Source organism: Ambystoma mexicanum, chromosome 13 (genome assembly GCF_040938575.1).
Source record: "Ambystoma mexicanum isolate Mex_15411 chromosome 13, UKY_AmexF1_1, whole genome shotgun sequence".
Classification (NCBI taxonomy): domain Eukaryota; kingdom Metazoa; phylum Chordata; class Amphibia; order Caudata; family Ambystomatidae; genus Ambystoma; species Ambystoma mexicanum.
The window spans coordinates 626,509,698-626,581,786 of NC_090938.1; the positions used below are offsets into that span (position 1 = coordinate 626,509,698).

The 72,089-nt window shown below is 46.2% G+C and overlaps 1 pseudogene; it reads right to left on the reverse strand.

Moving 5' to 3' along the window:
- Positions 1-12,106: 12,106 nt before the first annotated feature.
- Positions 12,107-35,628, reverse strand: LOC138521593 (keratin, type I cytoskeletal 47 kDa-like; annotated as a pseudogene).
- Positions 35,629-72,089: the final 36,461 nt, after the last annotated feature.

Sequence of the window (72,089 nt, forward strand, 5' to 3'; positions counted from 1 at the left end):
GGGCGTATACCGTATCTTCAAAGGCGATGTGTAACACACGGCTGGCTCTTTGGGCTGGACCTCTGTGCACTGTATGTCTGACTCGAAGGGTAAGATGTCTTAGGTAAGTGAACGCCGTGCTCTCCATCTGCCTCGGGGCAGGGTGCTGTAACCAGTTTTTTCACTGGATAAGGGGAGCAGGCCTCTTGACTTCAGAGGACTGCTGTCCGTCGTTTACTGCACGAACGGTAAGTTTCGAGTCATTCTAATGTCTTTAAAGTTTTTAGTAATGATGTTTCTTCTTTTGCAGGGTTCCGGCGATGGCGGATGACGGGCTGAAGTGAGTTGAAGATGGAGCCCGTGTGATGAATAGAAGCGCCTGGAAGCACGTAAGTAAGCGCTTGTTGCCTGCTTCACGATGCGCTCTAACTGTCTTTTTATTTTGCAGGTACAAGTTCGGAGCGGCTGCAGGGTGCCGGAATACCCACTGGGTTAGATGTGGAAAGGAGTAATGGCACGTGAGTATTAAAGTTCCCCAATGTCTTTAAACACACCTTGTTTTGTCTTTCAGATGCGGGGTGCAGCGCCGAAGGCCTCCGGAGCGTGCGAAGAGTTGGTAAGCTTTTGTCTTTCAGATGCCGGAATGCAGTGTGAAGACCTCCGGAGCGCACAAAGAGTAGGTAAGCCTTTGTCTTTCAGATGCCGGAATGCAGCGCGAGGCGTTGGTGACAGCCGATGGACCAGGTAAGTGAAGAGCTGTCACTGAAGACCGTAATGCTAACCTGTTCTTTCTTGTCTTTATAGGTGTTGCTGAAGACTGGATTCAGGATGGTAAGCCTTTTTCCTTAGGCCCAGGATCAGATGCAGAAGACACGATGAGCGTTCTGCTGCAGAGGATGCAGAATAACGCAAAGCAAGATTCATCCATCGGGTGTGGTTTAAATAGCCTCCTGTATTGCTTAGGTGTCTCCTTCTACAGCCACGCCTAGGTAAGAAAAGAGTTCCTGCTTTCCAGAAGAGTTCCAGTGTTCTGAATCTAGGGAGTGGCTCCTGCCCCACCCAACAGGAAAAGTAGTTCCAAACAGAAGAGGATCAGAGGCTCAACTGGCAGGCAAGTAAGCAGCATGGTCTGCTGCAGGTAAGTCCACCCAAGCATTATGAGCCCGGCGCTTCCAGCGCTGGGACTGGGCATATTTATGAGCCTGGTGCCACTGGCGCCAGGACTGGGTCCAAAAGGTCCCAATTGGGACTGGTTGGCACTCGGAACCTGGGTTATGGATCTGCTTCCAAGGGAGTTGGGAAAACCCTGACCTTTTGGAAGCAGAGATCATGACAGTAAGAGCCCATTGCAGGAAAGAGCTCACCTTCTCAAAGTACGCACAAGAAATGGCGCAGCCCTTAGGGAGACATTTATCTACGTAGTATTTGCCCTCCCAGTGCATGCATAACCATCTCTGTGATTCGCTCCTCACAGGTAATAGGCGAAATGCCGACTTAATGTCTGCTTTCGCCATCCAAGCTCCCCACCCTGCTTTCCTCACTAACTGCACTGCTTCCAGAAAATCTGAGTAGTTTACCGACGACGCCTCTTGTGTGATGCCGTCGTTAACCGAGGCACCCGGTGGGTATGAAAGATGATGAATTAGCCGAAACTCGCCTGCCTCTTTTTTTGGTACCAAGCCCAAGGGTGAACATATATATTCTTTAAAAGGAGGAGAACTATAGGGGCCTCCCATCCTCCCCAGCTCAATTTCTTTTCTGATTTTTTTGCCCACCAACTCTTTATTTTCTAAAGCAGATTTAAGGTTTTTTGGAGTGTCCTGGGAACCCTGCCCCTTAAATGGTATTGTGAAACCTTCTTGAAAACCTTGCCTTATGGTTTCTGCACCTTACTGGTCTGGAAACACCCTTAGCCACCTTTCCATATTCTTGATTTTTACTGGTGTTGCCCCTTTCTCTTCTGTGTGCCTAGTTCCGTTTTTCTGGGACCCTGTACTTGCTGGGCGCTGCTCTGGTACATTTGGCGGTAATATGTTCACCTCTGCAATTCTCGCATCTGTGATTGAATTTACATTTCCTCCCCCAGCTGCATGATATTCCCTTCTCAAAATTACAGCATTGTGCTGGCTCTGACCTTGCTGTCCCGTTACTCCCTTTACCACCCCCTTGTGCTGCCGGGGGTATGTTGCTCTCCCACCCTCTCTGTGCCTCGTATTGTCTACTCCGAAAATTCTGTTCCCTTGATCTGTCATATGGATTATCGTATCTCCTGTTGTATCTATACTCGTTTCTATAATCGTTCTGGCCATATTGTTTCCTATAATAGCTCCCAGTACTATATTGATCCCTGGTATCCCATTTCTCTTTCAGTACGTTAAAAATGTATAGATTGTAATTTTCTTCATCCCACCCTATGTCTGGGAAGCAATCCATTTCTTTCCTGAATTCATGGTCGTATTCTTTCCAAGCGTCCCCCCCAAATGCTTTGTACACGCTCAAAACTCTTTGTTGGTATGTCACAAGTGATGGGCCGTCTTCGGGAAATTTCTGCAAGATGATTGATGACATTATCTGGAATGCTGCTGTCCAATTGTCAAAATTCCTTGGTACGGCAGCTCTTTTTAATAGACCCTTTTCATCCTCTTTTATGTCTTCCTTTGATATATCGTGGCCCCTTTTCTGTACATCTAGCAGGGAGAAGATATCTATTAACTCTTTTCTCCATATCTTCTCTTTCACTTTGTCACTGATGTACCAAGCTTGTGCCTTTAAGGACCGGCCTTGTGCATCCTTGCCTATCGTTGGCCTGCCATATTTAGTCATATTTGTGGTAGGCTCTGTTATTTTCAGTACGGGGGGCTCTGTCGTAGCTACTTTTGTATTGGTAGGTGACCCCTGGGGACCAGGATTTTGGGGAAGCCCCTGTGGTCTTGGAACCCCGCTGTCTGTTGGCCCTTGTCCTCCTGCCCCATGATCTACGCCTGCCTTATCCGTTTTCTGTTTTTCTTTACTTATTACCCCCTTTGTTTTCACCCATGCCTGAAGGTGTCCCCTCTCCTCATCTTCACTACTATCTGTATCAGATGTCACACTTTTGTACTCCTTCATTCTCCCTCTGTTGGCTCTGGGCGACTTACCCTGAGCCGAGATACATGCATTTAACACTTTTACCATTTTGTTAATATTGTTATTCAATTTTACGATACCTTTTTTGGTTCCTTTCCTCCGTTTTATTTTAGGCATCTCTGGCTCTTGTGGCTCCCTTGAGATCTCTCTTAGCCTCTTTTGGCCTTGTGGTACTGCAGCTTCTTCGTCGCTGCCAGCGGATTCCTCCAGCAGCAGGGGCGACATTGCCCTAGCCCTTTCTTCCGACTGTACCACGTCCAGTACCCATTGTGCTCCATATTCCTTCTCAGCCTTTTTGGCCCATGCACTGAATTCCTGTGCTCTTCTTGCTCTTTCTTGTGCCATTTTTTCTTTTCCGCCTCTTGCCTTTCCTTTCAGGTTATTGACTCTGTGCCTCTTTAATGCTCCTTGATGCAAAAATTAATTTAAATACCAACCGCTCCAAGAATTTTACTGTATTCCTATTACAAATTGTTGATCACGATGGAACCGAAAATTTTTTCCCTTACTTGTGTTCTGCAGCCGCCCCTGGGCTGACTCGAACTTGCAACTTTTTCGTTAACAGTCACGTACTCTAACGGTTCGTGCTAACCGGGAATGCACAATGATATGCAATGTACTAAAAAGGGGGTCAACTCGCGTTGTCTCTGGGCCTCTGCCGGCCTTGCCTGTAGTACAGCCGCTCTCTTATTACTGCGACTTTAACTGTTGGCCCCGCCCCCTTTTTGTATCGATTCTTTATTTGCGGCTTGTGTTTTCCTGTCGGCGCCGAGCTGGCGTCCTGGAGCTCGCGCCGCGTCCACGCTTCACTGGCTTCCCTCTTCCTGGAATGTAGCTGCTTCTGGGAGTCCTGTTGCTCGCGCCGCGTCCACGCTTCACTGGCGTCCCTCTTCCTGGAATGTAGCTGCTTCCGGGAGTCCTGTTGCTCGCGCCACGTCCACGCTCCGCTGGCGTACCTCTGGTATGGAGCTGTTCCCGAGATGCTTCCGACGCGATACTCCTTCGCCACACGAAGTCCGCCGGTCCCGCTCTTCTCCCGTAGTACCGAGTCTCCTCAGGCTCCTTCGTACTGCTCCATCGACGGCGACCGCTCGCTGCACTCTCCCGCAAAGATGATGCCTCCTGCAAAGGAAAAAAGACGCAGAAACGGTAAGCCCGCAGAGGCAAAACGCTTCCTTATCCCTTTTTCCCAGGTCAGTGGAGCTTACCCGAGTGAGGTGAGCTCCCGACCTGTTTGTGACTCCTTGGGTTTTTACGGGGGTATTTATCCACCGCTGTGGCCTTTGATGCTGATGTGTTGCTGGGGGCCGGGCTTCTTCCTGCCTCCCCCTACTGTTTCCTTCGCACCTTTTGGTGCGTTCCCCTGGCAACGTCGAGGGTGGGGGCGCCTCTTTGTCTGCCCCTCCCTCTTTGTTTCCCGTGTTCGTTTCCCCCACCCTGCGCCTAACCCCCCAGGGCCTCCATCGTGTCATACTCCGTATGCCACGGGGCCTGGGGCAATATGCCCCTGGGCCAGGCGGAAGGATGTGCCAACTCACGACAGATCTCCTCTCATTTGTTACCTCCAATCAATGTGTGCATTCATTGGTTAGTGGACGAAGAATGCTTGTCCGTCCATTTCAACGCAGTGCACTTTCGAACCAGAAGTAGTGCCAACACAATGCATGTACCCAATAGCTTCTGGAGAGGGGGGACGAGTCCCCTGGAGACGAATCAAAGGTTCTACCTCCTGGAACCCACTCCTGCTGCCCATGGGGTGTGCAATAAGAAGAATTCATCCATTTTTTTTTTCTTAGTAGGATATTTGATCGCAAAGGTATACAGGGGGAGAGCCCACGCAGGTCCCTCCAATCCTCCTACCTTTATGATTACCCTAACCCACCCAACCACATACATTTGCGGTAAAATGCAGTGGAAAAAAATGTGACAATTCTCCCTCAATGGAAAAAATTGTGTCTGGAATCTTCTGGAATTCTATGGCTTTAGTATCAGTGATGGCTGCCACCTTATCGTTAACTTCAAATCAGAATTCTGCTATTTTAGGGCAAGACCATGACACATGTATAAAGTCTGCCTCGAGCTGTTTACATTTAAGACATGCATCGGAGGGCCGTGGGGTCAAGCTTTCGAACCTTCAATAGAGTGTAATACGTTTGGTGTAAGAAACGATAGTAGAATGCCCGGTTTTTGTAATTTAGGCAGATATACCTCGACTGCCTGCATATCTTTTCCCATTTCACATCCTCTATTAGGAAACCCAATGCGAGTTTTCACCACAGTTTGGCCGACACACCAGCTCTTGGGGAGTTAGACCCAGCTAGTTTATAAGGTTCCATACATTTCATCGCGGGATGTTTTTTCACTGGGTTTTTTATCGCAATTTATTTTATGAAAAAACCCATCACATTTTTTTAAAAATGTTTTTGGAGGGATCCTCCCCCTGGATCCCCCTTTCATTTAATTTGTATTTATTCCCCAACACCCACACCCCATATATATAATTTACTAACCACCCTAAAAATTCGATAGGTTGTTTTGAAAAAGAATTTGCGGCAAAAAAACACACAAAAAATCCAGCGATGAAAGGATGTTGTACCATTTATAAAGCGAGGAGGTGGCTCTAGATATAATATTAGCTGTCATAGGATGCTGTATGAAAGGGCTGCTAGGGTTGTCTGGTATACATGGGTATCTGGTGTACAGCTCCCCCATGATGCAAGCACAGAGAACCATAGCAGAGAGGGAGGGAGCCATTTGGTCATGGAACTCATCCATACTAATGAGGTGCCCCTCTCTAAATAAATCTTCATACCTCGTGACCCCGCACCGGTGTAAGTTGCATGGGATCCCCCAAACTAAAGTGAATGGAATTCCCAGGTTATCATCTAAGATGGCCGATGGGCAATAAAGGGGCGGAAGTATGTACCTGTTGCTTAGGTTCATAGATGCCGATCTCCTGTTTTCAATGGGTCTGTTGAGGGGTGGTCATAGGAACAGCCTTCGCAGTTGATGGGAGCACAGACATCTTTCCCAATGTAATGCATTGTGGTGTCGGGGGTGGTTGCTACCAGAAGATCATGTGATGGCGCATAACCACCAATGTGTAAACCCCAAAGTTTGGAGAATTCCACCCTCCCTGATTGTATGTAAATGTCAGTGTTTCCCATTTAATTTCAAGTGTTTTTGCACCCCAGATAAGGTCAGTGTGGTAGTCTTGCACCCCCAGGCTACTTGTGGTGACCCAGGCTACTTAAGGTAAGTTTATTGGTCCGCAGGTACACATCAGGTAAGTGACATAAGTAGGCATGCAGAGAGTAAGACACTGGCACACCCACACTTTCCCTCTCCAAGGTGTAACTGCCACACATAGAATCCCCAGAAGTCCCCCCCACACACAACGTTTTACAATGACCTAACTACATTACAAAGCACAGCAGAGCATTCCACAAGCCTAGAACTTGCACCACCAGAGCAAGACTACCACAGTCGCTCAAGGTCGATTGTATTGTTGAAATAAAAAACGAAAAGGTAAGGCGGATGGGAATGTTTGCATACATATCCAGGCATTAAGGGAGTGACACAATGTTGATTAGAGATATCCTAGGTGTGAATTAAATGGGCAGCATAGACTATTCACTGGTCTTAAGCTGTAGTTAATGTCACATCGGGCCATAGTTCAGGGAGCGCAATTGGGCAGCAGTACCGGCTACATTTATACCCAAGTGTCCAACGGTGGGAGGTGACCACCATAATCAATCATAGAATCCCCCCAGTTTCCCTGCATCAGTCAGAGGAAACAGTTCCGATTTGCCTCAATTAACTAGTAACCCTGCGTGCCCCCAAAATTCCAGTATTTCATACTCATCTGGTGTTAGATTGTGCTCTGTGAGTTTACCAGAAACAACTAGATCGTCCGGATGCAGCAAAGGAGCCGCAGTCTGATGGAATAATGGAAGTCCTCTATCTGTGTGATGTCCTTGGAGTAGAGCAGCAAGCGGGTCAATTGCCACAGGGGATGATACTGTCGAAGAGGACAACCTTGGCGTGTGCCTATAGAGAGGGAGAGGTTCTTTGACGTTACTCCGTTGGTATACACCCTCGCAGTAGGGTTGGTGTATAATAGGGATACCAATGACATTCTATCCCCCATTCTGGTAAGAGCCTCCAGCATAAACAGCCATTCTAATGAGTCAAATGCTTTCTCAGCATCTAAGAAAGCAATACATCCACCACTTTAATGCCAATAGTTGGAGCAATTGTGATGGACAGATTTACCACCCATGGAAGCTCCTCCAAATCCTCCATGGACTTCAAGAATGTGGACTTTGTTGGACTCCATGGAGATTTTGAGAGAATTGCCACAAGCAGTAATTCCTCCACAGTAAGTCCGCTGATGTTTGGCCTTAAGTGCCTGCGTGGGACCTGGAAATGCTGACCTCGTACAGCCATGCTTGTGCTCCATCTGTCCTGCCGGCTGCCCCATACAGTCTTCGTGCCTGGGACATTATAAGTGGAAAGAGGGCTACTTCCTTTATCAAAGAGAAAACAAATGGTTTTCTTAGGGTGAAAAAGTCATTGTGCGTCCCTCCTATCCCCACTCTCCTGCAGACTACCACGATGGGAGCCTGGGGACCTCAAGGGGGTAGGGGATAGATGGGGCTACCTAATGTGTGTTGGGATCCACGGATGTACTAAATGGGCTGTCCCCATGTCATTCCCTCGTGGCCAAAACAGGCCAAGAGCACATATCCCCCTGCAAATAACATGCAGAAAAGCCAGGGCCAGGTTGGAGATGTCACGCGCATGCTGATGAGGCAGATTAAGACACGTGGCCTAGTCTGAACGAGTCCGTGGGTCCCTGTGGGGAGCAGGAGTTCTAGCATTGTGCGCCCCCCAAGAGACAAAGGGCCTCATTACACGGACGGCGGTAAGGGTTAACGGTCACCGTTAATGGCAACGGTGACCGTTAACCCTTACCGCCGTACTACGAGGTCCCTTTGCGGGTTGGTGCTCTAACGCCTGCTTTTTGCAGGCGTTAAAAACCAACCCGCTAAGGGACCTCGGAGCTAATTACGGCACCGCAAAATTGCGGTGCCGTAATTAGCGCCTTCCCCATTCCCATAGAGCCCTATGGGGCAGAAATGGGAATGGGGAAGGGCAATGGCGGAAGGGGGATTTACCGCCCCACCGACCTTGGAATGGGGCGGTAAATCCCCTTTCCGCCAAGGCGGTGCCGGTAATTTACCGGCATGGTCCAGGGTGCTAATAGCACCCTGGATCACCGCCTTCCGTGTAATGAGGCCCAAAGCCTTGCACTGGCTGCAGACAGGAGTTCAGAGACAGACACCATGGCTGCACAGGGCGCCCCGATTGCGTACTGCAACTTCCCATCCACATCACACCTTCTGAGAGAAGAGAGCCCATCCCCCCATAAACCAGCTGGGGAGAATGGCGTACAGGGTGGCGCCATCACCCCCCTCGTTCTTGAAGGCCGAAACTGAAATATGTGTTCCAACTCGAACTCGGACATTGTGTGGCCAGGTGCCTAAATTGCATATTTTGTTACAGTCCCTGCATCAGTGCTTTGTTAAAGTGTGTGATCCTGGGCTACTAATGCAATCACCCAGTGCCTTGTCTGAAAAATACGACGGCCTTGAAGTGAAATGACTCTACTAAAAATACCTCCCTTGCAATGTGGCAGATTACATTTTTGAATGTCAAAATGGTGTCCCTTGTGCTCCTGCGCTTGAACCCCGCGAGGAACCCGTCTTGAATTGCATTATTGTAGTACTGGCCCTGCCTCAGCTCTATATCTCTTGACTGGACAGAAGGGTACAGTTTTCCACCAGCATTTCAGGCACTAGGGTTTCTAGCAGGAAGAAGGACTACAGCACAACCAACATTAGTTTCCTACCCTGTTGCTGTCAGTCACTGGGGTTGCTCAGGCCAGGCAGACATCTGCCACGCAGAAGAATGGGGGACACTCCTTGCAACAGCCTCGTATGCTATGTTATTGAGTCTTGCACTGTACAACCTCTGTCATTTGCATGGTCCATTGGTGCTTTAGGATCTGCATGAGCCTAGGGTGGGGGAGGGGACTAATGTAGGGCTGGAGAGAACAGTGAAAGTTTACCATATTGATCTGTGAAGATCTTAATGGGCAGGGTTCTGTCTGTTGTAAGAGATTTTGATTGGTTGTGATTTATCTGGAGCAGTGTTGAGTGTGTGCTTCAAGTTAGTAATGTATAGTATGTGTTTGGTTCTCAGCGGTGTCTAGCATAGTAGTGTTTAGGGAGAGTTTGAACTGTTGGGTTGGTGCATCTGTGGTATGTTAGACTGGATTGTAGGGAAGTTTATTGTAGACATGTGTCTTTGGGTGGGGAACACTCCATTGTGTAAACCTGTGGTAGTTTCATGGCGAGAAGATTTGGGATAAGATGTGTTGTGGGTTAGAGTGGCAGGAACAATGATTTGGAGGCTATCATGTAGCAATAATAATGTGGAATGTGTCCTCAAATGTTATCATGTTTTTGCAATGTGTTTGTGTCATATGATATTTGTCTATTTCCTAACTGCTGTTATCATGGCTAGAAAGCTTTTTAGGTTGTCTGGGAGTTCCATAGACTGGAACATGTATTATATACATTACAGTGCATTGCAGGAGAAGTACATTACACAATACTACACATTTATGAGCCTTTTTGGAAGAGATAACTAGCACGCTCACGTTATATTTAGCAGTTGTATATATTGGATGAGGGGCGCTGTATGATTTTATTTGTTAGTGGATAAGTAATTGCTATCATGGGAACTGAATTTGATGTGTGGCTCAGTCAGCTAACCTGGGGACCATGCACTTAAAGGTCTCACAAGCAGTGTGTATCAACATGACTATTCCTATTGTAACTGATTGCAGTTCATGGCTCTGTATTTACATGTTAAACAGTACTCTACATGCACATTTGGTAAACATTACATGTTTATGTAAACTTATTCATTAAGCTAATGCATTATATATCAAGAAAACCTGTATACTTTAAGAAAACATTAGGACTAACATAACATAGTCACCATTGAGTAAATATAATGTCAGTTTCTCTATTAGGGCAATGTCACAGACCCATTGTACTACACATTCTACAATTTGCTACTATTTTGGCACTAGTTCCCACAAACATTCCTCCATGGAGAATGGGAAGTGGGCTCTGTGTCAGTAAGTTTCCTCTGATCACACAAAGTATCTGATATTAGTTTGAAGTGTTAGCCCACTCTGACGTTTGGGATGTGTTGCACCCTTGTGTGCCTTTCGAGTCACATTTTACCCTACCTAATACCATCACAGTAATTGAAACATGATGGGGGTATTCAATGTCATGAAATGTGGAGGGGGTGTTCATTTGTTCACCAATGCACGATTGATGCCTTTGGCTCAGATGACAAATGCAGTGACATCTCTGGTGAGACTGCAAACATGATGTGCTTATATCTGTGAAGTAGGCACTCATCCACTTGGAACAGGGCAGAATATTCAACTGATAATGAAAAGACACGCACATTATACACACTTGCTTGCTCTTTTGCCCCTGTCTTGGTTTAACTGTACAATGTTAACCTGAAGGTACAACACTATTGAGGCAACTAGTACACTGGGTATAGCACTTCATGGAATATTTTGACTGTTTCTATGAATTGTAAAAATAGCTGTCATTACTATCCAATGTTTCAAGGCACTCAATGTAAGCACTTCAGATGGATGAAGGGCTGGGTCAGTCCTGCTTGGAGTGGAATCTGAGTTTTGCAGGCAGGACACACATGACAGAGACAAGCGCTTAGCTCAATGAACTATTTTTCATTCTTGTATGCTTTAGAAAGGAGGGACATGAGCTACCAGGACCAGACCACTCTGGTAAACAGAAGAGACTGACAAGAATTGCTTGCTTGCTTGCTTGTGTGGAACACTTTATTTCACCAAAAAGAGAAACAGAGGAGCTTGTTTCATTGAATAGGAACGGCTGGTCCTGCATCCATGGCATTTGAACATTATGTGATTTGACCAGGAGATTTTTGACTGCAGGATTTCATTAAACATTATGTACAAATGTTAATGAACATAAAAAAGAGGCTAAAGCAGTTTGAACACATTAGAAGAGAGACAATGCAGCCATGATAAAACATTGTGGAAGGGTTAGGAATATAGCACATTTAATAAAACGTCCCCTTCCTGCATAATCCCTGTAGAATATACATATTCTGCACCAATAAGCCTTCTCATAGCAAATTGGACTGTGTTTGCATTTATTTGCTTGTAGCGCCCACATAAACATTTTAAGGATAGAACTTTTGGATCTGGTAAATTGCCCTAGTTTACCCATGTTCCCATTAACCCTTTTCCCATTTAAACACTTCTTTTCGCTGGCTTTTTTAATCCTCTCTTTTGCATTCATCTACACAACTCACACCTTTCTTTTTCTTTATTAAACTTTATAAATCAAGAGATGAAGCAGGAGATTTAACTCTTCTGCATTTTTGACGGATGCCCCTGTCTTTGAGTGCCTTGTTTCAAGGGTCATGATGTGTGAACAAGGAAAATCAAACAGCCCCACCTCTTCTAACCAGCTTTCTGTTCTCAGGAGGCCGGGAAAAGGAAAAACAGAGATATGTAATGTGTTGTCCCTATCTTACACATGTGTCCAAAAGCTGCTCTGTGACATACATGTATGTTCAGTTTTCACCATTTTTTTCACCTGGGTTCCCTGCAGTTTTGCCTTAATTATACCAGGAGCAAGGGAGGGGACAGTCATCATTTTAAAGGTGTCATCTACTAGGCAGTTATATAATGAACACTTCTAATGTCGTATTCGTTGAGGCCTCGCTGTATAAAGCCTGCATTTAGAAGAACGGTGAACTCTTAAATTCTTCATGGCTGCCAAGTTAAACTGAACGTAGAAGGGCGTGGCTGCGCACGTTGTCTCTTTCTATTTCCTAGGCAAGCCAGCCCCTCTGTAACATCTTCTTCTTAACATTTCTGTTCCATCTGTTCAATGTGCGTTGAAACCACTTTGCCATTGATAACTTCCTCAACGATGGTCTTCACCATTCTGGTTCTGGTGGGATCTGGAGAATCGGAGGGAAAGGGTGAGAACAAATGAGAAATGGGCTACAGAAACACGAGGATCCTGACACTTGCGATGTACTCAGCTGCCTCCTTTTGTGATGACGTGAAAAGCAGCAACCGTCATGCTACAGTGCCACAACTTAACCCCTAGAAATGGAGGCCTGGGCAACCACAACTGGTATTGGAGTCTCCCTGCTCTCATCATAAGATCAGTGTTCTTGTGGCAAGAGACACTGGGCAGATTACACGCTCAGTGGGAGGAGCTCAGAGTGATAATGTGATTAATGTCAGTTATGGAAGTGCACTCGCAGTGCCATATCCCCCTCCTCAATCCATGATGGTCCCTTCTCCATTGACCTAACTAATGGACACATCTAACGGCACAGCAAACCCTGCTAGTGAAAGGAAAGAGGTGCCATCAATGACACTCCTTTTACTTCTTGAGTGGGGTGCCCCTTTATTTCCATAGAACCTGTGTCCCACTTGATATAGAGGACTACGACTCCCAAGATCCCTCACACTTAACACTGCACATTAGCCGTGATGCATGTTATAGTCCAAATCATCTGGAGAGACAAAGGTTTTAGACCCCTGCTTCAGAAGGTCTGGCGTTCTCAAATTGATCCCAGACATACGCACATTGTGTAGTCTCTTAGATTTGTAATGCTTGACTCCTTTGTGCTGAAACACAGAATGCCATGCCTTCTGGGAAACAAATTGCGACCTTCACAACTCTCTTTTAAGCCACCCTGCATAGACTCTGAGTAAAATGTGAACTGCATAACTGGACATGCCCCCACCCTGATGGCATTCCAGAGGCGATGACTACCAATGAAGGCGCGTGCTGCCATATATCTAACAGCAATAACAACTCAGCAGAGTCTCTGCTCTTACAACGTGGACATGGAGGATTGTAAGACATGAGCGTGCCCAGGTCACCGGGCACACGCCTGCGTACCTTTCTTGCTATCCACAGACGACGTCGACGATTTCACTGCACTGGCACTGCCACTGGACACTGTGGAATGTTTACTGGACGATTCCTGGAAGCTGGATTTGCTGGCGAAGCTGTTGCAAAAAAAAAAAACAAACAAACAAAAAAAAAACAGTTCAGTCAGTGACAGAATAAGTTGTGTGCCAATGATGATCTGGCAGAGAGAGCACTGTCCACCTCCTGCCATGATATCACTTGTGCCACTGCATCAGATCACGAGAAATGCAGGACTGAAGAGTAGCCTCTGTCTTACAGGGAGAAGCCGACACTTGGATGTGCTTTGGGGGCCTTTGCAGAAGCAAGGCCTGCCTATGTTAGGTATAGCTCCACCTCAGGAGTTGTTGCTAATAATAGGAATTCCTAGTGAGGCTTCTTTTGTTATTGACAATATTGTAATTGTAATTTTTTATTTGTAAAGCACTTATACACAAGGGAAGTGCTTCAAAGCGCTTCAAGGTGGGAAGGGAACAAGGAAATACAGTTGTCATTCTTAGGCCATGGAGATTCTGAATGATTTAACAAAAGTAGCTAGCAGACTAGGCCAGAGGCATATCTGCTAGTGAAATGCTTGACAAAAAAGGAGAAAAGCGAGGAGGGATGGGGAGGAGCATACAGATACATAACTACAGTACTGGCCTGGTGACATTTCAGACTGCTTGGCAGTTGGTCATCCAATGATCCTATGAATGAGTATTTCAAGCACAGCCAAGCTAGGGAGGTGAGACAAGGGAGGACCGGACAGACAGATTTGCAAGGCCTAGAACATTCAAGGGCAGGGGTGTGCAGGCAGGCAGAAAAGGAAGCGCGAGGGAGCGGAGGGGGGACAAGTGTGCCTAGTCCAGCAGGGGCCTGGGTTAAGTGCAGAGTGGTTGCCCCACTCATGGAGCATAATGCAGTAGTGCCTGGCAGAGTGCAGAGGCCCATAGGCAAGTGCAGGATTGGCGGGGAAGCCTGGGGCCTATGTGGCCATGGAGGTGCACCAGGCGACCAGTCAGCTAACTGAGCAGGTTGGGAACAGAAGGAAGGACGGGAAGAAGTAAAAAAAGGAGATTGGCAAGGGAGAGGGAGAGAGAAGAGGTAGGTCTTGAGGAGTTTCTGGAACTTAAGGAAGTCCGGCTCAAGATGGAGCGTGGTAGGGAGGGAGGCCCCTGCAGAGTATAAGGATCTACCCCAAATCTTTGTTTGGAGAAACAGCTCACCTGCAGAGAGTTCGAGGAGGTCGAGCGGAGGTCTCTGGAAGACAGTATTTGAGAAGAGAGCATTGTAGACAGTCAAGGCCCTGGACCCAGATAGCCTTGTGGACTATGCAGAGAGATGTCAACTTGATCCTTGCAGCCACGGGGAGCCAGTGGAATGATTTTAGTGCCAGAGAGATGCGGTCCCTGGGTTTGAGGCCAAGGATAAATCTTGCAGTTCTGTTCTCGATAATTTTAAGTGGTCGGAGAGTAGAAGTAGAAAGGTTGAGAAAGTGGTTGTTGCAGTAGTCCAGTCTGGAGAGGACCAGGGCTCTAGGGACAGTGAGCCTCTGGGGGAAGGTAAGAAAAGGAACACTGCCTCTGTTGATGTGCAGCTGGTAGTGAGACTTTTTGGACATGTCTGAGATATGAGATATGACATATGAGACAAAAAAAAGAGAGTAGACTCGTAGATGACCTCCAAATTTTTTGCCTCACATGTGGGTGGGAGCTCAGGACCAAGGAAGGCTGGTCGGAGTGGGAGAGGCCACCCTTGGGCGGCCCTTTCTAAGGTGGCCCATTCGAGCATCTCCGAAGTTGGCCTTCCCTATACTTCATTCATTGATAATTTATAGCTCAGTTGTGTCCTTCTTGGTTCTATGAACATAGTATCGTTCCCGGCGATGGTCTTGGCCAAGACAGGGAAAGGGTTTGGTGACGCCATTAGCAAATTGATCACATTCTGAGTTCTCGATTGACTGTGTGTAGTGCAAGGTCTGGGATGCAGCAGGTTCTCTACTTTTGATTATAGAGAATAAAACAATGAGTGGGTGAATGAGGCACCATGAAGTTCCATGTGTCCGTGAATGGTAAAGGCTTCCAGCTCCATTTAAGTCTATGGCTTGCCATGTTGTACCTTTATGCTTAAAAACCCATTGCTGCAATTCATGATGGTCAGTCGATGCTGGCGGGGAGTTGAACTGCATTAAAGCCAAATTGGCCACTCTCTCTAGCCACGTGTAAAGCTGCATTAGATGGGTTAAGTGTTGAGGATACATATTAATGTGATGCCATTCAAGTCTCTTGGGCCTCTGATGTTGGGCCTACTTAATTGATTGACTGATTCTTTGCCAGATTGATACGAAGGTGTATCAATTGTGTTACTAAACAACAAAGCCACCGAAGTGAAACAGGGAAACGGGAAGGCCACACATTTGCCTCAGATGACATTTTGAGGCACAGTTAAGGCTAAGCATGCGTGAGATTCCATTGAAGTGTTTGGGGTCATTTATTTTGACTGTCACTGAGATCCCATTACGCTCAGTACAATCTTTAGGATCATTGATGGTGGCTATTCGATTGGCTCCATCAAAGCCTAGAGTTGTGCCTGGCAATCTACAAGAGGTCTATGGTCATGGACTGTGCCCAATAACCGCTCATGGAAAGTTGTATTTAGAAGTGTGCCCAATAGCCTCTCTGTGAATTTAGAAGTCTGCCCAATAGCCACTCATGAGAAGTTGTATTTAGAAGTGTGCCCAATAGCCTCTCTGTGAACTTCGAAGTGTGCCCAATAGCCTCTCTGTGAATTCAGAAGTGTGCCCAATAGCCGCTCATGGAAAGTTGTATTTAGAAGTCTGCCCAATAGCCTCTCTGTGAATTTAGAAGTGTGTCCAATAGCCTCTCTGTGAATTTAGAAGTGTGCCCAGTAGCCTCTATGTGAATTTAGAAGTGTGCCCAATAGCCTCTGTGTGAATTTAGAAGTGTGCCCAATAGCCGCTCATGGAATGTTGTATTTAGAAGTCTGTCCAATAGCCTCTCTGTGAATTTAGAATTGTGCCCAATAGCCTCTCTGTGAATTTAGAAGTGTGCCCAATAGACGCTCATGGTAAGTTGTATTTAGAAGTGTGCCCAATAGCCTCTCTGTGAAAAGTTGAATTTAGAAGTGTGCCCAATAGCCGCTCATGGAAAGTTGTAGTTAGAAGTGTGCCCAATGGCTGCTCATGGAAAGTTGTATTTAGAAGTGTGCCCAATAGCCTCTCTGTGAATTTAGAAGTGTGCCCAATAGCCGCTCATGGAAAGCTGTATTTAGAAGAGTGCCCAATATCCTCTCTGTGAAAGTTGAATTTAGAAGTTGAATTTAGAGGTGTGCCCAATAGCCTCTCTGTGAAAGTTGAATTTAGAAGTTGAATTTAGAAGTGTGCCCAATAGCATCTCCATGAGAGCTGAATTTAGAAGTGTGCCCAATAGCTTCTATGTAAAAGCTGAATTTAGAAGTGCGCCCAATAGCCTTTCTGTAAAAGTTGAATTTAGAAGTGCGCCCAATAGCATACCTGTGAAAGTTTAATTTAGAAGTGCATTTAGAAGTTGAATTTAGAAGTGCACCCAATAGCCTCTTTGTGAAAGTTGAACTTAGAAGTGCATTTAGAATTTGAATTTAGAAGTGCGCACAATAGACTCTCTGTGAAAGTTGAATTTAGAAGTGTGCCCATTAGACTTCTTGTGAAAGTTGAATTTAGAAATGTGCCCAATAGCTTCTATGTGAAAGTTGAATCTAGAAGTGTGCCCAATAGACTCTATGTGAAAGTTGAATTTAGAAGTGTGCCCATTAGCTCCTATGTGGAAGTTGAAATTAGAACTGTGCCCAATAGCCTCTCTGTGAAAGTTGAATTTAGAAGTGTGCCCAATAGCCTCTATGTGAAAGCTGAATTTAGAAGCGCGCCCAATAGCCTCTCTGTGAAATAGACCAATAGCCGCTCATGAGAAGTTGTATTTAGAAGTATGCCCAATAGTCTCTCTGTGAAGTTGGAAGTGTGCCCAATAGCCGCTCATGGAAAGTTGTATTTAAAAGTATGCTCAATAGCCTCTATGTGAACTTAGAAGTGTGCCCAATAGCCGTTCATGGAAAGTTGTATTTAGAAGTGTGCTCAATAGCCTCTCTGTGAATTTAGAAGTATGCCCAATAGCCTCTCTGTGAATTTAGAAGTGTGCCCAATAGCCGCTCATGGAAAGTTGTATTTAGAAGTCTTCCCAATAGCCTCTCTGTGAATTTAGAAGTGTGCCCAATAGCCTCTCTGTGAATTTAGAAGTGTGCCCAATAGCCGCTCATGGAAGGTTGTATTTAGATGTGTGCCCAATACCCTCTCTGTGAAAAGCTGAATTTAGAAGTGTGCCCAATAGCCTCTCTTTGAATTTAGAAGTGCGCCCAATAGCCGCTCATGGAAAGCTGTATTTAGAAGTGTGCCCAATAGCCTCTCTGTGAAAAGTTGAATTTTGAAGTGTGCCCAATATCCTCTCTGTGAATTTAGAAGTGTGCCTAACAGCCGCTCATGGAAAGTTGTAGTTAGAAGTGTGCCCAATAGCCTCTGTGTGAATTTAGAAGTGTGCCCAATTGCTGCTCATGGAAAGCTGTATTTAGAAGTATGCCCAATAGCCTTTCTGTGAAAGTTGAATCTAGAAGTGTGCCCAATAGACTCTATGTGAACGTTGAATTACGAAGTGTGCCCATTAGCTCCTTTGTGGAAGTTAAAATTAGAACTGCGCCAATAGCCTCTCTGTGAAAGTTGAATTTAGAAGTGTGCCCAATATCCTCTATGTGAAAGCTGAATTTAGAAGCGCGCCCAATAGCCTCTCTGTGAAAGTTGAATTTAGAAGTGTGCAAAAATACCCTCTATGTGAAAGCTGAACTTAGAAGCACGCCCAATAGCCTCTCTGTGAACGTTGAATCTAGAAGTGTGCTCAATAGCTTCTGTGGGAAAGTGAAATGTAGAAGGGTGCCCAATAGCCTCCTTGTGAAAGTTGAATTTAGAACTGTGACCAATATCCTAATAGTCTAATACCATGATGGTTGAACGGACTGATCTCTCTAATAACCTCTCTGTGCAAAGTTGACTTTAGAATCATGCCTAATACCCTCGCTGTCTAAAGTTGAATTGAGAGAAGTGTGCCTATTTGCGTGCCCTAGTTGAACTGACTAGTGTCCAGAATAGTCTCTCTGTGCTTAGTTGAATTTAGAGGTATACACAACAGCATTGAAGTTAGAAGCATGCCTAAGTATCCCTCCTGTGCAAAGTCTAAGTTAGAAGTATACCTAATAGTATATCTGTGTAATGTGAAATCTAGAACTGTGCCTAATAGTCTAATATCCCCTCTATACAAAATTGAATCTAGAGGTAGACCTAATATCATCTATATACAAAATTGAATCTAGAGGTAGTCCTAATATCATCTCTGTGCACAGTTGAACTTAGAAGTGTATCTAATAGCACCTAATAGCCTAATATCATCTATGTGTACAGTTGAATCTAGAAGTGCCCCCAATAGTCTAATATCATCTGTATAATGTAGAATCTAGAACTATGCCCGATAGTCTAATATCCCTTCTAGGCAAAATTGAATCTAGAGGTAGACCAAATACCACCTCTGTGTACAGTCAAATTTAGAAGTATCATCTCTGTGCAAATTGAACTTGGAAGTTTGCCTAATAGCATGCCCCCACTGAATTTAGAACTACAATTAGAAAGCCCTCCTAATCTCCACCTAAAAGTCCAACAAAAATCATACCTGGGGTGTTGCTACATTCAACTTCTCCTTAATAGCTTACCTGTATTCCAGCTTACTATAAGAAAGCCTATCCAACAGCGTAACTGTGCTGTAGCTACAACTAAATAGGCCACCTAATTAGCATAGGTCTAGCTACACTTCAAACAGCCTAATATCTGCAAGCTAGTACAAATAGTACACTAAAACCTAGAATAAGTGAATAATATCACCCAGCTTCGTGGAGCCCTGAAATCAAGACTACTCACAGCCAGTGATATAGCCGAACATATAAAGTCCAATAAACTGTAAGTGCACTTGAGACTACACCTAACAGCTCGTACTAAGCATGAGTGCCCCCACTCCACCAGAGTCTGTCGGAAACAACCACTGTGGACTGCCCCCACTCCCCGATCTGCCTTCCCTCTTGTCCCCCTTCCCAAATCATCCCACCCTCCTTTGCATTCCCTACCATTCCCCTCTCCAAACTCCAAGCCAGAGGGGCACGATGGTGAGCCAACCACCCTAAAACCACTCCTCCCCCAAACCCCACCACTGACCAGCCTACGTTAACCATGCCTGCTCCACTCACTATCATAGCGGGCACACCCGGCCCTGCAAGCATCCACCCCCCGCCTTTCCCACAAACTCCCACCACCTTCTCCCCCGAACGCACCCTTTCCCCTCCCTAAAAACTGCACGCCTAGCCCTAGCAAGAACCGAAGCCGCATCCCTCTCCCCCTCTGACCCTCCTACCCTCTCTCACACTCCAATTACAACAAAGAAACTAAAGAGGAATCGTACCTGGTCCCCCTCAATCTATCAGCACTCTTTGCCTCCCCTGTCTCGACCCACCACCTCTTTCCCCAATCAACTCCTTCCCCCATAGCTTCACCCTTCCTGACACCCATCTCCCTCGACTTCTCATCAACTGCAACTGAAACTCCTAACCGCCCACACCCGACCTCCAAATCCCCCGAGCCAAACCCGATCATCCTGGCACACGCAGCCACCCATCCTGCCCGAAGTCCGCCAATTCTTCTGCTCGCCCACTATTCCCATCGATCATCGCCCACCCTACCCCTCTCCCTCTCCAGCTTCCTCTCTCTCCGCCACCACCCCCTTCCGCTCCAGCTCCAAGACCAACCTCGCCTGCCGATGTGAACTGCATCCTATTTAATGCCCGATTCGTAGCAAAAAACAGTAACTGCATCTTTGACCTCCTCGCCTCTGGCAAACCAGACCTGGTTTTCATCACCAAAACTTGGTTCTCTGACGACTTCGCCCCAATCGCCAGTGAAGCCTTCCCCCCTGACTATTCCCTCATCCCACTGAACAGTCCCTCTAGAGGAGGGGGAGTAGCATTCATCTTCAAGTCTCTCTTCCACGCCTCAATCATCGACAACCAACCTTCCATTCCTTCCTGCGAATCACTCCTCGTTAAACTATCCTTCTCCCCGTCGCTCTCACACAGCTTCCTAATAATCTACAGGGCCCCTGGCTACGATAGACAATTTGCAAACAACCTCTGGGACTTTATTGCCACCGTTAAACTAAACCATCCCAATCTCACCCTTCTTGCAGACTTCAACATATGGCTCGACATCCCCACCAACCCTATGACACACTCTCTGGTTGACGGTTTAGATGCAATTAACCTCCAACCCCACATAAATGTCCCGACTCACTATAAAGGACACACTCTTGATGCCATCTTTAGCTCCAACACCCGTATTCATTTAAACCCCCCCACCCCTAACGTGGTCTGATCACTTCATTCTCTCTTGCGCCATTCGCTCACCCGACCCCCTTCCTGTACCACCGAATCTACGCAAATGTTGGAAAAAACTAAAAATCATCCCGGACCTAGCCGACGCACTCCTCCAGTCTCCACCACCTACCTGCCAACTCAATAAACAACTAACTCCTGACGCCTTTGACTCATGGCTCAATGCATCTCTGATGCGGCTCAAGCCCCCTTGCAAACCATCAACCCGCCATGGCCTCTTGCCCAGATGGTTCACTCCTGAGTTGAAGACCACTAAACAACTATATAAATACCTAGAACGCAAATGGCAGAAAGACAAAACCAAGGAGAGCAGGGCCACCTTGGCCCGACACCTCTATCAGTACAAGGCCGAAATCCGGAAAACAAAAAAAGCCCACTACAACTCCCGAACCCTAAACTGCAAAAACCCAAGCAAAGAACTCCACAAAATCATCTCTGAATTCACCAAACCAGCTTGCAACACGACCGTCCCAACCCCCTCACAATCACTCTGCGACTCACTGTCCCTCCACTTTTACACCACGGCTCTCAAAAGAACAAATACTCCAGTCACCAAACTGGCTCTCTTACATCCACCAGGCAAATACTGCCCCCATATCGGCCAGCCCACCAGCTGCGACCACTACACAACCAATGTTCGAATACTTTAGTCCAATATCACCAGAGCAATTTCTCAAACTTCTATCTGCCCGCAAACCATCTGGCTCTCCGCTGGACCCTTGCCCGGCCACAACCCTCAAAGAAATGTTTGCTTCCACATGCACAGGAGAACACGCAAGATCCATCATAAATGCCTCCATTTGCTCTGGTATCTTTCCCGACGCATTCAAAATGGTTCATGTCAAACTGCTAATTAAAAAACCTTCCCTCGACTCTTTCGAGCCCAAATATTACCAACCCATCTCAAACACCAGATTCCTTGCCAAACTCATTGACCAAACTGCCTACTCCCAACTAAATGCCTTTGTCGAAGCCAACAATCTCCTAGACCCCGCACAATCAGGTTTCAGAGCCTGTCACAGAACTGAAATCACCCTAACCTCAATCTGGGATGACCTTAAAATGACGGCAGACTCCGTGGGATGCGCCACACTAACCCTTCTTGACCTATCTGCCGCCTTTGACACAATCAATCACTCAATCCTCCTAGACCGCCTCTACTCCCTAGGAATTTGTGGAACCGCTCTTAAATGTATAGCTTCATTCCTCAAAGATAGGTACCAAATAACGATACTCTCCACCTATACCCACCAAGCCCGACCAGTGGACACGGAAGTCCCACAAGGAGCATGCCTATCCGCCCTCCTGTTCAATCTCTACCTGATCACCCTCCCACCAATAATTCATTCACACAACATCCTGTGTTACAACTACGCTGATGACACTCAACTAATTCTGAAACAAATAAACTCAAAACCCAACTCCCGACCTGACCTGGCCTCCTGCCTCCTCGACATAGAACTCTGGATGACCCAAAGCCACCTCTTGTTAAACCCCTCCAAAATAGAAATCATGGTATGTGGCAACTCTGAACTTCTTCTGCACCCACTACCCTGGCCATCCGCCATGGGCAATTCACTGACCCCCTGCAACTCAGTGAAAAATCTTGGATGCACCCTTGACTCTGACCTAACACTCTCACGCCAAGTCAACAACGTCTCAAAGTCCTGCCACTACACCTTAAAACCCTTAGGCACATCTTTCCATATCTCTCCTTTCCCAACAGACTCTCCGCGGTCCAATCAATAGTTATATCAAGACTGGACTATGCAAATCCCCTATACCTCGGAGTCCACGCGTACCAACTGAATAAACTCCAAAGTGCACAAAATGCGGCAGCCAAAATGCTACTTGCGCTCGGCCCAGGAGACCACATCTCCCCAGCCCTTAAGATGCTGCACGGGCTTCCAGTAGCCTGAAGGGTGACTTTCAAAACATTATGAATCTCCCATCGAGCACTGCATAAAACCAGACCTCAACATCTTCAAGACAAGCTAAAACCCTATCACCCTTCACGCACCCTAAGATCAAGCTCAGGCGGCCTCCTAGTCATACCTAAGACAAACTCAGTCAGGTTAGGTGGATCATCATTCTCAGCCTTGGCCCCCACCCTGTGGAACTCACTCCCACCCCGCATCTGCCTAACTGAGGATTTAACGTCTTTCCGAAAACTACTGAAAACCTGGCTCTTCCCTTAGAACCAACCGGTACCAAACTAACAACAAACTACCCGATGTGAGAAATTGACAGCTAATAACGCTGAATATAAACTAGAAGGACAAACAGAATGAAATGAGTAAAGTAGATCAAAACAGTGAAGTAGATAATACAAATAAATCATAGGGAAACAGTTAAGAGATTTAAACTGCTGAAATGGACATAATGCATGAGGAGCGAACAAAGTGAATGGCGTGGATGAAATAGTTAGAATGGATGAAGCGTGTGTAACAGATGAATGCGCTGAGTGGAAGAATGCATGAGTGGAAGTACAGATGACCATATAGATCGAATGAGTGTGTAAATTGAATGAGTATGTAGATCGGATGAGTGTATAGAATGGATGAACATGTTAAGCGGATGAGTGTGTAGAGCGGTTAGGTGTGTAGGGCAGACGAGCATGTAGAGCGGATGAGTGTGTAAATACAGAGAAGCGAGTAGAACGCAGGAGTGCGTAGAACAGATGAATGTACAGAACAGATGAGCGTAAACCGGATGAGTGTGTAGAGCGGATGAGTATGTAGAGCGGATGAGTATGTAGAGCAGATGAGTGTGGATAGCAGATGAGTACGGAAGTGCGGAGAGTGTGTAGATCGCTGGAGCAGATGAATGTGCAGACCTGGCTAATGTATAGAGCGGATGAGTGTATAGGGCGGATGAGTGTATAGAGCAAATGAGCGTATAGAGTGGATGAGCGTATAGAGTGGATGACTGCATAGAGCGGATGAGTGCATAAAGCGGATGAGTGCATAGAGCGGATGAGGTTATAGAGTGGATGAGGTTATAGAGCGGATGAGTGTACAGAGCGGATGAGTGTACAGAGCGGATGAGTGTAGAGAGCAGATGAGTGTAGAGAGCAGATTAATATATAGAACAGGATTACTGTGTATTAGCGAATGACTTTATAGGGCTGATGAGTGCATATTGCTATTGAATGCATGGAAAGCACAAGTGCATAGAGCGGATGAGTGCATAGAGCAGATGAGTGCAGGGAGCGGATGAGTGCGGGGCGCAGATGAGTTGAATGTGTGAAAGCACGAGTACATAGAGCGATGAGTACATAGAACGGATGAGTGAGGGGAGTGGATGAGTGCAGGGAGCAGATGAGTATGGGAGTGGATGAGCGCGGGGAGCGGATGAGTGTGGGGAGCGGATGAGTGAGGCGAGCGGATGAGTGAGGCGAGCGGATGAGTGTGGGGAGCAGATGAGTTGAATGCATGGAAAGCACGAGTGCATAGAGCTGATGAGTACATAGAGCAGATGAGTACGGGTAGCAGATGAGTACGGGGAGCAGATGAGTACGGGGAGCAGATGAGTACAGGGAGCAGATGAGTACGGGGAGCAGATGAGTACGGGGAGCAGATGAGTGCGGAGAGCGGATGAGTGCGGAGAGCGGATGAGTGCAGAGAGCGGATGAGTGCAGAGAGCGGATGAGTGCGGAGAGCGGATGAGTGTGGAGAGCGGATGAGTGCGGAGAGCCGATGAGTGTGGAGAGCCGATGAGTGTGGAGAGCGGGTGCGTGTGGAGAGCAGATGTGTGTGGAGAGCGGATGTGTGTGGAGAGCGGATGCATGTGGGGAGCTGGTGAGCGCGAGGAGCTGGTGAGTTTGGGGAGCAGGTGAGTGCGGGGAAAAGGTGATTGCATAGGGTGGCTGAATGCATAGAGCAGATGAAGGTGTAGTGCATGCGAGTGCATAAAGCGGACAAATGCCTAGAGCAGATGAGTTACATAGACCGGATGAGTGCGTAGAATGGAAAAGTATGTAGAATGGATGAGTGCGGAATGCATGCAGAGCTGATGAATGCATAGAACGGACGAGTGCGGGGAACGGATGGATGAGCAGAGCGGGATGGATGAGCTGAGCGGAAGAATGTGTAGAGTGGAGGACTGCATAGAACAGACTACTGGGTAGAGCCGACAAGTATATAGAGCCGACAAGTGCATATGAGCGAATTATTGCATATGAAAAGAGGGGTACGTAGAGGGGATGAGTGCGTAGATGGGGTGAGTACGTAGAGGGCATGAGTGCGTAGAGGGCATGAGTGCGCAGAGGGCATGAGTGCATAGAGGGAATAAGTGCATAGAGGGGATAAGTGCGCAGACGGGATAAGTGCACAGAGGGGATGAGTGCGCAGAGGGGATGAGTGCGCAGAGGGGATGAGTGCGCAGAGGGGATGAGTGTGCAGAGGGGAGGAGTGCGCAGAGGGGAGGAGTGCGCAGAAGGGATGAGTGCGTAGAGGGGATGAGTGCATAAAGCAGATAAATGCGTAGAGGGGATGAGTGTGTAGAGCGGATAAATGCGTAGAGGGGATGAGTGCATAGAGGGGATGAGTGTTTAGAGCGGATAAATGTGCAGAGCAGATAAATGCGTAGAGAGGATGAGTGCGTAGAGCGGCTGAGTGAGCAAAACAGGTGAATGCATAGTGCGTGTGAGGGCATAAAACGGACGAGTGCCTAGAGCGAATGAGTGCCTAGAGTGAATGAGTGCCTAGAGCGAATGAGTGCCTAGAGTGGAGCGAACGAGTGCCTAGAGTGGAACAGATGTGTTGTGTAGAGCGGACGAGTTGCGTAGAGTGGATGAGTACGTAGAACGAATAAGCGCAGATTGCATGCAGTATTGATGAGTGCATAGAATGGATATGTACTCCTGAATGCGTAGAGCGGACGAAACGAATAAAGTATGTAGATGGATTCTATACGGATAGAACAAATGATATATGTGAAAGGAATTAATCACATATATGGATGGAACGGGTTCTGTACGTGGATGGAACGGGTGAAGTACATTGATGGAAAGGCTGCCATATGTGGATACAACGGGTGCTGTATATGGATGGATCAGGTGCCGTAGGTGGATGGATCGGTGCCGTATGTTGATGAAACGGGTGACGTAAGTGGATGAAACGTGTGAAATAGGTGGATGGAACAGATGAATTATGAAGATGTTATGGGCAAAATTTGTGAACGGAGTGCATAAAACAACTTAGAATACACAGAATGGTACGAGTGAAATATGTGGATGGAGTGCATAAAACAACTTAGAATACACAAAACGGAGTAAATAGAGCGGATTTGAGGGCGAGTGGCGGACAGGAGTGCGTGTGGCAGACAGAAGTGCGTGTGGTGGACAGGAGTACGTGTGACAGACAGGAGTGCGTGTGTGGCGGACAGGAGTGCGTGTGGCAGAAAGGAGTACATGCATGCGGCTGACAGGAGTGCATGCATGGGGCAGACAGGAGTGCATGCGTGGGGCAGACAGGAGTGCATGCGTGGGTCAGGCAAGAGTGCCAGCCTGGGGCAGACTGGAGTATGTGGGGCGGACTGGAGCGTGCGGGTGGACTGGAGTGCATGAGTGCATCGAGCAGACCGGATTGTGTGGAGCAGACTGGGGTGCATGGAATGAATAAGAGTGCATGGAACAGACTGGAGTGCATAGAATTGCTTGACGTACATAGTATGGTTTGGAATGCAGGGAACGTTTGAAAGAGCATATAACCCATCATATCACACCACCACACTTACTCTCTTCTTTACACCACCGCTCAACTAGAGCACAGAGATACTATGACACCATTCGGTATAACTGTTCTCATACCAACATCCGCCGCACTCTCCCATCATTCTAAGTAAGCACTGCTGGTTACACACCCACCAGCCAGGCATTCCCCTCAGGCCTAACACAGCCACATTTGGTCTGGATAAATCCTGCCAGAACGAACACATACTCCTGATCTCTCAACCACCACCCGACTGCTAAGAAGCAGCTATTACACGATTACCGCACCAGCTGCAAACATACCCGATGCTCACACGCACCTTTGACTCTCTCTACTGACCTGAACTTCGGTTCCCAAGGGCGTTCAACATACCAGCGCCTTCAGACCATATCAATGATATATAAACCGCAATATAACTGCAAAATAACATAACATAACATTCAATGTTATAGATCAATTTATAGTCAGTTATTCTGACTGAGAAGCTGTTGTGGGAATTTTAGCTACTGTTGCTGGTTGCGTGTAAAACCTAGTGCAGTGTTTTTCTTGTTTTATTATTGCTAACATGCTTCAGTAATATCTGCTTGTGGGGGTCATTTGGAGCAGGTATGAGTGTGCATGGAAGCTTGCAGAGACATTGACAGGAGGGATGAGTGTGACAGGATAGACATCTCTGGGGCCACTCAGAATAATTATTGGTATCAGTGCTTTAAAGTCAATGGGGCCATAGCTATGACTGCATTAAAGCCTGTGGGTCCTTTGGCTGTATTGAAATGTATGGAACCACTGCAGCTCCTTCTTATAGACAGCCTTGCAATGTGCTACTCCCTTCTCTAAAAAGACATCCTTAAGCTATATATGAGGGTCTTTTCTTACTCAAACTCGCCGTCGAGAAGGCGTCGGTAGGTCTCGATCTCCATTTCCAGCCTCGTCTTGATGTGCAGCAGCTGCTGGTACTCCATGCTCTGCTGCTGCATGTCGGCACGCAGCTGCATGAGCTGTTCCTCTAGGCTGCTGATTCGCTGCTGCATTTGACAGAGCTGAGCCCCGTAGCGTCCCTCTGTCTCTGCCAAGGTTGATTCCAGGGAGCTTTTCTGTGAAGAAACACAGGGAGTGTAAATATCATGAGGAACAAAGCTGCACTACAAATCCCAGGTTCCCCGGCACACCAGAACACAAAGAGCAAGAAAAACACATGCATCTATGGCCAGTGGCGGGATGCTGGCCATTCAGGCAGTCTGACTGAATCTACTTAACTCACTGTTGCTACATGGACTGTGGTGGAGTAAGATGTGGAGATACGGAATGGCTGAAACTGCCACACATCTTTACCAATCCCAATGGAATACAGAATATTTCATTTTAACTTTGATTTTTAGTCTTTCCAAACATTGGCCTGTTGGTTTTGTTTATTGGAGCTTTGCAGGCACCTTTCATGAAATAAGGGTCTAAATGTTTCATAATTGCACTAATATTATTCATTTCAGATTTTTTAAAACCCTTCATGCTGGATTATTCCTGCTTCTAAGCGCTGTAATAATAGTTGTATTTCTTCAAAGATAGTCAGTCATCAATGACATCCTGCCTCAACTGTTTCCTAAACACTGTACCTCGGGCTGCACAACATGAACAGGAGTGTAAAAGACAACCCAGTAGCATCAGTGACACAAATCTACAAACTATTCAGTGGCAAAGACATTGTTTCAGTGCCAATGTTTGTGTAGGGGTAACAGGAATTACATGGATCCCCTCAAAACCTTTTGAAGTGGTACCACTTTATTTTCTCTTACACACCTGAACATATACTGGCATAGAGTCAAACAACCCTCCCCTCCAACTATCTCGCTTCATGAAACAGCATTTGACTGCAGCAGGAATACATTTTAAAACTGAAGATGTCAAATTGGACTACATTGATATGATTACAGAATCAATGTTCTGGTTATAGTTTTAGATATTAGGTGGCACTTAAGTACCATACATAAGCCAAAACGATTGGTTTGTAATACGGCCAGAAGGGAGCTGAGATATGAGGAGGGACACACAGCTTAGGTATGCTGTTGGTTATGTATCTAACCATTGACGGCCCAAAGCCATTCTAATCCCCATGGACCATTCACACCAACTCCCTGCCCCTCTCTGCCCAAAGCACATCTGCCAGGGATCTCTTTGAGCCAGCTCATTCAAGCATTAACTCTAACCTTTGAGCTGTGAAGGCCTGCAAGGATCATATCCAAACAGTCTTTTGAGAGGGAATGGCTTTGCTGCAGTTGTCACTAGTGAAATAAAAATGCTATACCCAAGTGTGTCTTCAGCCTCGATGTATAAACAATAAAGTCCTGTTAAAAACATGCATTGGCAAAGCTAACCGTTTGGGATTGTGTACAGGTATTAGATAGGTGTTTGCCATGCTCTGCTATCCCATGCCTAGGTGCACACACCATTTTCCAGATATTGTCATTTTATCGCTGGATAGTACCATTATGGCAGTGCCTGGTAAATTCCTAACTTATGCCTACACAAAGACAAAACTAGTGGCTTTGCCAATGCTTGCATAACGTCTGTATAATCCATGTATCACTTTTCTGCATAAAGGCTAATGTTGCTAGATATCTTTGTATCCAGAATTGCTGCTAAAATGATAGGAACATTATCAGAAGATGTGTAATAATACCTGGGGTTTAAAACATATTCCACTTGATTGCGAGAGAACGTCATTTACCATGGCCATCTGAGACTGCAGCTCAATCTCCAGCCCTTGCAGAGTCCGCCGAAGATCCGAAACCTCGCTCTTGCTCGACTGCACGCTGCTCACCTCCTGAGAGATCGCCGCTTTCAATTCCCCAGTCTGAGGCAAGAAACGTAAAGAGCATAGTTAAGGCTCCGCAGCCAGTGTGGAGTCCCTTGAACACAGTGGAAGGGGTGGGTGTGTGCGTTTGGGTGCAGTGCTCCTCTACTTTTTCAAAATAAGTTTTACTGTTCCTATACTTTTATTTCTTTTAAAAACTGTTCTGGAATGTTTCGGTTTTAAAATAAATGTAAAGGAAGAAGTTGAAACTTGCACTTCAGTGCACTGCCCTGAACGTTCCCTTAAACAGCAGCACGTGTTCAGGTATTTGTATTGTGCTTGGAAGGGGAGTGTGTATAGCGATGGGGTTTGTGGGGAGCATGGACAGGCCAGCAGAGAACATAGTTCCATTACTTCTTTTCGTACACTTCGACCACTGCTTGAACTGGGCGTAGGCATGTGATCATGTCCTGCGATTGGCTCCCACACATGGTGCATGCGGGCTGCTCTTACCTGCTTCATGAACGCTGCTTCTGCGTCCCTGCGGTTCTTGTCTGCCAGCGCCTCGTAGTCAGCGCGCATGTCGTTCAGGATCTTGGTCAGATCATTGCCAGGAGCCGCGTCCATCTCCACACTCACTTGGCCGGCAGCATTGGATGAAACGCCTTGCAATTCCTGAGGACAACAAGTAGCCCATTGGTTTTCAACTGGAAGGAACTGGAGCAAAGTACATATGTGTCCCGTTTGTGGGACGCTAGATTTCATGGAAGAGGCCATGGGGCTGCATTAGAAGGAAATGAGCTCCTGTGTTTTTAGAACATTCGTAAACTTAATGAGAATCAAGCTTCATCAGGTGACTTAAAAACTGAACCTAGAATCTTAAAAGACATTGGGATTGACTATGCCATACCTCCCTCCATGATGGCACTCCTGGTCAAATTGATTGCCACTAAATAGATTGCATTCTTTTCACTAGGGAATAGCCTCTTGTAATAGACCACAGTTCCTCCCTGCAGGTCAGGGGTCCGCAACCTGTGAATCTCCAGATGTTTTTGAATACAACTCCCATGATCCCACACCATTGACTATGGTGGTGTGGATTGATGGAATGTGTAGTCCAAACAACTGGCGAGCCAAAGGTTTGCAAACCCCTGATGTATGTCAAACAGCCATCCAATAAACCACAACAAAGTACACTAGATCACAACCTTTCCATAAGATGGCATCTCTTCCTCTGGGGTACATCCCTTTCACAAAACTAGATTTTCTCTCATTACATCAGCCACCAGTTTAGTGCACACTCCCTCCCACAACATGACACCTAATTCCACTAGAGCCCAAATCCTTCCTCAAGATGGCACATCTCTTCCACTAGATCATAGCTCCTCCCACAATATGTAGGCACTCTCACACTAACTAGATCCCCTCGTTCTACTTGATCATGCCTCTATCACTAGAATACAAACAATCCACTATGACTCACCAGTTGGTCAAACCACCATCTTTCACTAGGCAACCTCTCCTCCCATAAAACCACAGCTCTCAGTAGACCCACCTCCTTCTCCAACTGGATCAAACCTTCTACGAGACGGCACTGCTACCTCTAGTCCATGGATCCCTAATGAAACAAGAGCCCCTGCATTCACAACACCTCTCCATAGATGTCACACCACCATCTTCCACTAGGCAACCTCTCCTCCCAGAACACCACAGCTTTCAGTTGTCACGCAGCTGCTTCTGTGGCTGTAATATACATCAACACGCTACTTTGTGAGGGCTGAACACATCAGGTGTCCATTCCACTTCCAACAGGAGTCGGGCAGTGTTGGACTAGAACATGCACTAAGCCAGGCTTCAGAGATGAGCTAAGTCTCATGCTGGTTTCCAGGTTAGGACTCTGGCACTGTACCTCTTGGTGGTTCTTCTTGAGGAAGGCCAGCTCCTCGGTCAGGCTCTCGATCTGCATCTCCAGGTCCGATCTGGACATGGTCAGCTCGTCCAGGACCCTGCGTAGACCATTGATGTCGGCCTCTACGTTCTGGCACATGGCCAGCTCATTCTCGTACCTTGAAGGACAAAGACACGGATTAGGGGTTAATAACTGTGAGCAAGAGTTTGAAGCTGTTCCCTCTTGATGTGACATGATAGGTTATTTATGACACACTTAATACCTGGAGGTTTCTAAGCGCGGACCCGAGGATCCGTGTTGCTACATGTCGTCTTGCTTCCAAGGCGAGCAGGTTGCCCCTAAGCTATCCTCCCAAGACAATATCCAGCTGTTAGCCACACAGGAGGCTCCTACGTGCTACGCAATGCAAGAGAAGCGGGCAGAGTTGGGGACTCATTCTCTGGGTTTAGATACACCACTCATGACAAGTTCTCTGTGGGTGAAGAGGTTAAATTGCATTATGCAATATGCATTAGCCTAAAGGCAAAGTCTATTTTATGGATGGGAGAAATATATTGAAGGAACTGACACAGAATGTACGTGAGGGGTGGATAGTTGCCCGTATTTTGTGCTGTTCATCCGTGGGCAAAGCACTTCCTGGGTGTGAACCTTACATCTGTCACTCTTTGTGGAACTTTTTACAGTCTTGCCATGGAGCAGTTATCTCAGGGGGCAGAGGGGTAAAACCGCCCAAAGCAGGAGAGGGAGGAGTTCCAAGGTTGCTGTGTGACTCTTGGGGGTGGTCTTTTCATTGTTTGCATCAGGAGGAGCTGCTCGGAGATAACATTGTGACCCCTCGCATTAATGAAGCACTCAAGTGAGGGAGGTCGCGATAGGTTTCAAAACCCAACCAGACGCCATCCAACCCGGGCACACTCTGTAATCCTATGGTTGGGGTGTGTTGGTGGTGTGGCCGGTATGGGGAAGATGGACCTTGGGTATGTTGGTCCCAGTAAATGCTCCTTATAGAGTGGTCATCTGGTGAATGGTCCCAGACAGCCATTAATGATTGCACTGAGGGCCAGCTCGGTATCTTCACTGTGGGGGAATAATGGGTGCACGCCATGCCCTTGGGTGCTCACTTTTCCCTGCATGGCCCGGGCCCTTCCCACTGTACTTGCTGGCGCAGAGCCCACCACAAGTCAAAGCTGGGTTCTTTTTTGGAGTTTGAGAGTGAGCCGCGCTCACCCTCTTAAAGGAAGGAGTGTGTCCAAATGCCAAGCAGTGACTTTTCCTCCCACTACCGTTCTGGTAAATCTGAAAGCCGCTGCTGACGTCCTAGTCTTAATGCATAAAAGCTTTACTAGACCTTGGTAAACCCCATAAATGCAGCCTCCTCTGCCTGATAGTCAAGGAACACCACATAGTGTCAAAATATCTGTCTCCTCTAAACGCTGGAAGGAAATGGAGGCAGTTTTGGAAGGAAGAGCCTCTTGAATGATCAGTGACCTCGTGTTCTTGCATTAAAGCTCCAACCAGATACTGACTTGAGCTTGAAGTCATCAGCTGCCAGCCTGGCGTTGTCGACCTGGAGCAACACGCGGGCATTGTCAATGGTTGCAGCGCTGATCTGTAAAATGGGACAAAACACGGGGTGGGGGGTCTTCAGTCTGCAATCACTTATTATGGACCACCCTGCCCATTGAACTATCAATCACTCAACTCTGAATATGAAGAACAATTCATCAAAGCCTGTTTATGTTTGTTGTAAAGGTGCTTTCGTGCCACAGCATTACCCAGTGGGCCATGGGTGCCATGTACTCAAGGTCCCTTGATCAGTGCTGGCTTGTCAAGCAAACGTATATATCATTCAATGGACAAAACTACAAGTCCCAGCATGCAATATGATGTTGTGTAAAACGACATGATAGTATAGAGGTGGCTCTATGGGCGTGGATTTAGTTAGCAGATATGGACTTACGGTTTATAAGTGGTATAGGGGAATGTTCTGGGCTTACATGCGGGGCATTTCGCCAATAGCTGAATGATTTTAAACTAATCCAGGTGAGTGAGAACCTTAACGGATTGACGTGCACTGGTTTATCCCATAATACACATGTGCATGAGTTGGCAGTCTCAGTCCACCTCCGGGTGGGCAGCTGTGCACGTGTCAAAGAGCCCCCGTCCTTCATTTCTATGTATGGGCACTCTCAGCAGAGAGCCCTAAGGTGGAAGGGGCAAGCTAGCAGCGTGAGCTATCGGGTCCCCTGTCTGCACATGCTCCCTGAACACGGGAGTGGGCACTCACATCCGTGCCGCATTTCGGTTCGCAGTACTCTCGTTTTAGCCTTAATCGTGTGTATCACACCCTGAATCACTTCATGCGCCTAGAAGTGAATCAGGCTATCGTATGCGCTGTACTATGGGGCGCACAATCCCCTAGACGTGTGGATGCTCTATAAACAGGAGGCCCTCTTCTCCCTGCGTCTGGGGAAATACGCAGTCCTGCTTATTAGCGAAGGATGCGGGACGGCATCGCCCAACTGCAGTTTAATTAGCAGGTGAAAAGCAGGACTGGGTTTCACACCTCCCATCCTAGCTTGAATTATTTCAAACCAACTGGCGCTGTGATGCGTTTTTTGAACTCTACAACATGCCATCATCGCGCCAATAATCTCCCTCCACCTGAGGGCCTTTACATCATGTGCATGTGTCATATAGATTGTGCTGGTAAAATAATAATAATAATAATAATAATAATAATAATAATAATAATAATAATAATAATAATAATCATACGTGAGCGATTAATCAGCTGCTGAAAGTTTCCCCCATGATTTTCATAGGTTTGGCATTTGCAACAAAAAAAAACAAAAAAAACACTTTACTAAAAAAAAATATATAGCACCTGTAGAAACGCATCTGAATTACAGTAAATTGACGGGCAAGCGTTGGCACATGTGGTTGCCCTGAAATCTCCACGGGGGCTGGTAGTCTGAGGGGCAGCTTGTCATGTGCAAGGGATGCTGCGTTTCGAGCGGGCAGACACGCGCGCTGCCAGCCTGTGCCAGCCTGTGCCAAGCCTGACTTTACTGCGCTTCCTGCGGTCAGACACGAGCGCTGTCAGCCTGTGCCAAGCCTCACATTACTGCGCTTCCTGCGGTCAGACACCAGCGCTGCCAGTCTGTGCCAAGCCTCACTTTACTGCGCCTCCTGCAGGACCAACCTGCAGCTGTTCTTTCACGGGCGGGAGATCGGGGACTAGACGGGAGCTGGTATCGATCCCATTGGTCCGCCGTGGGGAGAACGCGCTGCAACTTGAAATAACGAACTGTTTCCATCCCAGAGACGGGCTCCCCGGAATCCCAGAGGATGCACGTGCGCCTGGAGTGCGGCCCTGGGGAGCCTGAGAGGGCAGCGCCCTGAGCAGCGGTTTTCAGACTGGGGGGCTGCCACCAGTGAGGGGCCTGAAGGATCGCCGGAGGAGGCGAGGGGGGTAATGCTGTACAAAAACGGGGCACGGTAACTGTTGGGGGAGGAGGGGACCATTAAACACTATTTATACTCAAGCTGGCTCGACAACAGCATGTTTACTCAAGGGGAGGGGCATAAATAAGCTTGAATAGCGCTGTTCTGTGGGGGTGGAGGGTGCCCCGTTACCATTACCCCCATTGCCCGGTCACTCTGTGCGGCCACACCCTGTGTTCTAGGAGGTGCGGGACACACGTCACGTTTAACGCTTGCATGTTCCTGGGGCAGGACTGCGCATGTACATGTCCCACTTTGATCATGTCAGGTGTGAGTGGCACCTCCTGTCCTTTAGATGTGTTACATTGCCGTCTGGCACTTGTAGTCCCACGCTTGGGGGTGAAGCGCCGCGACAAGTGCCCAAATGCACAGGCAGCACTAGATGTCTCTACTCCTACCTGACATGGACCCAGCTTCGCGTCTCAGCAGAAGGGTCTAATCCCAAGGCCTCCTGAACTGGGGCCCTCGGGGCCCCATGCTACGGTGAGTACCTCACGTGGCCACTTACCTTGGCACGCAGGTCATCGATGATCTGGTAGTACTTGCTGTAGTCGCTGGCGGACCCGGCGGCGGCACTGCCTTGGCGCTTCTGGTACCAGTCTCGGATCTTAGTCTCCAGCTCGGTGTTGGCCTCCTCCAGGGCCCGCACCTTGTCCAGGTAGGAGGCCAGGCGCTCGTTCAGGTTCTGCATCACCTGCTTCTCCCCAGCACCCCAATGACGCCTCCTCCATCCCCACCACCTGAGCTGTAGCTGAACCCATAGCCCCCAGCCCCGCCACCCCCGGCACCGCCACCAAAGCCCCCCGAAAAGCCTGCCCCAGCCCCACCACCGAAGGAGCCCCCTCCAAAGCCAGAGCCACCAGCGCTGGCATAACTCTGCCTAGCGGTGCTGAAGGACACGGACTCCCCGCCCCCAAACACGCTGCCCCTGCTGGGGAAGCTCTGCATGGACTGGCTGGAGAAGCCTCTCCTGGTCTGCATGGCTGCTGCTGGGTCAGGGAGAGTGGCCTTGGTTCTGCTTCAGGTGTTAGGAGCACGGAGTACACTCCAGCCACCTCGGACGGCCCATTTATAGCCCGAGTAGGGGAGTTGTGTTTCAAACTCCCCCTTCCCCCACACGCCCCCTACCCCGATACTATTGGAGAGCAATGCCCTGCGGCCAGGTCAGCCTCTGCTCCTCAAAAGCGACCTGCCCACTCGCCTTGAAAATATGTCGCCCGGAGGCTGTTTCTCATCTTCGTGAGGGGGACATAGGATGGGGCTCAAAACTCGCCTTTCAAGCAAATGCCTTTCATCCCTTTGAGAGGCGCGCTAAGCGCTGCCTGCCATCCCCTGTCCCGTGGCTGAAGACGCCCGTTTGAGGGTAGAGATGAGCCTGCAGTAGCAGGAAGATCCTGGATAACCAGCAGTGGGACTCCTCGCACTACTCAATGACCAATAGCAGGCGACACGCACAGAGACTAAGTCAACTACCCCAGCCAACCACACCAACACTTTCCGCCTGCCACTAGCTACTGCCAGGTACCACAGTGTTGTGGAATTGTCGAGATATTGGCAATCACCACACCACCTGAGATGTTGACATTGGCAGGTGCACTTGCCACATGAGTATAAAGGGAGGACAGGGGGGGCTATGAGAGAGCATGATAGAGGTGGGGGCCAGAGGAGTAAGGAACCTTATATGCCAGCTGGACCCAGATCAAGACAGAGTTGCATCAGGGGAGACTACGCAAGCCGAGCGCCTCAATTCAGGACAGAGATGCAAACTAACCAACCGCACTAACAATTTCCCTTTCTGCATACACCTCTCAAACTCCAATCCAAACACAACCAAAACCTACAGCACAACAAACCACAGAAACTTCACTACATTGCAACAACAAACCAAAAAACACACATAGACTCGCACAACAGTACATGACGGCTAACGGCCACAAACACCCCAGGCCCAGCCAACAGACCCATCAGGCTAAGGCTGCCAACAGCACATCACTGCTCTCTTGCACATTTCCTGCTTCCTCCCACTAACTCAAACCCCCCTCCTCTTTCAGAGCCGCCAGAGCACCAGGGGACCACTCCGGTGGTGCTAGTGTGCGGTACAAATGTCCTTTAACATTAACATCAACATATCCCACTGCCTGGCACCAGCCGGGCACCCACAGGAGAGGTTCCTGCTCTGCAGCCTGGCGCCCCACGCCAACATGTGCTCACAATAACCCACAGCCGAACTCCTGGAGCTCCCAAATGAAGATGTGTCCTTTTAAATAGCTGTGCATATGATGTAACCAGTGGACACATATGCCGACAGACTGAGAACATAACCTGGGTGTAAGAAAACCATACCCATCCCCCCCCCCAGGTAATAACACAAACATATTGGGTAAGTGTTGGCAATAAAAGGCAGTGGGAATTTATTGCACAGTTATGGTCATAACAAAACATATTCATAATTACAGTAACCATAATATGCTGTACTTTTTGGCATCGGGTCCTGAGGTTGCCCCCTCTGGCCCGTGCCGCCACAACCTAGATGGGTTACCGGCTATACAGGTTCCCCCAAAAGTTGCTCCCCACCTCTTCCCTTAGCCACATTTTTCTGCCCATTCTAGTTGGGGTGTTAAATGGTAATCATATTAGTGCCTCCTTTTTGATTCATATTGGCCTAAGCCCAAGATGCTACAGCAGAGGTCAAATAACGCATTTGGTAACATGGGTAGACAATCCAGAGGCCGCCCTGAGGCAGGGGGCCCTGGTAGAAGTCAGTTTTCTCAGAATTCACAACCTTTTTCACAGGACAAATAGGCACCCAGTGTGGATAATAGAAACATTTTTGATGATCCTTCTGCTGCTTACCTCTCTGAAGAACTTCCTTTTGACGACATTCTGTTTCACTAGGATTGCCCAAAGCAGGGTTTGGAACCAACGCCTATTCCCGTTAATCAGAAAGGTCCTTACGTTGAGATGATAGTGGGAAATAGGAAACATCTATTCTTGATAGATACGAGGGCACAGAAGTGTTCCATTGACCATTCACAGGTTCCAAACATTCTACTGTCAGGGCAAAACAATGTTTCTGTAGGGTTTTCTGGCACATCAGTTGCCTGTCCGGTTTCTTCACTGGTACCTATTACTTTGGGTCCATTTACGGACCACTGTCCATTCCTTTTTACTAAGAATTGTGGAGAGAATCTGTTGGGGTTGAATCTGTTGAAATAATTAAATGCAGTAATTCATTGTTGTTCTATTGGAGTACGTTTGACGATTTCACCACAACAACTTTCTGTCTCTCAGTTCTTGACCAGACCTTTGCCGCTGGAATTTAGTGATGTCCCGGAGTGTCTGGGGGCAATTGATGACAATGATGTCGGTGTTCTACAAATTGAGAGTGTTATGATCATTTTGAAACATGGAGTAAAGTTGCCACACATTCCCCAGTATAAGATCTTGGTTGATGGCGAGCAAGCTTTGAAATGCATAGTGTCTGATTTTGTGCATCGTGGGGTAATTGAGGAAATAACAGGTAGTTTGTGCAATAGTCCGATTTTGCCCGTGTACAAAAAAGGTGATAATTCAACTCCTTTTTTTTGTTTCATTATTGATTTACGTGCGATTAATAAGATTGTTGCTCCACAAGTTCCCATTGTGCCTGATGTGACAACAATATTAACTATGATTCTGGCTTTAGCTACTCACTTTAGTGTTGTGGATCTTAAGAACGCTTTCTTTAGTATTCCTATACTTAAAGACAGTAGATACTTGTTCGCGTTCACCTTAGGGGGACGCTCATTTACCTTCACCCGTGCACCACAAGTTTACACAGAGAGTCCTAGCATCTATAGTAGGGCTTTGAAAGAGCAGCTTGACACACTCGAGTTGCCCACCATTGTATACTGCTTCAGTATGTAGACGATCTACTTTTAGCTGCTGATTTAGAGAGCGCTTGTAAGCACTTCTAAGGAGGGCACTGTGTTGTTGCTTATCCATCTAGCACAACATGGACATAAAGCTTTGCTTAAAAAATTTCAATATTGTCGATAGGAGGTCACCTATTTAGGCTATCTCCTGTCAAAGGAGGGAAGAAGGTTGATGTCTGAACAGATAAAAAATAATTTCTAGCATGTCTGTCCCAAATACATAGAAGGAAGTTAGAGCCTTGATAGGAATGGCTTCTTACTGTAGACAGTGGATCCCGGATTTCTCCTTAGTAATTAAACCAATGTTGGCTTTGACGAAGAAGGGCATTTCTTTGCCATTGCCGTGGAACTTGGAACACCAGCAAACATTTGATCTGCTCAAGACTGCATTGTGCTCGGCACCAGTTTTGGGCACACCAAACTATGAAAAGGCCTTTGTGTTGTATGTGCATGAATGTGATGGATGTGCTTTGGCTGTGTTAACACAGGAACATGGAGGGAAGAATAGGCCGTGCAGCTACTGTTCTTCCGCCCTTGATCCTGTAGCATGCGCTTTACCAAGTTGTTTGCGAGCTGTCGCTGCTGTGTCTGTAAAACAGCGCGAGGGAATGGTCTTAGGCCATGCTTTAACCCTGATGGTACCACACTCTATAGATGTTCTATTAAACAGAACACAAACGCAACATCTCACCTCCGCAGGATTAACGAGATACGAATTGATCTTGTTTGCACCGCACATCAAAACTCAGAGATGTTGCGTTCTCAATCCGGCTGAACTTTTATCTTTCCCGCAAGGTACTGTGTTGCAAAATGTGTGGGCAAAATCCCTAAGGTAGCTGAATGTTTCGTTCAGGCGTGTAAGATTTGCTTGCAGCATAATGTGGGAAAGGGCACATAAACTCCTAGGGGTAGTTTTGGTCCACCTTCTGTCCCCTTTGAAGTGATTCATTTTGATTTTATTGAAATGGAGCGTTGTAACAACTTAAAATACGTATTAGTTGTCATCTGTGCCTTTAGCAAGCGGGGTGAAGCCTTTCCCATCAAAGATGCCACTGCTATGACCACGGCAAAGACCATGCTGAAGGAATATTTTCGTAGATTTGGTTTGCCAAGAGTCATCTGGTCGGACAATGGTCCACATTTTATGGCTGCTGTAATTCTGCAGATATGCGCGGGATTACAGATCGATAAACGTTCTATTCAGCCAGACACGCACAGAGTGCTGGACTAGTAGAAAGACACAATGGCATCATCAAGAACAAGCTCACTAAGACATGTGCCAGAACCAAACTAAAATGGCCAGACGCCTTACCGATCGTGTTGTTATCCATGCGGACGACCCCTCAAACTAAGACTGGGATCTCTCCCTTTGAGCTGGTCATGGGTAGGCCAGCTAACATTTGGAACATCCCGAAGCCCCGTTCTTTACGTGAGGTTGAAAATGTACTTCTTTCTGATTACTGTGGCCAGTTAACTAAAAATCTGTATTTGATTTATCACCAGGTACGAGAGGCTTTGCCCATAAAATATGAGGGCCCCGGTCACAGCATACGGCCGGAAGACTGGGTCCTCACCAAGTCGTTTGAGCGATCTTCTTGCCTCGCACCTCATTGGCGGGGCCCCCATCAGGTCCTCCTTGTCATACAGACAGCGGTGCAAGTTTAGGGCAAGAGTCATTGGATCCACGCGTCTCACATCAAGAAGATTCCATACCCTGTGCCACATGCTACAGAAGATACAGAACCCCTCACCAGTACGGCAACCAACGATCACGAAGCAGTAAACTGCATCGAAGTGCGTTGGAGACTCTCCGTGAGCCCGTCGGGCCTGGGGAAACAGCCAGTTCATCTCCACACTCTCCACCAGTTCCGTCCTTAAAATTTGTTCCAGATCTTGCATCAGATCCTGCTTTGGATTCGTCGCTTCCATCGGGAAGTGACGACACGCTGTTCACAGATCACTCAGCACCAGGAGTCACAAGGTATGATCTGCGTCTGAGGAAATAGACCTACTGCATGGTTCGGCTATGCCATCAAAGAGAATCATCAAAGGGCTTGCCTTTTTGGTCCGATCATTTGAATAGAAGGAGATTCTGTTGGGTAGGGTTTGTTAAAGTACTAAGAAGACACTCGGCCTGGAGGTCGGCAGAAAAAAAACATTGGTGTAAATCGTTTGAACAACAATGCCTGCAACCGCTCCCGCTAGTACGGAACAGATAAGAGACTGTGTGGTCAGCCACGAAAACAAACAATTGAATATGTGTGCCACGAAAATGTATTGTTTTCTTGTGATAATGTTAACTGTTTTTACAATAGTCATTGGCTTAGGATTATGGTATCTGGAAGAAGTACATCCACTTGAAAATGTGTTACCCACTGAAAATGTACCCACTGTTTCTACTCCATTTGTGCATCTGCACACTCTATCTCCTAGAGACTCTCAGCACAGACAAAATGACCATAACAATACTCTATAACTCATTATGAATGCTACACATGCCATTTTCAAAAAGTCCAATTGTTGGGTCTGCTCGCATTTACCGCAACATGGGGATAAGGGGCAGGGCTGGTATATTCATCCTTTACCTTTCACAACTGTTTGCTATGCTTCTCTTAGAGCAGTATTCTTTGGCCGATGGAACAATAGCATCTCGGGGAACTTTGATGGAACTAACTTGAATGACTTTGAAAAACGTGTTTTAACACCCCTGGGATGCTTACTCTTTGCGAATAGGAGAAAGCCTAATGTTGCTTCTATTAGGCCTTCTGACAGACTGTCCCGTCCTTTTCAATCTCTGATCTCTTTGAAGATGGCTCCTATAGGCAATAGGGATGCAACGCCACCTTCTTATACTGTCAACCACAGCCCTGATTCAGTTTCTTTTTTGCATACAGAGGAATGGTACTCAGTCTATGGGTGATTTCAAGGACTGCACCAACGTTGCGAATTTGACTAGTGAGGACAGACCTTTGTATGTAGGTGAACCTGTCTTCTTTGTTTGCGGTAATGTAGCATTTCGATGGTTACCCAGGGATTGGCAGGGAACCTGTTATTTAGGGATTCTGTTACCCGGGGTATTCATTGCTAGCACTGTAGAAATTTCAAAGGCTCGTCCACAGCGGGACGAGAATAGCGATACTTCAGCACACTTTCTGGGAAATGTAGCTAAATCCTTTGTGCCATTTTGGGGACAAAAACTGAACTCTGAAGATATCAGGAGACTAGCGAGAGTACTGGAGAGGACCATCAACCAGACCACTGACATACTCTATAATATGACTTTAGAACAGAAAGCAATAAGGTTAGTGGCACTTCAGAACCAGATGGCATTAGATGTCATCCCGGCTGAACATGGTGGGGTATGTAAATTAGTGGGGTCCGCTTGCTGTGACTTCGTGTCAGATTCCTCCCCAACTATCTTCAGGGCGATTCAAAATCTGCATGTTCTCAGTTCAGAAGTGCATGTTCCCGAGGGAAACTGGGATCTTAGTGCTTGCTTCTGGGACTTACTGCGATCTTGGGGATGGAAGCTACTTTCGGTCTTGCTGATTATTTTAGGTAGTCTGTTGTTTTTCTGCTGTTGTATACAATGTCTTCCTGGTATGTGTTCAATGTTACGAGGATGTTGTGCACAAGCGATGGGTACATTAGGGCACAATGGATACGCCCCAGAGAAAATATTTAATGAATTTGTGCTGAAGGAAATCTCAGTATCTGACCTTATGGCAATTGATATCTCTGATAGTGATTCAGGATGTATGGACTTTGAGACGTGGGGTTACTCGTAGAGCGACTAGTTTAATTAGCACTTGGCTTAGGCCAAAAGGAGGGTTTGTTAAATGGAAATCATATTAGTGCCTCCTTTTTGATTCATATTGGCCTAAACCCAAGATGCTCTATGGGGAAAACCGCGTTGCAAAGTTCTGAATTAGAATTGACTTTCAAGCACCATCTTGGAAAGTGTCCTCCATTTTGGTTCTAATTTCTGCTCACTCTCCAGTAATGATTAAACCATGTTTTCAGCTGCAAAAGCAGAATTGACCTTTGACCCTCTGTCAACACCGGGGATGGCAGAGCAGTCTATTTGTCCTGTGCAAATAAGACCTTGCAGTCAGAACAAACTCCCATTCAAAGTGTAATCTATGTCTACAAACCTCATCTGCCACAAACAGTGTTACACAATAAATGCAAACTGATGCCGCGAGTTTCTGAAGGAATCCTGTGTACATTGGAAAGCTAAAGATCCACACAGCTGATGGCAACAAGGTCTGTCAGTATGTGTAAGGAACCTTGGAGCTAAAATGAACTGCAATTTAGAGTGTTTTCTGTATAAATAGCCTTCGCTATATTCAAACACAGGAACTGAATGTAGGGAAACTATAAACTGTGTACCTTAGCAAAAGCTATTGAATTTGTTTCTTGGAACTAGGATCAGCCTAAACTAAATAACTAGCATGACCAGACAGAACAAAGTTGTAACCATTGTATTCTGAAGGCTGGAAAACACTTGAAGTATGTAAGGACAATATTGTTGTATTTACTATGTGAACTGGGCACAAACCCACATTTTTAACTTATTAGTATGGAGATGGGCTGAGCTATGACGTGGATTCTGTCTAAACACTACATGTTTTGTGATGATCAGGACTCACTCTCCTCACAGTGTTTCTGGTGCACGCTGAGAGGTACTGAGAGATAGCTATCTGCTTTGGTATTTGAATCTGCGCAGAATAAACCTTTGACAACTCTGTGACTGGCAGATCAAATTTTTGGTGGTACCAAGCCTTGATATATCCTTGATTTTACAGGGGCTCACCCCTTTTACTGTGCATGGTACTGATCCCTGTAGAGGGTTTTGTCATTTATCTGGTATTTTCCCTAGAGGAGTGCATTTTAATGCTGTATAACCTTTCCCTCTAGTTTATAGTTCTGTGCAGCCCTACATCATGTGTTGGCCTCTTATTTCCCCTTGTACTGCTGGCTAGCTTGTTTCCTTTTAGTAAAACCAATAAGTCCAGCTTGTTTAGAATAAATTAAACCTTGACTTCCCCTTGGGTTGGATGACTCCTGCTCTGAGAGTTTCTGATATTACCGGTTCTGAACCCCCTTCATATACTTGTCGCAGTACTTACATATGGTCCCCCAAATAATTTTTTACAAGTATTTGTTGCTGCCTTGTGAGCAGTGCTGCTCTGTTTTCTATACTCCATGTCATATCTGAGTGACTTGTTTTTGTCTGTGATTCGTCTCTTTTCCGAATGTGTGTTTCACTACGCATGTGTTGGTAAGTGAAATAAGTTGGTAGCTAAATAATTTAGCATTTATATAGCACTACGAACCCTGAGGTATCTGAGCTCTGGTTATTATTACCCACATTGTGTGGTGCTCTTTTGTCGACCTCAGAAGGATGAAAGGCTGCAATTTGGCCCTACTCGCTGTGATGCCTGACCGGCACAATTGAGTTGGTGGGACGTTCATATATTATGGCCCCTCTTTGTGCTAAACCAACACCGTTATTCTTTTTAGTGTTCCATCACCCATGTTGTTTTCCCCCTCTTTTCCTCTTGTAGACAGTTTGGCGGGATGGCGTCTATGCTCATTAGAGATGTTTCACCCCTGCTACTACTTTGGCTGCCCGTTGTAGTGGTTTTGGATATTTATTCTCGTCCCTAGTCTTGCTCATTTTTCCTATTTTCTTGAGCTGATGTGTCTGCTTTTTAACCCCGTTGACTAGATATGCCCGTAACTGAGACTCTGTTTTAATCAGCTGAAAGAAACCAGCGCTCCTTTGTTTTCCTTGAGTGCATCAACGCTGTGTTGTCCTTGCCACTCATTGTCGCGCTCTGAAGACTGGAAAAACCTGGTCACCATCCCATGTAACTCATGCAGCACGCTGCAGGAACTCCCACCTTCTGGAACATTTCTTGATTTTGTGTGGCATCTATGCTTCATGGTTTTTCCCATGGGTACCCCTCCTGTGCACGTGCGTTTTTAAACCAGGATTGGGCTGTGGGTTGGTGTTTTCTCTTATCTGGCTCAGCTCTGTGCCTCGCTGGCCTGCCATTTGTGTTTGACATCTGTTCTTTCTTTAACGCCTATATTTCTGTGGGGGTTTTAAGCCCCCCCCCGGTATGGCCCGTTGATGCTTACTGGCACTACGGTACCTTCTTGTGCCCTCTTCTGATCGTTTGCCCTCATCCAAATGTATCCTGTGCACAGCCATTTGTTTGGTGGGTACTCTGCTCAGAGTGTCAAAAAACAATGGTTTTTGACTTTATCTACATGTGAGAGGACCTTTTATCAGGCCTCTAAGCCTGCTTTTTCCCACCCCTAGGTATGTGATGGTCATCTCGACTTTGTCAGGATGGTGGGCTGTGTTTGGCACCGTCAGTATCTGAACATGGGTCCTCAGTCTCTGAGCAGGTGTGAGCAAAAACGAGCATTCTGCTGGTTGTGCTACCCGACTGTTCGGTTGTCTATTCTTTCTAGTTGTTGGTTTCAGATCTCAGGAATTTTTGGACCTAGCCTTGGTTTTGTCTGCCTGAGTGTGTGCTTTTTTGGGGCCCCAGCTGGCTATAGAACTGTCAGTAATTAGCAAATTGCATGCCTTCTATTAGCTCCCTGGGTGCACTCTTACCTATCTTGCCTTTCGTGTTTTGCTGCCATCTACCCTTCTTCTCATGGCGCTTTACCACTAGCTCCCGATGTCACGTCTGTTTCTGTGCTCTTTTTCCGGATTGGCGTTGCTCCATTCTGTGCTTGCGGCCTAATTCTGTTGCACTCATTATGGAATGTTGCTGCCACTGGGTACCTTGTATACGGGTTCTCCTTGTGTTGTGGGAAACTGATGTATTTTCAAACCATGTTTTCAGGGCTCTGTTGTTTATTCTCCGTACACAGAAATAGTTTGCCATGATCCATTCGGATAGCTGTGTGGATGGGTTGCTCCCTTTATTAACCAACCCTGTTTTCAGGGCTCTGTTGTTTTTCAAACTGCATTTTCAGGGTTGTTTTCTTTATTCTGCTACACAGAAATATTTTGTCGCTATCCGTTCCGATTGCTGCGTGGAATATCGGAGGCCGTTCTTTTCGGGTCCTCCTTTTATTTGCCCTGCATCACCTGGCTGGCATTTCTCATGGCTTCTCTGTCCCTTTATTTATTGGGAAAGCCTTTTGATTGTGTTTGTTTGCTTGTTGCGCTTGTTGCAGGTGCCGTATGTTACGCTTTGATCAACATTTTTGTTTCGCCAAACGCTGCCGCCCAAACATCACGTACCGTCCTCTACTTGTCCGGGTGGTCCGGTTTGGCTGTCAGTCCTCAACTCTCAGTGAACAACCACCTTTTAATACTTTTGCTGCTTTCCGTTGGATCGCTGCGTGGTAACTGGAGATTATTTCTCCCAGCTTGGTTCCTAACAGTTTCCATTTGTATAGCGGTACGAAAACCTTGGGCCTCTGAGCGCTGCTTATTATTATCCATAGTGTGTGGTGCTCATTTTTTAACCTCGGAAAGATGAAAAAGCTGACGATTTTTAAACTATGTTGACTTGCTGTTGCTAGTGTGTGACCATTTTCTTTGTGTGTCTTGCCACACTTTGTTGACTTGAACCGCTAGTTTAATCATCGTATGATAATTGCTTGCTTTTCCCCCCACCCGAAGGGAACTGTCCGTCTCCTGTTTACTGGATGCAAACCTGCTTGTCCATATAGCCTTGATTATGGATTCAGCAGAAGAAAAGCCGTTCCTTTATGTTTTTTATTCTTTCTCTGTGTTATTCTTTCACCCAGCACAGTTCCGCAATGGTCTTGTAACTTGGACACAGTGTGCACAGTGTTGTTACAAATTCATGCGTGCTTCACTTTTTGGGAACTTCCTTCCCATGCACCCTGTAGCTTGTTGTCCCGTCTGTATATGTTTCCGTGCCCTATAAGTGGTTTGAAGCTATGGTGGATACCGTCTGCCCATATCTGTCTGCTCACGTGATTTTTCAGCTCCCCAAACCTTCTTTTTTCAGTTGCCATGTGTGCCCACATTGTTTCTGCTTCAACCCGATTTGGGGTATCTGTAGGCAGTTTCTTTTCAGCTTTCTGCAGTTGTGCCTTGTATTCCAGGGACTGCCAAAAAACAGTTTTAGTATCTCGATACTGTGCACTTGTGTTCCACGTGTTTTTCTGCATTGTGACTGTAATGCTGCTTTCAACAAATTCTTGTGTTCTGTGCCACCACGCTCTGTTTTGCTGCAACTGCATGGAGTCTTCGTTACATTTGTGGCGCTTTCTTGGGTTGCATCGTTTAATCTTGGTTGTGCCCCATATATAGGGTACTGTTTTTGATGCAAGTATGTCCGATTTTGTGTTAATTATTTCTTTTTCTTTTTTCTTTTTGTGCCCCCTGTTCAATGTGGGGCTGTATGCTTAAAAATCTGCTTGCAGCGTTGTTTTTTGTTAAGCCAATAATACAGGTTCAGGGGTTATGAAGAAAAACACCCCTGTTCCGCGTTATGCTGTTTCTAAGTATCGTTTTCAAAATGATGATGCTTTCTCCGTGCATTGTGGCAACCCCGCCGGGATTCCGTCTCACAGTATTCGTGTATTTTTCCCCGGCAAGCTCCGTCTTAGTTTCTGTTCAAGCCTGAGCGAAAAAACTCCTACTGCTGCTTTCTGAGGTGGACTCCTTTTTGTAACGGGCGTGCTCTGTATTCAGGGTACGTTCTTGTGTAGATTGCTTGATTTGTGTTCCAATTATGTTTTTGCTGTGTCCCTTATAAAAAAGGTGGGGTTGTATCTGTCCGTTTGCAAAGTTGTGACTCGTAGTGTGTAACCAGTGACACACCCACTGGCGTCTTGTTTAATTCCCTTGAATATGTTCACAGTGTGCTTTTTCAAAGCTTTCCAAAAGACGAACCGTGTCGTCCAGCTTCTACAAGCTGCTACAGTGTGCTTGAAAACTCCGCCTCTCCTTCTTTGGAGTTCGCTCGCCGGTTCTCTTACTACTCACGCTGCAGGTCGGCTTCTCCTGGTCCTTCGGTGGTGCAGCTCCTCCCGGGTCGTGGAGTTTCCTTCAGTCCGCCTCCTTCCCTCACGCTGCTGGTTGGTTCCTCCTGGTCCTCCGGTGCTGCGGCTCCTCCAGGTTAGTGGAGAATTCCTTTGGTCCATTTATTTTCCTTCTTGCTGCTCCTTCAGCCTCGCAGTGGGCCGCGCTGCCGCCTGGATCCACAAGCTTTCTGCTTCTTCCTAGGCCAGCAACAGGGGCTGTGAGATGGAAATGCTTTTTTTTTTTGCAAAACGAAAAATAAAATGGCAGAAAAGATTCCACCGAAGCCTTTTTGGGACGAAGTAATTTAAAACTCCAGTCGGAGGCTGAACAGAGCGATGTTCAAAAGAAGAGAGACTCTGCGTATGCAAGTACTCTTTTGTTTTGGTCCCCTTGCAGGGACCCAAACTGATTCTGTTCTTTTGCTGTAAAGGCAGCTCCTTATATCGGACGCAGGGGCTGCCCCCGGGTCTTTGTTGTTGCTGTGTGGGGGGCTGTGTTGCTAGACCCCCGGCCGGCTGACCCCAACGGCAATAACACCTTATGGTGCCTAACACTGTTGGCCCCTGCCTACTTCCTGCTTTTCCTGTCACTGGTGCTTCGCACATCTTTGGGAGAGAGGGCGAGGTGTTGATTAAACTATGAATGTGTGCAGAAAGAGGATGACACTGGGGACAAAACTGTGCCCCGCCCCTGAAGTGACTGATTGATTATTAGCCCTCCTAAAGCGCTTCTATACCCAAAGGGTCTCCAGCCGCTGAAATGACCCATATCCCCCAACCCCATACCCCAATGTAATGCCGGATCCTAGACATGGGCACCATGTTATAAAATATTAGATCTGTCGCGGGCAGACCCCATTGGGCACTTTTAAAAATGAATCTTTAATAGAGCTATGGAGGTGGAGTGGGCAGAGCCTGTAGCAGATTTGGTCAATTTTAAGAAAACACAATGCAGTCTGCTCCTGTACTCCACTTAATACAGATACACTAGGGGGTTTGGAGTGGTGTGGGCTGAGTGTTTATAGTTTGAGTTTTATGGTTGTACCTAGACTATGTTATTCCCTATCTTTAGGCTTTTCTAATTGTGAGATTAACCATAACTCTTGGTTTAAATGGTTTATTGAATATGTATGTTCAGGGTTGTGTTTGCACAGATTATGGTATATAGAGTACGAGTGTATGTTGTATATACGTGTGTGAGCATTTGGCATATGAGCCATACTGTTTACTATTTAACATGTAAACACAGAGCCCTCAACTGCAATCAGTTGCTCTAGGTATAGTCATGTCGCTATGCACTGCTTGTGAGACCCTTAAGTGCAGGGTCACCCTGTTAGTTGACTGAGCTACACTTCAAATTCAGTTCCCATGACAGCAATTCCTTATTCCCTAACAAAGAAAATCACACAGCACCCCTCATCCAATGTGTCTCCCAAAAATGCTCATAAATGTGTAGTATTGTGTAATGTATTTCTCAATGCACTGTAATGTTTATCATGTATGTTCCAGTCTACTGAACTCCCAGCCAACCTAAAAAGCTTCCTGGCCATGATAGCAGCAGCTAGGTAATATTCAAGTATCATATGGCATAAAAACATAGCAAACACATGTGGACACAATTCACATTTATATTGATACATGCTCACACTGTAAGGCTCTGGTTGTGATGTGGTGCCTGCCTGGCTGTGCCAGTTGCTGGTGGATTGCACAGGCCCGAATGTCTAGTACCCAACTCCCAATAATACTTGTGTAGCACTTTGGTTGGAGGGAATTTGAGGTGTCGGTGTGCATATTGAAGGGTGACCCAGTGGGAATGACTGAAAAGTGTGACCTTGAACTACTACCTGGCGCAACGTAACCTGGCAAAGTAGGATTTAGTCTAACATCACATAATATACCATAATGAGGCATGAAAGCTGGAGAAATTTCTTTATTTTTTATTTTTTTTTAATTTGAAAGTGTTTAACAGTTTATTAGAGACGTGTACACTTACAATTAATGAAAACAACTAAAGTAGAACAAAGAATTCAACCAAGTATGCACAAGGTTACATCAACTTTTTAAAAATTTGTAATACATTTAACCAAAATATTTCCGATATAAATTCAGTCACTTGGCATACAACTAATCCAATATTTCCCTATTTCCCTTCATGCAGCTTCCACCTCTGACAGTCTACTCTTTAAACCCTGGAGAATTTCTTCTATGAGTATTGTCAAAGCTATTATTAAGGCTGGTTTAGAAGTAAGCATTGGTTTTACCCAAAGATTATCGGTCAAAACCAGGGAAGTTAAATGTAAAAAGCCCCCCAACTGACATATTCTCTGATCCATCACCCACGCATATGCCCAGCTTCGTTCCCATGGCTTCCAAGGTGGGTAAGTCGTTAAGGAGAAATTTAAGATAGAGATTGCAATGTTTTTTTTTAAAAGGGAATTTCTGCAGGTAGGATCTCAGCCTACCTGATAGTATAAACAAATGGGGCCTCATTCCAAGTTTGGAGGTAACCACGCCGCTATTTGCGGCATGGTTGCCTCCGAACTCGTTCAAAATCAGGCCTGGTGAATGGAGTAATTACCGGTCCATTCTGAGGTTGGCGGGACCAGTAATTCCCCATTCACCTGGGCCATTCCCCATTCCCATTTGAGCCCCCATAGGGAAGGGGGAAGGCTGCAATAACGGTGCCATGATGTTGTCTTTGAGAAATACCAATCTGTTTAGATCATTGTGGTCATTGATTCTGTCCCAAATGATGATCTTCCTCTCATTTGCATAAACACTCTCTGAGCAATCCAGTGCGATCAGACTGGCAAAATTCTCACATTTCTTGTGAAACATTAGCAGAAATGAAGAGTGGGCGTTCTTTCATATAAGTACAAAAGGAATTTTCGTTAGCCACCAGAATTTTTGAGTGCAGGGACAGGCATCTTTTAATGTATTGGGCTCACCAGGATGTGAGGCCAAATTCTAGCCTAATGGCACATATTGTTGTAGACTTTGGGAGGGCTTAACGGTCTTCCAAACCTTCCCTTCCGTTCTGTCTAAAAAGGTACTGTCACAAAAAAGGCATTAGTTCGCAACCGTATAATATGGTGCCAGTGATTTTTAATTTGTACAATTCTATTAGCAGCAACAAGGAGAAAGCACAAAGTTTACTCCGCAGGGCCTTTATAAGAGTGATCCCAGACCCAAGTTTGGTCGTCATTCTTTCTCTTTGAAGCTGGAATTTCTTTTGGGCAAATTTAAAAACCATAGATAGATTTTGGATGGTAATTGTACAATTTTGGTGAGGAGACATTGATACAATATGTATTTGTTTACAGCTGTGCAGCTATAAACACATAAATGAGACCTCTTTGATGTTTCCAAAGTCAAACACGTGGATCAAATTAGTTATCAGGTGACTTGCTGGGTAAGGTGTGGCCACAGTGACCACCTCCAAATCATTGTACGTGCCACCGTAACCCACAACACACCTTTCCATAACTTTCCAGCAATGAAACTACCACAGGTTTACACAGTGAGACTTTCCCCAGCCCAAGACACATGTCTACACTAAACCTACAACAAAATAGAGGCTGCATTATTATTATTTTCTTTTTTTTGTTTAACTGACCGCGATGAGCAGCCCCTCTTTAGGTTACTGGCCTTAACAAAAAACAACAATGCTTGTGGGTCTGGGTCGTTTCAGAGGAGTGGGGGTCACATATTCCAATGGGATACTTTTCATTAGGTCCCAGAAAACTGACACTTCAAACATTTCCATAGTGTATTAAATAACATATTTTATTAATTTTGATTTAGTTAAAAACGCTAAAACACATAGGAAACAGCCCCTATAATCTAACACGTCTGTAATTGAAAAATGTTTCGTGCTATACAGTACACTAAGAAAGATTGCACACACTACTCGTTCACTCTGTAAACTCAATTACACCCTTTAATACTATTCATACTAGTAAAAATACAACATCTTTCATTCCTCTTTTGGCTATTAACACATAAACATTATATATAGGTTTAATCAGGGGTTTGCTGACTCCTTTTTCCATTGACAACAATGGTTGGGACTTTTTTCTTAATGTAGAAAAGACCCAATTGTGTTCACCATGATACATGTAGGTATTATTAGTTCTGCAGGACCCATTTTGCCATCCTGAAATGACAAAGAACATTGATGTCAATTACCATATGTTCGTGTGGTTGTAAATGCACTAAATGAGATTTTACTACTCGATTTAGGACTGTTACATACAATTTGTAACATTAAAAGTGGTAATTCACTGGGGCATATGTAAGCTTGTCTCCGTCTAACTGCCCGAGGTGTTGCCCCTTGGGGAAGACTATCTATGTGTATGTGCATTCAATAAGGATTTTAAGGAGTTTGGGTTTTAATTAATGACATTCATGTGAAGAGTCTTATTCACAATACTTATCTTGCTACTTTCAAGATTATCAACATTAATTAGGATTCACTAGTCTTAGAATCTTACTTGTAGTGCATATCATGTTTTAAAACAAATGTGTATCAATCTCACAGTTTGTTAAGGACATCCACCACCGTTCTCAGTGTTTTATATCACTCGACCTCGTGTCTACTTACCTGGTTTGGACTTGCTGTTTGATTGAATGCTTTTATTATTCACGTGTGGAAAAACCTAAAAGAAAGGGAGGATGGGGCAAACAGGAGTCCAGTCCTGATGCCCAAACCAGAAGGGGATCGGATTAGTCCTCCCGCTTGTGCGGTTATATGCAACAATTGCAAGACTAACCGTGATAGACATAGCGTCTCGAATGAACCCCGGGATGGTGACTTTAAAGTTCACTGCATTAGTATCGTTGAACGTCGAAATGTCCGCTTAGCGAAGTGATGTCATTCCGTGTGTCCGAATCCACCATTATTTGTATTGCTATCGAAAAAGGGAGGCGACTAAATCTTACAATTGTCCCTTTTGGTTGATTATATTGGGTTGTTATTAGTTATGCCTCAGCATGACACTGCAGCGTTCTCAATATGCACTCACTGTTTATTCAATGAGTTCTTCTTTTGTTGACCCAGGGTCTATCGCCCTGCCAGCCAGGGCTCTTTCCTGCATTATTATTTGCGCTCCTCTAGATAATTCATAAACACTGATACCTTTTTTTCAGTGGGAGATTTAAGCGTGAGCCTCAATCGACCACGTCACGTTGGTCCTATTCCTGTGTTCATGGCTCTAGGAAGCCCACACGGGTTCACTGTTGGAAAGTTACGGCCAGGTCATTGTCAGTCCTCTTTATGCGTCTATTAGTTTTGTTACGTTGATCCACAGGAGCCAGAGACTAAACGCAACAGGCTGCACGCCCTTGACCCAGCAGGGTGGAGGCACAGCGGGGTAATGGTGAGTCACAAGACCGCATCGATCTTCCCAATTTTAGTTGTCCTTGCGTAGAGAGTGTTCATGTCACAGTATAGTGACTACTCGTACATAGTGAACACCGTGCCCCTGAACTTGCAGTATGCACAGTGGAGTACTAGTGTGTTATGGTGAGACCCGATGATCTTGCAGGTTAAAGCTTAGAGTTTACATAGTGTCCGTTCATTAGAAAGGAATCTAGACAGCTCGTTGGAACTTGGGCAGATGGTTGCCTCTCCTACATTACATCTGATGTGCATCTTAACTCAGGGACTTGAGATCAAATTATTTCTAAATAACTAAATAAATAACACAATTTCCCTACACTCCAGTCTAACATACCACAGATGCACCAACACAATCTTTCAACCTCTCCTTAGACACCACTATGCTAACCACCACTGACAACCACACAAATACTATGCATTAAAAACGTGAAGCACACACTGAGCACTGCTCCAGATAACTCACAAGCGATCTTAATCCCTTACAGCAGACAGAACCCTGCCCTTTAATATCTTCACAGATCAATATGGTAAACTTTCACTGTTCTCTCCAGCCCTACATTAGTCCCCTCCCCCACCCTAGGCTCATGCAGATCCTAAAGCACCAATGGACCATGCAAATGACAGAGGTTGTGCTGTGCAAGACTCAATAACATAGCATATGAAGCTGTTGCAAAGAGTGTCCCTGGCCTCCTGCTAGAAACCCTAGTGCTGAATGTCTGGTGGAAAAATATATCCTTATGTCCAATCAAGTGATATAGTGCTAAGGCAGGGTCAGTGCTACAATAATGCATTTCAAGGAACGTTCCTCAGCTGCTTCAAGCACAGGAGCACAAGGGACACAATTTTGACCTTAAAACAATAAATCTGCCCCATTGCAAGGGAGACCAAATGCCAAGGAGCTGACTGAGGAAGTTTTCAGCATAGAAGCCAGTATCGTAGGACCTGAGGGAACAAAGTTCCTATATCCAAAGAATCATAAAAGGTATGTGGGATGATAAGTATATTGTAGCCCGAATGGACAATGGGCCTCATTCCGAGTTTGGAGGTAAGTAACTGTCCTTACCAACATGGCTTAAATAGCGTGTCCGGGCAGTCCTTAGTCCATTAATAGAGGACTATTACGACTTTGCGGGCACAAGCTTTATGCCATGCTGGTAAGGTCGTTACTGCCAAGCCGTTAAAGGCACCATAAATGCCCTTAGTGGCATCAATCGCAGAGCAGAATGCACTACCGACAAGGTTCAATACGGCATTAAGTATGACCGTAATTACTGATGACCGTTAATAACGGTCACCGCTAATAAGCAGAACCGGAAATAGCGTCAACGCACAGGAACGAGAAGGAGCATGGCGGCCATCTTTTAAAACACAATCCATTGCCATCCTCACCACACAGTACCCGTTGGACTCTGCTTTTGTCGTGAATACATCCACCTATTGCACCACTGTGCCCAAGGCCCTGAAGAAGGGAGCTGCCCACCAGCGGAAAGAAAGATTTAATGAGGATGAGCTCCAGATGCTGGTTGACACACTGCAGGAGCATGCTGGCATAGTATTCTCCAGTAACATGAAGAGGGAGGCAGTACTGAAGAAAAAGGAGACCAGGGCACTTGTTGCTCAGAAGGTCAGTGCTGTTGGGAACACCTCACGCACAATCAAAGACTACCGCAAGTGCTGGGACGACCTGCAACTCAGAGTTCGAAATATTCTGTCAGTGAACTGGAGCTAGGCAATGGAAACAGGAGGAGGTCCCAGCTCACCAATCAAGCTCACCCTATGGGAGGACATCTGCATCAGCATGATAGGAATGGAGGGGATAGTAGGTGTTGGTTAGATGGAGTGTGGCGCCACAACATCAGGCGATGGAGGTGAGTTCCCTAAGAAAACATTGGCCCTCATTACAAGCTGGGAGCAAAGGGATACTGGGCACTGGTAATGACACCGGTGCCGGTAATCCCTTTGTGCCCTATTCCAAAGTCCCTTTGCATGTCCTTCCTTAACGCCTGGTTTTAGCAGGCGTTAAGGATGGGATCCGCAAAGGGATACCGGGGTCAATAACGGTACTGTAATTTACGGTACCGTTATTGCTGCCTTCCCCCTTCCCATGGAGCCCTATGGGGGCTCGAATAGGAATGGTGAATGGCTTTTCAAATGGGGATTTACCGGTCCTTCAATGGTTGGAATAGACTGGTAAGTCCCCATACCACCAAGTCAGTGGCGGTACCGGTATTGGTGCTAGTCATGGCGCTAATAGCGCCATGACTAGCACCAACCTCAGAATAAGGGCCATTGTAATGCCACGTCTGGTGAAAGTCAACCAATATGTCAGTCCAAATAGTCAAGCCATGGTTCAACACACACACACTCCCAGCAAAGTAGGCGGACGCATCACAGACTCATGCAGATGCCTGCTGCAAGGCAATGCCGTACCTGACACATACCACACAAAGATGTCAATGCCATGAGTCACACAGCGTGCAGGCCCAAAATACTATGCATGTCAGATAGCATTGCTCTTGGCCAACATGAGTGACGCCGACATATGCCTGCATAACCCACCCATGTATCAAACAACATGCTCATCCAAACACAAATGCCCATTACCCCCAATTGTGTGGATGATCAATTGTCCAAATGTATGTATGATGCCTATCAAAACATCACTCATGCCGTCCCTCTCTTCAACTCCCACAGGCTCTGACCATGACAGCGAAGGGCAGGATGCAACCCCTGCACAGACCACACCCCTGAAGAGGTCCTGGGATGACTGCCCTTCGACCTCGAGGGGACAACCCAGGGGCCTCCGTGCACCAACAGGCAAGACACCCCAGGTAGCCATTACACCGGTGCCGCCAAGGCCAGTAGAGGACGAAGGACCACCACTGCCACCTACTGGCCTTCCTGTGGAATCGGGCGAGGCACCACATTCAGTGGAGTCCAGTTTGGCTGGGGAGGTGGCAGCCACAGCATCCCTGGCTGTGGAGGACCCACAGGAAGTCATTTGGGTGCCCGTTGAGGATGATGTATCTGAAGTGGTCCGTACACCAAGTCTACTGGCATCCCCACAAATATTGTTCCTCGATACAGAGAACGCCACCACCCTGGAGCACTCTGGTCAGGAGCAGATGGAAGGGCACTTCAGTCCCATTTTGACAACTAGGGAGGCTGAGCAGGCAGAGCAGGACAGCCAGGGACCAACAACATCCACAGGTGCACCCGCAGGGCTGCAGCGGTCGGAACAGCTTACAGCCCCTGTGTGGCAGTTTGTCGAGGACAACAGACTGGCCAGACAGGAGTGGTATGAGAACTTCGCCTCTCTAGGCAGGTTCATCACAGACAACACTGCCTCCATGGCCAAACCGTTTGCAGACAACACTAGCTGCCTCTGTGAGGAGGTCTCGGCCCTCCGCCAGGTCTTATGCCGCATAGTGGATGCCTTGGAGGCAGGGCATCCCACTACCCAATCCCAGCACGCGGCCACACCATCATCCTCCAGATTGACGCAGACGAGCCCGCTCTGCTGGTCGTCACGTACCCTGCACTGCCAATTGATAGACAGGGCAGCCTCATGTAGGCATTGGATACCTGATGGGACATTTGTGGGGGAGTTGTGAGGGAGGGGGTGAGGGTATGTGGGGGAGTTGTGGGGAGAGGGGCAGGGGGTGAGGGTGTTTGGGGGAGTTGTGGGGGTAGGTGGCGGGGGTGAGGGTGTCTGAGGGAGTTGTGGGGGAGGTGGAGGGGGAGTGGGGTGTGAGGGTGGTGGAGGTTTTTGCACTTTCGTTAACATTGTTATATTTAATACACCCGTTGTGTGAAAAGCAATACCTCAGTGGTCATTCATCATTGCGCATGTGTCATTTATTCATATACAGAGCATAGTGTACATGTACCCCCACACCCAATGCCCTCTGTCCAACTATCATGTCACCCTCTGCTGCCATGTGTGTCAGAAATATTGTGCAGTCACTGACTGGTGCACAGCACGTCCCTCCTGTGCATCTGCACCGCGATAATGTCCGGCCACATCTTCTTCATCCCCTTCACAATCACCAGGTGGTAGCAGTTCAATGTCAGGGGGCAGGAGCATGTTCCGGCGGATACACATATTGTGCAGCAGGAGGCAGGCCATGATGATCTTGGTCACCTTCTCATGCCTGTAGAGGAGTGGCCCAGCCGACCGGCTGAGGCAGCGAAATCGTGCCTTCAAAAGGCCAAAGGTCTGCTCGATGACCACACGAGTATGGGTATGGGAATGATTGTAGTCCTCCTTGTGCCTGTTCTGTGGATTTCGGACAGGGGTGAGGACCCACGGCTTCAAGGGATAGCCACTATCACCTGCATGAGAGGCAATAAAAGTTAAATGTTTGTCGATTCATGATGGACAGCTGTACTAGTCACACATGCCTGCAGATAATCGAAGAGGGAGCATTGCCAGTAGTCTGTGCAATATTGGGCAATCGGCGCTGATCATTCCCATGGTGACATGCAGCACTCCTGTGGGTGTGGCGTCCCTGTGACAGACAGTGGATTCCCTAATTGGTTAAGTTTGATGCACTCCCAGGGATGCTAGTCGTGTGCGGTAATATGCTGGAGACAGCAACATAGTGCATATGCACTGCAAGTTTCTGGATGGCGTTACGGAGGGTGACGGCCGCTGATGAGTGGTGCACATGTTGTGGGATGTGGGGTGGTTTCCTGTTAGTCATGTAGTGATAGGTGTCAACCTTACTTCATTCATATGGGATTTGGGTGTCATGTACCGTTTGTGATGCTTTGGGGCACAGTGTTCGGTGATGTGCACATCGTGCTGTCACATCAACATTGACAGCATGGTGGTGTGTGCATCTCTCCCCTCATTTCAATGCCATGTGCCAGTCCTGAAACTTACCAAGCAGCCAGGCACGTCATCCAGCATGTCGCTCCATGAAGTGTGGTAGCGTGGAGTTCCGCAGGACCATAGAAACATAAGTTGATCCGGGATAACGGGCACAACAATGTGTGATGATCTTGCTGGCGTTGCATACCATCTGCAAATTGATGGAGTGCTATTGCTTGCGGTTGCAGTACACCACCTCAATGGCATGCAGGACCACCAACTCCACGTGGGTGCAGTCAAGGGCACCTACACAATTTGGCATGCCTGCCAGTGCATGGAAGCCAACTTTTGTATGAAATATCTCCTGGGGTGTTCGTGGTAGGGATATGTAGTTCCTTGTGTGCTTGAGGTGGGCATCCAGCACTTGGTTCAGAATCCGAGAAAATAAGGGTTGTGATATGCTATGCATGTGCCCCACTGTGTGCTGGTAGGTGCCTGTGGCAAGGAAGTGGAGCACAGACGCTACCTTCAGGAGAGGGGGGATGGCGGTGCGTATTTCAATGAGGCTCACTATGTCGTTGTGTATCAGGTCCACAATGGTGTTGATGGTGTCCCGATCCAGACGGTCAGGGTGTGGATCTGCTCAGGGTTTAGGTTGAAAGGACTGGCTCTGATTCAAGGGATTGGTGGCTGCCGGCATGGTAACAGTGGCTGCACTGGTGAGGCATGCTGTGCCTGTCTCCCCCTCCTTCTCCACCTGTGTCTCCTCTGTGGTGCTGGCTGTTGTTGTTGTTGTTGATGTTGTGGCAATGCAAGCATGTCCTCCAGCTCCAGTAATGCTACTACTATTGGAACCCTCTTGGTGTGGGAGGGGGTGTGGTGTGTGGGTGTGCTCCTTTTGTACTGAGCCATACTCCATTGCCTCCACCTGTGCTGATTGTGTGCACCTGTGGCAGTTGGGAACACTGCTCAAGGCATTTTACGGTTAGTCTGCGATGCCGGTATTTACGGCATGCCGGTAACCACTTTTTCCGCCTTCATGATGCCGTTATTTGCATGTCCGCTTCACTTGTGATCTACTCCAGTTTACGGCATGCCACTATTGCCGGCATGATGGGTTGCGTCCCCGCGCCGAGACCGCTATTGACGGCACTGTACTTTACAGTGCCGCTAATAGCGCTCAGGCTGGTCAGAATAACCTGTAGCGGTAATCGATGCCGGTATTCCTTTACCGGCATCGTTGTTCCCTTTGCACCAACCTCAGAATGACCCCCAATGTAAATACACGACCTGGAGTGTAGATGAACATGTCAAATCAGCAGACACCCTGAGGGGGGGTGATGAAGACATGGACGCCAAAGAAACATTTCTTTAAGAGAAGATACCAGGATATGGAAACAACTGTGGAGGTGGTCGAGGACTCGACCAGAGGGGTAATGTAGAGGAGCAGTTGCATGCCTCTGCAGGAAACCCCACACCCCTCGCCCTATTTGTTGGAGACCTGAGATCGTGCTGTTTGACACCAGCACATGTGCCAATACCACAGCGTGTGTTCGAAAGAAGATACCCGTTGAGACAACTCTACCAAATGTATCCCCAAAAAGTTGACAACCTAAGGGAGGAACTCCCTGAAGGAATATGAAAAGGAGCAAAGAAGTAGCTAGTGACGTCACAAGAGACATGTACAACGTCCGGAGATACTGGCTGAAGATGATGTATGGATCCTACAGAAACTAATGACGAAGTAAAGTCGTGAACTTTTAAATACGAAAAAGCAGATTACACGTGCAGAAAGTGCTGCAGAGAATCAGCCATTCAATAAATGGACAGATGCTGAAACGCAAGTAGACTAAGTCATCATAGAAGCAGGCTATACATAGTGAATAGCATACAGGCGAAGACGCCATTGTATAGAAGCTGGACAATGGAAGGAAAAGGTCTCCATACACAAGCCTACCAGAGACCTTTGATCCACCTCAGCCCACCTCTTGAATGTGGCCAGGGTCAAGAGAGCACAGGGCAATGGATGTTCCTTCCCAGTATTGGCCGCATATGCGTGGAACAATCTGTCACAAATACTTCCTTGAGACGCCACCAGCAGCAAACATGTGGCTTGAGCACAGCAATATGGCAAGTGGAGAAGATGCAGGCATGAGACAGAAAGCAGACCGCTGAAAGACCCAGCTGGGCACAGACAGCTTCCAAAGAGAAGACAAACCACGCCAATTTATTGCCATAGGACGGGAAGTCCGTCACACCGTCTCATTCAAGCAGGATGGCACGTTCCCATGAAAGGACTGGCACTGGCCTGTTGCTGGTGCACCACAACCTGCCAAAGACAACCTGGAAAGGTCAAAGTGGCAGGGGCACCTGAGCATTGCCCAGGGGGTGCAACTGCTAGGTGCAGCTGGTTAAGTTTACTGAATTGTTGTTTGAAATGTTTCACAGTCTTCGCCACGATATGCTCATGGGAACAATGGACACCGGAACTGACAATCAGACACTGCAACACAGAGATGGCGGCTGACATCCAAGAGCTGACATGGAACGTCAGAGGGATGGGCTCCTACATGTGCAGGAACAGGATCAGATCCTTCTTGAAGAGAAAGCACATTTCGATTGCACTCCTGCAAGAGACTCACTTAACCACAGAGATCAGTGGCAAAGTGTCTGAGTGGTGGCGGGGCCAGGGCTACGGCGCAGTGTACTCAAAATATGCGTGCAGAGTGTACACATGGATAGATGGCGCAATACTGTTTAAACTGCTGTTGAAAGAGGTGGATACAGACGGAAGGTACCTGATACTAAGGGGCAGTATTGAACAACTGGACATATGCATTGTCAACTTCTACCTCCCCAACAACGGGACCTCGACATACCTGACCAAGCTAGGTATTAAGATAGCACCCTACTGAGGTTGCTTCTTCATATGGGGAGGGGATTTCAATTGTGTACGTGACTACACACTGGACAGATCAATCCCCCCCCAATGCCAAACCCACTACACACTAAACAAAATACTTGAGAACTTGAACCTGGTTGAGGTCTGGAGAGAGCTACACCCAAATGACAGATAATACTCTTACTTCTCATCACCCCACACACTTTATACCCAAATTGATTACTTATTGATATACACGCAACACCTACCCCAAGTGGAAGCAATATCTTACTTAGGAAGATCGATATCAGATCACTCCCCATTCCTAATGGTGTGGAAAACACATGGACCTAAACCACCCATACCAATGTGGCGAATGCCGACAGAAGCCCTCACAGACTGCGCCTTCATAGAAGACCTCTGAGACAAAATACGAAGATATTTAGACATCAATGTGGGGAGCGTGAAAATCTGGGACACGATCTGGGAAGCACTAAAGGTGGTGGTTCGGGGGGAGGCCATTGCTAAGGCTGGGGGAATCAGGAAGACACTAAGGAACAAACTTGAGGCGGGGAGAGCGGGATTACACAGTTGGAAACCACCACACCCAAGACAAAGGAGGCAGAGGAGGAACTCTCTGCACTCAGAGGCGACTGTCAAAACGCATGGGCCAGATTAGCAAAGTTTGACTACATAACCAAGTCCACGAGGGCACTTGCTGAGGGCAATAAGCCAAGTAGACTTCTGTCGTGGCTATGCAAGAGGGAACACCTGAAACTCCCAATTACTAAGGACGTCTCATGCGAAGTTCTCTCATCACAGGTGGACGTCAATAAAGTGTTTAAGCAATTCTACACTCAGCTGTATAGCCATGCCACGGTTGTACCACAGGAAGACATCCTAGGCACACTGGACGAGATTGGCCTACCAACATTGAATGAAGCCCAACAGGCTCCATTAAACGAGGGCCTGACAGTGGAAGACATAACTGAGGCAATCAGATCACTGTCCACGAGTAAGACCCTGGGCGGTGACGGCTTGCCCCCTGAGTTCTACAAGGCATACGATGCGGACCTGGCCCCCACCCTCCTGAAAGTGTTTAATGAATCATATGAAAAAGGGACGCTACCTAGCAGCATGAGGGAGACACTTGTGGTACCGATACTTAAACCAGGGAAACCCAAAGATGAATGTGGCTCGTACAGGCCGCTGGCCATGCTCAACTATGACATTAAAATATTAACGACCATATTAACCAATAGGTTGACAAAAGTGATAGGGACAATAGTGCACAAGGACCAAAATGGGTTTATACCAGGACGAACACCGCAGGGAACCTACATAGGCTGCAACACATAATAGCATAGACAAATGACTCACAAGAATCAGATGCGGTGGTATCCCTTGATGCCACAAAATCCTTTGACTCCATATACTGGGAGTGGCTGCTAGAGGTTGTAAGACAATTCGGATTGGAGGAACCCTTTATATGATGGATAAAAATACTATACAAATCACTGGTAGCCAGGGTAAAGACCGGGAGGATAGTGTCAGGTCTGTGGGATATCCAGAGGGCCACCAGACAGGGTTGTCCACTGTCCCCAATGTTATGTATTCTAGGCCTGGAACCACTGGCCATATGCATGAGGAAGCAGTTCTTTGATGCTGCCATCAGAATAGGGGGCAAATATCACATTATCTCATTATAAGCAGACAATGTACTGCTGTACCTACCTGAGGGATCCCCATCTTAACTTGCCAACAGTCCTAGCGGTCCTTGTGAATTTTGCCCAGGTGTCAGGGATCGCCTTAAACAGCAAGAAGTCCAGCGCATTCCCGTTGGCTGGACTGGTCGGGGAAGATGAGGCCGACCTTCCAATAGCTGGCATCCAATGGAACCTACACACATTCAGATATCTGGGGGTTAACATGTGGCACACACCTGAACAGATGCACGGCGGTAAAACCCAGATCGCGGTACAGGGGCTAAGGAAATCAATAAAATGTTTTCTCAAAATTACCACTATCGGTAATGGGTAGGGCTGCAGTGGTTAAAATGATAGTACTACCGAGGTTCCTAGATCTCTTCCATAATGTACACTACTTCATCCCAGCCTCTTTATTTTGCTTGCTAGAGAAGTTAATGAGAGAGCTACTATGGGCAACACCAGACACAAGATATCCCTCTGCATGCTAACACTACCATATAAAGCGGGAGATTTCCAATTATCTGACCTTGAAAGTATTATCTGGCAGCCCAGATGAGCCATGTGGCCAATTGGCTAGCGGATGAGACTACCTCCGAAACCAGATTGCTTAAGCAACCAGTGATGTCAGCGAACCTGAAAGAAATACTATGGGTCCCGGAGGGATGCCTGGGGAGGGCCCCGATGTTAGCTGAACTGGGCAGGAAGATTTGGGTCAGGACTCTGAAACTCACGGTGGGACACATCCCTACTCCTCGGATATCCCAATTGTGGCAGGAGTGTGCAAAGAGAAAGCAGACGTAGCCCGGATGAGAATATGGGAAGGGTATGGTATTTTCACCTGGGGGCCACATATGAAGATGTGACCTTTAGAGACTTTGGATCCATGGTGACAAAAGAGGGCCTACCCGGAGGCCAGTTTCTGTGGTACAGGAGGGTTTGGGGGGCCAAGAAGCAGTGGAAAGAGTGGCCAGGTGAACCTGAGCAGGATCAACTACTAACACCAGCATAGAATTGAGGGGAAGGGTGGAGACCAATCTCTGGACTTTATGCCCAACTAGCGGATAGACCTAACCCTAAAAGTGAGGCCCTGAAATCGAAGTGGTAGGCGCACCTTGGGATAGACCTAACTGAAAAGGAATGGTAGAGGATCCTGTTGTACCACCAAGAGGTGTCAAGGAACGCTAGGTTCAGGCTAATCCAATTACAGATCTTGTATAGAACATACATGACACCAGGCAGGATAGCAACATTCAGTTGAAACACTAATCCCCTGTGCCCAAGTTGCAACTCAGAAAGGGCGGGCATGACACACATGTTCTGGAGCTGTCCGGAAACTCAGACTTTCTGGGCTAAAATAGAGCAAACCTGTAGAAGAGCTGGGGTGGTACGATATGAATGGTCCCCGAAGGAATGCCTCCTGGGAGCATATCCAAGAATAATCAAACTGAGACATGTAGTGAAACTGATGGACATGGTATGCATGCTGGCCAAAAGATCTATAGCGATGACATGGAAATATGCGAACGGCCCACAGTACGACAGGTGGCACAAGGAACTTGAACACTGGACCGGAGCAGAGGCAACAGTGTGAGGTAAAGGAGTGGCTAAAGCAGGAGGGGAGGCAAGCCCAACATATGAGGACTGGAAGGCCCTAATCTGGTATGTATTTCACCCATCCGATGACAAACCCCCCCTGAGCTGCCCCTACCCACTGGAACTGTAAGCAACTTAATAAACAATACCTGAGGCCCAGCTGGGGACAGCCGGGGCCTGGCACCCCTTGCCTGACCAACACCCACGAGGCCCAGATGTCCGGACTGTTTAACTGGAGGGGTTATAAACCCTAGAACAATAATGTGGCTATGAAGACTGGTTGTTTACTTATTTTGTTAATTGTTTTTTCCTTTTTTTTTCTTTCTACTTAGTATTGGTTACTGTGGGGCTTTACCATGCGCAAATTGAATGATACTAATAAATGTACACCAAATTGGTGATGTATAACACAAATGCCGATTTTTATTTTTATTTTTTATAAATAAATAAATAATACATTTAGTAAGCGAGGACCCATGAAGAAGGAAGGAAAATTATGTTGCAGCAAGAATAAACTGAATCGTGGAGCTGCATGGTGAGGTTGTCTGGCCTAAGACCGAAGCAGCCAGGGTCAGCTATCTATTGTGGAATGGAGTGAACGCGCGAAGGATGAATCATCACTTGTTAAGGTGCAAAGAAAGAACACCAAGAGTTACAAGTTTTTTTCATTTAAGACATTTAAATCCTGCAAAATGGACCAAATCGTGTCTCCTGTCACGTGAGCCAAGGATGAAAATAGAGTTCGGACTTGGAGTCCCAGAACGTGATAGTGAGTGCCTGCACTTCCATGTATTCCGAAGACAAGAATATTTTTTCAAGGCCATGTTCAAAGACAATCTTCATGGCAGAAGGATTGGATGATGAGAGATGCTGTGCTAATTGGGTGCGGAGGAAGTGTCATGCCCTATGTCCTTGCACCTGGATCTGGGTTTACGTGCTGCTATGTGAACAGAATGTTCCAGACATGGCACAAGCGTCCCAACCAATTGTAGTCCATATAATAAAGGACCTTATAGTTTCAAAACCAATGACGAACCATGTATCTAATGTTTCTGAAGATTACATGTTTTAGAAGTAGGCATATTTTTTTCCACCTGACAGTGGGCGAACAATTACAATTGTAGTTCCTATAGATAATATACTTAGAGGTTCCACTTAATCCAATCCTGATCCCTAGTAGGTTTTTCCATTGTTTGCCATGTAATATGATGTCACTTCTGACTTATTTTTGATATACAATCTTTGTTTTGTGAAATATTGCTGACAGAAATCGAGCTAAGTCCATTGATATTTGCTGCAACTCCCTGATTTAGATAATCGTTACTAAAACAGTACTTTGCCATCTTCCTGAGTTGGTTCAGTTATTTCAACTCAGAGTTATTCTGTGTGAATGCATGCCCGCTTCTAAAGGGTCCTAAGCTCATGTGGTAGAGGTGCGGATGGTTCAAAAGATCCAAACCAGTTCAGGTGAAGATTCTCAGACAATTGGGCATTCACCACCATTAGCTGGAATATTGCAGAGTTTCCTGTGGAGAGCAGCCAAATAGAAATACTCTTGCAAGAAGAACCAAGACGGTGGGCAGGTCCACCTTTGAAGAAATGTCTGCCCGGTTTCAACTGGCACTTTGCGGTCAGAAGGCAAAGTAGTTGGATTGAATGGGGAATCGATTCCAAAGGCCTCAAGTCGATTCATGAATGTGAGTAGACGAAGGGGAATGGCAAAATAAAGGTACAGGATTGTAATCATTTTGAGTAACATGAAATAATTGTAGAGATAAGAGAGACCACCTAAAGATTCCTAATTCAAGGGAATTAGAAGGAGACATTTCAAAAACCAGTGGGAGTAGGGTGAAATATAAAACACATAGTCAGGACTGTGTAAGGTAATGTCTCAAACCCTGTACACTGTAAACAAGTAAAGGTAAGTGAAGAGGTGATCACTGTGTTTTATAATGTGTAAATGTCTGACTAGCCTAAATGTTGTCTGTTGAGTAAACATATCGAAGAGTGATAGAGATTGTGAAGGGTTGAAAAAATAACAGTCAGTAAAGATAAAGCATAGTAAAACGATTTGCGCCAATCAAAATAATTGATAGGCCATTGAAACAAGAGTATTGAGATGCGATTGATGGTGCTTGCTCGTATTTGTTGTTTAAAAAAAAAAACTTTGAAAAGTGGTGGTTTAAGCCAAGGTAAAATGTTTATTTAACGGAATGGTAAGTATTGACAGTCAATTGAAACTTGTCATTATGGGGGATACTCCTCTCATGCACCTATGCAAGAAACTTCCAAAACACATTCCCAGCTCAAACAGTACAGTGCAGAATGGGTAAAGGGCACAGCAGATAAAATGTTCATGCCGTGGCTAAATGGGGGATCATTGTCAAGAGCCGTATTGCAACCCATGACCACATACTTGCATGCTGTGTACACAGGGAATACATTGCAGAAAAGATGAACGATTTTAGAGCTCTGGAAGATGTATCAAGAGGAAATAGAATTACTGCCACCTGAGGAGTGGATGCTTAACCAGCACAAGGGGGAAAGCGTCGAGCCCTCAGCTCCCCTTACCTTGCCTAAAGCAAAGAGTGTTGCTACGGAAGAGATAGGAGTGTATCCTTTAAAGGAATTCAAAGTAGCGACAGGGTACAGTAATCCGCTATATGAACCCCCTGCTTAAAGTAGCAACCATAGTCCGGAAGAGAAAACAAGAAAGGAACAGATTTATAAGTTCATACAAGACATGGAAGAAAAATGTGATTGGTCAAATTTTTTGACAGAAATAGACAGGGAGATTAAGAGATGGAAAAGAGAAAAGGATAAGGCTGACAAAGTAGCGCTCATACAAAATAAATGGATGGGAGTGCAGAGATTACTCAAGATAGATGGTAAAAGTATAGAGGACGTTAAGCAAGGAGAAGATAAGGACGAACAAGAAAGGAAGGATAAGGAACGAGAGAAAAGATTGAAAGAGGATGAGCAGAAAAGGAAAAGCAGGGAGCGACGAGAGCAGATATATCAAGAGGAGCAAGAGAAAATTGAAGAACGGGCAGAAGAACAAAAAGTATGACTATAGACAAAAAAGTGATAGAAGAAAGGGAAAGAAAGAGAGAGGAGGAAAAAAAGCACAAAGAATAAGGGACAAAAGATTACAGAGCTGAAGAGAAGAAGTGGAAAGAAAGTAAGGAGTAAGGCAAGAGGAAGAAAGAATTAGAAAGGATGCAAGAAAGCGAAGGGAAGTAGATGAAGAAATAGAACGAAAAAGGAGACAGTGAGGTTTTGATGCCAGTCTCATCCGAAAAGAACACATTGGGCCATGCCCAGAAATACAATGGGACAGAGTGGAAGAGATTCTTCTGATAATGGAAGTAACGCCAGCAGTATCTAGAGTAGAACTAGAAGAAGAAAGATTTGATGTGGAAAGAACTGTAGAAAGGATCAATAAGTTCTATCAATAGTTAAGACATGGTAGTGAGTATGAAACTCAAGAAAATGGTGATCGATCCCCAGTACTTCAATCACAAAGTGAGGAGGGAAACCTGTTCAGTGATGAATGTCGGGCATTGTCGTTGAGCAGATTGAACTTAGACACAGGTGAGGGGGATAATGGTGACAGCAGTTGGGGCCTTAAATATGTCAGACGAGGAAAGAGAGTCCGGTCTTCGGGCAGGAGGAGGGAATGCAAGTGCCCCTGAAACATGGCTGCAAATCGGATCTGCAACAACCTAAAGATAGAATGCCAGATCTCATAGTATATCCTGAGTGTCCGAGATGATGATCACATAGTGAGAAGGAAGTCTCCACCATATGTAAGCAGGTTAAGGTTGATACCAACAACGAGACAGACAGGGACGATTATCCCTGCCATGGATAGATTAATAGTGGGATATGACAATGTGATGGGGTTCACATAATTCCCCTTATTAGAGAAAGGGGGAGAAATACCACAATACATTCCATGGCCATAGATGGACAAGGATAACTTAAGATGCAAGTTCCCTAGTTTGACTTCGGGGGCTGGGAAATGGATATATGAATTAGAGAAAATGACAGGAGGAAATACGCTGGTCGTAATGCACATAAAAGGTCTCCTGGCAGCCATCCTTGGAGAGAGGGCTGATGACAAATGGAGAAGAGCGGGATATTCAAGTGTGACAGCACAAAACACAGAGAATGATGGAGCAAAGTTTAGTAATTGTTGAGCAGATGTTTGGTGGGCTCTTAGGGTACAATATCCTGACACATCAGATATGGGTACAACTATGACACGTTACAATGACACGTAAAATGAAGGAAGATGAAGATCCTATTGCTTACATTGAGGATATTCAGGAGAAATGGCAACTTCAAACTCGTGAGCCATGGTAAAAAAACAGTGGCACTATTTTACCATATTTTATGTCAGGGACTGCCTGAGCCAGTACAGAGGCAGATGAAAATACACGTAGGGATGGAAGAGAAGCCATGGGCTGAGATACCGTTGACGATAGTGCACCATTGTTGTTTATTACAAGAGGAGGGACAGCTTATCCACCGCAATACAGCACACAGACGAGAGAGGGCTTTACTCAAGATAACACATCTTATCAGGGACAACCAACACAAGGGCAGCAGGTGCAACAGCAGGGACAAGTACAAATGAATCCACCACAAGGGCAGTCACAACAACCCCCTATGCAGAAACAGCAGTATACAAATATAGGACAAGTTTTGACACCTAAAATAGGAGGTGTCACTGTGGTTGGAGGAAATCATTTCACAGGGACAGGGATGAGCTTGTATGCATAATAGGACAGCTCAAAGGGTGACTTGATGTGTTCAGTACTATCTGTGACACCAGACCCACAAGAGGAACCAAGGGTCAATGTGACGACAGGAGGCAAATTCTTTTATTTTCCTGTAGACACTGGAGCAACACGTTTGTGTATATGAGAGGGAACATATCTGATGTTAGCTGTTGCCATACATACTCAAGGGTTCTCTGGAGCTACGAGTTGAGTTCCATTTACTGATAAATTACTATTCTCCATAGGAGAATGAGACATATCCGTTCCTCTGTTATATTCACGACAGACACCAGTTAACATTTTAGGATGAGACTTAATGACAAAACTTAACATGATGATTTCATTTACGGATCAAGAAATAGTGTGTTCCACTCCAGGAATACACTATTTATACTTACATTCACAGAGCAGAGCAGAGTTCATACTGGCATTCACAGAGCAAGTGGCTCTGCGAGGCGTTCCAGTAGATCCAGAGATGGTTTTATATGGAGAAGGCATTTTACTAACATGGCTACCTGGCCTGGTAGGAAAGATTGTGAGGATACCTGATGAGTTTTTGTTAAGGCCACAAATACCTATGGATGAGGAGGGTGAACAGACTATTCCTATAGAGTTGGAAGCAGCTACAGTACGAAAACAAATGGCAATGCTCGAAGGAGTAGACGATGAAGTAGACCATGCAGAACAGAGATGGCTCTAGAGGAGGGGTACAGATTGACTGACATAACTGATGACAATATGTTCGGAGTAGTGTTCTTCATGAGCATTACTTACTGGATAAAGATAGAGAAAAGGGAAGTTCCACAAAGAATGGCGATAATGCAACAGTGACCAGTATTCTTTCAGGAGGATCCTGAAAAAGTGCTGAGTGCCCTATGGACCACAGGCCCTTATGATGCAGGTTTATTGAAGCGGATAGTTGAGATTAAAATAACGCTTAAGGCAGGAGCAATATTACCCCAAGAAAAATAATATCATATGTCTCGAGAAGCTGGTGAAAGTATATATCAGCACCTATGAATCCAGGGATTTTGATGCCATCAGAGTCATCGTGTGATACTGCGTTGTATCCGATAAATATTTTTAAATCACGGTCATGGAGATTTATCCAGGATTTGAGACCTATTAACCAGATTGTAGATGCTGAGTTTCCTTTAGTTCTTAATCAGGTTACAATATTGTGTAGCATCCCAGTAGAAGCTTGATACTTCACAGTGATAGATTTGAAAAATGTGTTCTTCTTAATCCCATTACATAAAGACTCCCAAGACTTGACTTCATTTATGTTTCAACAAAAGAGACTAAACACACTTGTTTGCCTCAAGGGTACTGTGGTCCCCATCAATTCTTTACAGAGTTTTGCAGATGGATCTAGGCAATATCGATCTCAAAGGTTTGGTGATACAATACATAGATGACCTATTGATTTGCAGTAAAACAAAGGATGAGTGCAGACAGGAATGTTTCCAATTATTGACTATTCTAGCAGATAAGGGATATAAGGTGTTCAAGGAGAAGTTACAGTACTGTCAAGAAGATGTGTCATACATAGGCCAGTTCATTTCACATGAAGGAAAGAAAGTGACACCTGAGGGAGCTGAGGCAATCATGAAAAAATTGAAAACAAACACAGTGAGACAGATGCAACCGTTTCTGGGTTTATGCAATTATGTTAGAGACTGGGTATTTGAATATAATATGTATACAAGGCCACTTCTGCAAGCATTAAAGAAAGCACAAGTTGGTAAAACAAAACTAGATTGGACAGAAGAAATGGAATTGAAAAAAGCAATTTGTACAGCCACAGTTTTAGGAATTCTCAATTATGGTGAGGAATTGTATCTGTTTTCACACATAGATGGGTCAGTGGAATTGTATCTGGTTTCACACATAGATGGGTCAGTAATGACAGCAGTGCTTACACAAAGAACGACAATAGGGTATAAACCTTTGTCATAATACAGTGGGATTTTAGACCCAATTATGAGAGTACACTTCCCTTGCGAACAATCTTTGGCAGCCACCAGATTTGTAATAGAGAAGTCCACAAGTATTGACATGGGCTGCTCCATGACCCTGTTCATGGAGCAGGCTCTATGTGCCATTTTAGAGAAACCCAAGGGCACATTGACATACCAAAGAGCTTCAGTTTATGAGGTAATGATTTCCAACCCGATGATTAAAATTGTAAGATGTAAAATGGTAAACCCAGCCACACTCATGGCTGAACTCATAGAAGAAGGTGATCATATGCATGACTGTGCCAATTAAATTGAATTTTATGATGATATACCCTGTGTAAAGGAGAATGCTTTAGCAGGAGGGGAGATTATTTTTTATTAATGTTTCTTAAAAAATGGATCAGACTAGTGGGGAAAGGCATTCTGGTGCCTCAGTAGTAAGACACAGATTAAATGGAGAATTCGGGGTGGTGGCGAGTGCAAGGCTACCGTCTAATTTTTCAGTGCAAGCTGCAGAATTATTAGTGTTTTTTGTCATACTTGAGAAACATGAAGGGCAGGAAGTGACAGTGTACATTGACTCCGCCTATGTGATGTCAACTGTACATGCAGGGTTGTCATGTTGGAGGAGGAGGGGCTACCTCTACGGAGACAGCTCTGCAGTGTAGCATGCGCAGCATGCATCCTTATTGGAAAGACTCATCAAGGCACTACAACTCCCAGTGCCATGTCGGTTGTTAAGTGTGAAGCACATACTAAACAAATCGGTTTTATCTCTTGTGGGAACAAAGCCGCAGATGTAGAAGCAAAAAGGGTTGCATATGCTCCCGAAATTTGGAGTTCGATACTGAGAGCATTAAAGAAAATTCTGTTACAACTATGTTAGTGCAAGAGGGGTTTAATAAGTTGTCAATAACCCAATAGAAATACAGGGAAGCACACCACAGAAAGAGCCAGAGCTATGGAAGTGAAGGGGATGTTCTGTATCAACCACAGAAGCATTACAGTGACAGGACAGCACTGGAAAGCCAGTGATGCCAGTACATTTATTAAAAGTCACGCTTGAACAGCTGGATTACCCTGCACATGTAACTAGAGAACGGTTTGCTGCTAATATTGCAGAAGACTGGTTCATTCCCAATTTGTTGGAACATGTTGCATTATTTATGGTGAATTACATCAAATGTCAAAGGTTTACTGCTGGGCATACACCAAGCATGATTAGAGGAGTAATACCTTGACCGAATGGTCCATTTCAGCATTTACATATCGACTATGTCGATATGCTGCAGACATATAATGGATATTGGTCTCTATTAGTGGTGGGTGTCCCTTCTCTAGGTGGATTGAGCCAGGTCT